This window comes from Podarcis muralis, chromosome 2, assembly GCF_964188315.1.
Source record: "Podarcis muralis chromosome 2, rPodMur119.hap1.1, whole genome shotgun sequence".
NCBI lineage: Eukaryota > Metazoa > Chordata > Lepidosauria > Squamata > Lacertidae > Podarcis > Podarcis muralis.
This window is the reverse complement of record NC_135656.1, coordinates 10,594,337-10,666,133: the sequence shown is the minus strand read 5'-3', so window position 1 is coordinate 10,666,133 and position 71,797 is coordinate 10,594,337. Positions and strand designations below refer to the sequence as shown.

At 46.5% G+C, this 71,797-nt stretch overlaps 1 protein-coding gene across 2 annotated transcripts; it reads left to right on the top strand.

Annotated features, from left to right (window-relative positions):
* Positions 1-37,851: 37,851 nt before the first annotated feature.
* On the top strand, positions 37,852-62,120 carry SMUG1 (single-strand-selective monofunctional uracil-DNA glycosylase 1). Of its 2 annotated transcripts, none has more exons than XM_028721610.2 (4): positions 37,852-37,941; positions 47,794-47,911; positions 49,971-50,233; positions 58,345-62,120. In XM_028721610.2, the coding sequence occupies exons 3-4, from the start codon at positions 49,982-49,984 to the stop codon at positions 58,870-58,872; spliced, it is 780 nt and encodes a 259-aa protein (XP_028577443.2). In that variant the 5' UTR covers positions 37,852-37,941; positions 47,794-47,911; positions 49,971-49,981; the 3' UTR covers positions 58,873-62,120. The 2 variants fall into 2 exon arrangements, with proteins under 2 accessions (XP_028577443.2, XP_028577444.2); XM_028721611.2 differs by having other exon boundaries at positions 37,855-37,937.
* The last annotated feature ends 9,677 nt before the right edge of the window (positions 62,121-71,797 follow it).

The following is a 71,797-nucleotide window of genomic DNA, read 5'->3' as shown; positions in this document are numbered from 1 at the left end:
GTTGACAAAGGATCTGTCTTCACTTCCCCTCCTAAATTGTGTACAACTGCTGTTAAGCAGGTGTCAAATTCCACCCGAGAGGCTGCATCGCTGCAGGAGTGATGCGCTTAACTGGTCTGTAATGATTTAAGGACTCTTTAGCTTGATCCACAAGCCGGTTGAACTGAAATGCTTGGATTTTAAACCAAAGCACACCTATATACAGCAGTCATATATATTAAACTGTGATATCTGCGCATAGCTGCGAGCATGGGTGTACACACAGTGACGTGTGCTGCTCAGGTATTGTATCAGGGCTTGGGCATGAGCTGACTCAGCTCTGAAACCTGTTTTCAGTAATGGGGCTTAGCCCTGGAACATACGAAGTTATAATTTTAAAAGAAGAAGAAGAGTTTGGATTTGATATCCCGCTTTATCACTACCCGAAGGAGTCTCAAAGCGGTTAACATTCTCCTTTCCCTTCCTCCCCCACAACAAACATTCTGTGAGGTGAGTGGGGCTGAGAGACTTCAAAGAAGTGTGACTGGCCCAAGGTCACCCAGCAGCTGCATGTGGAGGAGCAGAGACGCGAACCCGGTTCACCAGATTACGAGTCCACCGCTCTTAACCACTACACCACACTGGCTCTCAAATCGGCTAAGATTCTCCTTTCCCTTCCTCCTCCACAACAAACACTCTGTGAGGTGAGTGGGGCGGAGAGACTTCAGAGAAGTGTGACTGGCCCAAGGTCACCTAGCAGCTGCATGTGGAGGAGCAGGGAAGCAAACCCGGTTCCCCAGATTACGAGTCCACCCGTCTTAACCACTACACCATTCTGGCTCTCTAAAAACAGAGCTTCTCCAAGCAAGTGCAGTGTTCTCTCTTCTTGATGTGAAGTGAGCATATCATATGCCTCTAGGCCATATAGGAAGTCAGTTGTGCAGAGCATAGAAATGACCAAGTGGAATTCAGGGATGGGGTGGAGGGGAGAGCTTTATCTCACATGTTATATTTCTGAAAGAGAAATGTGGGTACATGTCACATGAACTCCCCCGTCCCAAACATTTTCTTTTTAAACATGTCCTCCTGATTTTCATGGAGTTAGCTTTCAAGGAACCATGTGGTATTGCTTGACTGCCCAGTTTAGAATTCATTTATGTTTTCCAGGTGCTGGTGAATGTTATCCCCCCACCCTTGTCTGGGATGTGCACACTCATCATTTCCTAGTACAGTGGTACCTCGGGTTGCAGATGCTTCAGGTTACAGACTCCACTAACCCAGAAATAGTACCTCGGCTTAAGAACTTTGCTTCAGGAGAAGAACAGAAATTGCGTGGGTGTGGCGGCAGTGGGAGGCCCCATTAGCTAAAGTGGTACCTCAGGTTAAGAACAGTTTCAGGTTAACAATGAACCTCCGGAATGAATTAAGTTCTTAACCCGAGGTACCACTGTACCATTCAACATGCATTTAGTAGCACCTAGAACATGCAGGGACGCGGATGGTGCTGTGGGTTAAACCACAGAGCCTAGGACTTGCCGATCAGAAGGTTGGCGGTTTGAATCCCTGCGGCGGGGTGAGCTCCCGTTGCTCGGTCCCTGCTCCTGCCAACCTAGCAGTTTGAAAGCCCGTCAAAGTGCAAGTAGATAAATAGGTACCACTCTGGCGGGAAGGTAAACAGCGTTTCCGTCCACTGCTCTGGTTCGCCAGAAGTGGCTTAGTCATGCTGGCCACATGACCCGGAAGCTCCCTTGGCCAATAAAGCGAGATGAGCACCGCAACCCCAGAGTCGGCCACTACTGGTCCTAATGTTCAGGGGTCCCTTTACCTTTACTAGAACATTCTCAGAGACACACTTAAGGCACAGATTCTGTGGTACCCTTGACAGGTTCTTGGGGCCAAAATTCCTTTCATCTCTTTAAGTATTTCTGTTGAATCTTTTCCAAACCTTCTTGAGGCAGCTAACTCAAATGCGTAATAATAAAATAAATAAATAATAATTTCAAATACATTAAGAGGTCTCTGCATTTTGTTAAATAAAATAGATAAATAAATATTTCAAATTACAATAGATCAGTCATGTCCAACAGGTGGTTTGCAATCTACTGGTCACGGGGTGCCCCTGGTCGATCGTGGTAGATCTTGGTACCCCCAGCTACTTAAAAAAACCTCTGGTCAATCATCCAATGTCAATGGGTAGATCACTGTCATTATTATTTTTTAATTATCTTTTTCAAGATAATCTTTATTGGTTTTTCAGTTACATCCTACACATGAACATATTGTGTTACATTTTACATTTATACTTGCTCCTAGGAGCTGACTTCCCTCCTTCCTTCTTCTGGCTTTTTTTATATCACCTCTAAATTTTTCGCATTGCCTTTTTCCATTTTGTATATTGTTGTTCTTCCACATTTGTCCATAAAGTGTCTGTAAACAAATAAATCCTTCTATATATACAATTCTTGTTGTCTGTCTATATTCATTTACAACTACTATTAGTTACATTGATCACATTGTATATTTTACTTCTTATTGTTATGATTGTCCAGTAAAATTCTTTGTATTTCACATTATGAGGTTTAGTCCAGTCATTATTTTTATACAGTGGTACCTCGGGTTAAGTACTTAATTCGTTCCGAAGGTCCGTTCTTAACCTGAAACTGTTGTTAACCTGAAGCACCACTTTAGCTAATGGGGCCTCCTGCTACCACCGCACCGCTGGAGCACGATTTCTGTTCTCATCCTGAAGCAAAGTTCTTAACCGGAGGTACTATTTCTGGGTTAGTGGAGTCTGTAACCTGAAGCATATGTAACCTGAAGCATCTGTAACCTGAAGCGCCTGTAACCCGAGGTACCACTGTACTGCGAGTAGATCGCAGTCGCTTGAGAATTGGATGTGCCTCCAGTAGACTCCAACTCCCAACAACCCCAGCCAGTGTAGCCAATTGCCAGGGATGATGAAGGTTGTAGTCCAGCAACAAGGAGTTGTGGGAGCCTGAAATGTCTCCTCCCTCTAAAAGGGAGAAGGAGGAGCTGAGAGCCAAAGATAGGCAGTAGGGAAGGCTCACTACAGACTCCTTCCCACGAAAGGATGGAGAGGAAGCCACAGCTCCAAAGTTCTTTATTGCTGTTATATCGCCAACATATGAAAGTGAGGGGAGCTCTGCTGATTTGTGTAGGCATTTGGCAATTTGCCAGTTATAGGTTGAGCAGGCATTGCAGAAGCTAACATGCAGACTGCACCACCGTTATTTGTCTCTTTATTTATTTATTGGTTTGTTAGATCCACTTACATACTGCTCTCGACTGGAAAATCACAGAGCCATTCACAAGTAAGAATATAAAAAGCATGATGAAACAACAAAAGCAAGCCTTTAAAAAAAAAATCATATTGAAGCTTAAAGCAGTGCATAGGCTGGTCTGCAAATCAAAGTTGTCCTGAAGCCAATGAAACAGCAACCTCGGGAAGACCCAGAGAGGCCTGGGTGAAGAACTACATACAGTATTCAATACCTGGCACAACTGACATGCACATTCAGAAGTGTCATGTGGTACAGCCCTTCCTGGATCTCTTTTTAAAAAGTCTTTATGCATAAAAAGCTAGTCACCTTGCCAGCAAAGGTCCATATAGTTAAAGCTATGGTTTTCCCAGTAGTGATGTATGGAAGTGAGAGCTGGACCATAAAGAAGGCTGATTGCCGAAGAATTGATGCTTTTGAATTATGGTGCTGGAGGAGACTCTTGAGAGTCCCATGGACTGCAAGAAGATCAAACCTCTCCATTCTGAAGGAAATCAGCCCTAAGTGCTCACTGGAAGGACAGATCCTGAAGCTGAGGCTCCAATACTTTGGCCACCTCATGAGAAGAGAAGACTCCCTGGAAAAGACCCTGATGTTGGGAAAGATGGAGGGCACCAGGAGAAGGGGACGACAGAGGACGAGATGGCTGGACAGTGTTCTCGAAGCTACCAGCATGAGTTTGACCAAACTGCGGGAGGCAGTGGAAGACAGGAGTGCCTGGCGTGCTCTGGTCCATGGGGTCACGAAGAGCTGGACACGACTAAACGACTAAACAACAATAACAAAATGCACACACTGGAATGCCAGATAGACGAGCGAAGAGAGCTAGCCCAATTGATCAGGGGTTATTGCCTTTATCCTATCACTCACCTGACGGTGCAGTGAGGTGGTTTTCCCCATCTACACACTGGTTTTAATGACCTTATGGCCTCCTCACTTCCTCATTTGATGGCAATGTACATTGCTTCACTTACTTCCAAGCATGATAAGCCACCCCTGTTGTAATCTGGGGTCCTCTTGCTAATTCGGCTGAGTGGGGGACCTGAACATCTGCTCCAGCCCTGATCGCATCATTGAGCTCATTGCTCCAGCAGCTTTCCCTTCAGTTTCACCCTGCAGTGGGACGCCTGCCACATCTCCTGTCTCAAAGTGTGGACCTTTTATCATTACTTTCTGAGCTTCCTTCTTCCCATGGGATAATGGTGGCTGCAGCAATATTTCTGTCCCAATGCAGCAAGCAGCTCCCCTCCCCCTTGCTCCATTCTTTAATATGCAGAATGGAAATTGCACTATAATCTTCAGGAATGCTTCGCTAAGTTAAAACTTGCATGTGGGACTTGTGAAAACACCCTAGTTCTTGAGTTTTACCCCTAAGGCGGAAAATCCCCGACGTCACCACATGATGGCGCAGTCAAAGGAAACAGTTGCCGCTTGAAATTGTCACAGGAAAGCCCACGTCAAGCCTCCAGCAGTCCCTTGGTGTGGCAAATTCTTTTCTTGAAACTCTGCTGCCTCGGATCACACAGAAAGCCACAGTGTCAAAAGAGTGTGAGAGAAACGAACTTTGACGTCGAGGTGGGAAAGGATATGCTTTGAAAACGAGTGTCCTTCCCTTGTGAAAACTGGGAAGAGAGGACTGTGACCTATCGATTTTGAATGGGCCTCCACACACTCTGCTGTTTTATTAAAAAAGTAGCTGTGCTCTCTTGCATAAACTCACGCTCTCTTTCTCTCCGGTTCCAATCCTGCACGCACATGCATACGTAATTGCACCCTGCCCTCTTCTGATAGAATGGGTGAATTTTCTTCCTTCCCTCTGCCAGGGCTCCCAAATGCAACATGAAAAACACAGGAAATCCCCTTTTACTGATTCTCCCAACATCCTCCCTCAGTAAGAGATGTTTCCCTTCCTCTTCTCCAAGTCAACTGGTTAGGAAAGCAGTTCAGCACCATCACTTCTGCTGAAGTGAACTCTGGAATTGGCTTCCATGGGGAATCCATTTGAGCCACACACTATCCATAGCATTCAGAACAGGGCTGGGGATCCTGTGGTCCTCTGGATGTTCCTGGACCACAGCTCCCTTTACCCCTAACCATTGACCATGCTGGCTGGGGCTAATGGGAACTGGAATCCAACAAATCCCGGAGGACGCCAGGCGCCTCCACTTCTGCTTCAGGGCCAATTCCTTGCAACGGTGCACTGTGATTTTCTCTCATCACCAAGGCACCGCGGCCACACATAGAATCATAGAACTGTAGAGCTGGAAGGGACCACAAGGGTCATCTGGAATTAGAGAGAGTGTTGGATTGGACTGGGGAGTTACAGGGTTGAACCCCCACTTGGCAATACAGTTTCACTGGGTGGCCTTGGGCCAGGCAGTATCCCTCAGCCTAACCTACCTCACGGGATTATTGCAAGAATGGGGTTACTCTGAAGGAGCAAGTACATACCTTGGGGGTACTTCTGCATCCATCATTGTTGCTTCAGGCTCAAGTGGTCTTGGTGGTGGAGAGTGACTTCCATCAGCTTTGGCTGGACAGGGCTAACCTAACTTCTCTTGTCTATGCTATGGGAACCAATAGGTTAGGTCAGGGGTCAGCAAGGTTTATTTTGCCTGGGCTGGATTGGTCCCACGGAGATCCCCTCCCGGATCATGTGCATGCCCATGAGTTTTGGTGTCTGTGTGTGCGCACCCACGATTTTTGGTGTCTGCATCTGCGCAGACGCAATTTTCAGCGTCGTGTAAGTGTGTCGCTGCACTGTGCTGTGCTGATTTAGTGCAGCACGCAAGTGGGCAGCTTGGTTCAGGGGTGGCTCGTGGGCCAGTCAAACAACCTCCGTGGGCTGCTTCTGGCCCATGGGCCGTTGGTTGCTGACCCCTGGGTTAGATTGATGCAATGTGTTATACATGGGGCTGTCGTGGGAGAAGCCCTTGTCTGAAATCCCAGAGATCAGCTGCCAGTGATTGCAAGCAATACAGTGGTACCTCGGGTTAAGTACTTAATTCGTTCCGGAGGTCCGTTCTTAACCTGAAACTATTCTTAACCTGAAGCACCACTTTAGCTAATGGGGCCTCCTGCTGCCGCCGTGCCGCTGGAGCACGATTTCTGTTCTCATCCTGAAGCAAAGTTCTTAACCTGAAGCACTATTTCTGGGTTAGTGGAGTCTGTAACCTGAAGCGTATGTAACCTGAGGTACCACTGTCCTGAACTAGATGGACCAACAAGCAGTCTGGCTCCGTATGAGGCAACTTACTGTGTTCTCAACTTTGGGGAAAGGGCTGTAGACAGTGGAAGGGAATGTGCCTTACATGCAGAACGTTCCCTGTTGAATCCCAGATCGATCTAAGAGTGTTCCCTGCCTGAAATCCTTGAGAGCCACTGCTGGGAGTACTGAACTAAATGGACCAGTGGTTCGACTCAGTATAAGGCAGCTTCCTATGTTCCTGTGTGAGCTGCCAATGAGCCCGGGAGAAGGAAAGTTCCACTTGTTCCAGGATCCTATGCCCCCTGGATCCTATGTTCCCATCCCTCACAAGGGGACCTCTCCTATAGTTTGAGAACTGCTGCTCCAAACTGAACATGGACTCCCATACCTTTGGGTAGAAACATATCCGAATTACAGCATTGGACTAGTGAGGAATTTGCATGGAGATGGATGGGAACAGTACCATCATTATCGTTATGCATTTTTATGTTGTCATGTAGACTAAAAGCAATCTCAGTTCTCCAGTGCCAACCCCTGTGTAGCAAAGCTGTACTACCCTGGCACGAGAGAGTGGCATCAGCATGCTCGGGGGATTCCCAGGGTTTGCAGAAGTACAAGTTTTAGGGGGAAACTACTTTTCTCCCCAAAGGGACGCGGGTGGCGCTGTGGGTAAAACCTCAGTGCCTAGGACTTGCCGATCGTATGGTCGGCGTTTCGAATCCCCACGGCGGGGTGAGCTCCCGTCGTTCGGTCCCAGCTCCTGCCCACCTAGCAGTTCGAAAGCACCCCTAAGTGCAAGTAGATAAATAGGTACCGCTTTATAGCGGGAAGGTAAACGGCGTTTCCGTGCGCTGCGCTGGTGCTGGCTCGCCAGAGCAGCTTTGTCACGCTGGCCACGTCACCCGGAAGTGTCTTTGGACAGCGCTGGCTCCCGGCCTCTTAAGCGAGATGAGCACGCAACCCCAGAGTCAGTCACGACTGGCCCGTACGGGCAGGGGTACCTTTACCTTTACTATTCTCCCAAAGAGCATGAAGACTGAGCATGCTCAGTTGCCACAGAACCCAAATTAAGCCCTGGGAAACAGATGTGGCTTGAGACTCCTCAATTCAGTTAGAAGTTGCTGTCTTGGTGTATCAGAAATCAGCATGACCATCCTTTCCCCAACCTCCTATGCTAGGTTTTCTTTTTTATGTTTATTCCATTTCCATGCCAGAGGCTGTTCTGGTGCTGTTGTGGGATGAATCCTCTGGTGCTAGAACACAACCTGTTTTGGAGAGGAATGTTGTAGCGCAAGACCATGCTGCTTCTGGGTGCCTCTCTAGTGCTGACGCTGCATCTGATATCCACAGGTGTAGGGCTTGTTTGTGCTCAAGAGTAAGCATGGACCAATGGTACCAAATAGTATGGGAAACAGCCTTACTAGAAAAATTAACCAATAAACTGAAACTGACACGGGGACAAACAGAAGAAGAAGACGCCTTTACCCCGGTATGGCTCCCCTTTATCACATACACAGCCCAACAGGACAATGACAATAATCCACCAACAGCATACAAATCAATATGGCTAACCTGATCCAAAACACCCACTCACACATGAAAACAAAGACCACCACAGCCAACCACAAATGAACAACCACACCCTAGGCCAACCCCAACCTCTCTCACCACCAAAGGAACATAAGTGAACAGAACCTTCACAAGCAACGCTGACACCAAACATCACCACCCGACCCCCCCATCTCCCCCCCCACCTCTTCCCCCCTTTTCTTCCTAATGTCTCAACAAATGAAACTGATTTGTAAAAATGTTACATGGGGAAAAAAATATGAGAGAGAGAGACATTGCACACACTTTTGTAAATCAAGAAAATCTTTAATAATAATATATAAAAGAGTGTGTTGGGTTACACAAGATGCATAACAAATCTACACAGGTCTAAAGGTGTATTCGTCCTTCCCTTTATACACCGATGCTTTCTTTTCCATTAGCCAAGCGTCTGTTGTGAATAGGTAAGGAAGGGGCCTTTGTCTGTGGCGTGCAGTTCTAGGTACTCTTGAAGGAAACAAATGTTCTAGATCCATTTCAATCAGAATTCAAGTCTGTTTTTGGTACAGAAACTCCCTTCGTTGCCCTGTACAATGTCCTGCAGAGGCATTGTGCCCTTGGAAATGAGCTCTGTTGGCTCACCCCTCTCCAAAAAAGCCACCTTTGTGCCATGGTGCGAGAAGGATGGGAAGCTTCTCCCAGCGCATTTAATCTTGCCACAACAGTGTTGACGCTTCGCCACACATATGTGTCATAAACTCCATGTTAGAAACTGAGATATGAAAGCTAGGAGCTAAATGGCACCTTAAACCTAGGTTATGGGTGCAAAAACAGAATGTCTAGGCACACTTTTTTATAACGAGAATGCAAAGCTGAAAATGAATGAACTGCAGCTAAAATATTATATAAAAGATTAAAGGTAAAGGGGCTCCTGACCATTAGGTCCAGTTGCGGACGACTCTGAGGTTGCGGCACTCATTTCGCTTTATTGGCCGAGGGAGCCGGCGTACAGCTTCCGGGTCATGTGGCCAGCATGACTAAGCTGCTTCTGGCAAAATCAGAGCAGCGCTGGTTACCTTCCTGCCAGAGTGGTACCTATTTATCTACTTCCACTTTGACGTGCTTTTGAACTGCTAGGTTGGCAGGAGCAGGGACCGAGCAACGGGAGCCCACCCCATCGCAGGGATTCGAACTGCCTATCTTCTGATCAGCAAGCCCTAGGTTCTGTGGTTTAACCCACAGCGCCACCCGCGTCCATATAAAAGATTATATACAATATTTTTCACATGGTCTAGTCTAGGGCAGGGCAATATCAGCTTTTCAACATCCCGGTGTATCACCAGCCAAACATTGTGGTTTGGTGATAAACTGTGATGTTGAAAAAACAAGATGCATTGGCCTCTGCCAGCGAAACACCAGGTGAAACTGCTCTCACCTCGGGAACTGAGGCGGTTTCACCCAGGCTTGCGGACTGGGGCAATGCAGCTTGTTTGTACCGCTCAGCTGGAGGGAGGGAAGGGAAGGTTCCCCCCCCCAGCTGTGACAGCCCCAGTGCTCTTGTCGCTCTTCTGAGAGTGGGCAGAGCATCGGGGCTCCTTTAACTGCTCGCAGCGGGGAGCAGTGACAGCGCTCCCCTCAGCCGAGTAGTTTCACAGAGCCCCCACTCTTGCCACCGACTTGCGGGAGCCGGCACCGGGTTGGGGGCTCCTTTAACTGCTTGACGAGACAAGGGCAGCTGCCCACTCCTCAGCTGAGCAGTTTAAAGATGGAGGAGGAACAAGCTGTATTGGCATCTTCCCAATACAGCTTGTTTCCTTCTCTCCATTTGTATGAGGGCAGAATGGGATGGCGGTTTCACTCAGCAATATATCACTGGTGAAACCACCACCAGTGACCACTGGAGGAAGGAACTCTTGACTCCCTCCAATGGATGCTGCTAGCAGAGGGACTCAGGAGCAGATGGTTTCACCAGTGATATACTGCTGAGTGAAACCGTTATCGCAGTCTGCTCCTCATACCGGTCCTATTGATATATCGCCCAGGCCTAGTCTAGTCCTTCCCCTGCTCACTCCCCCCATATTCTTAAGAGGGTCTCTTCCCCAGTCTTCAGAGAGTGGCTGGAAGTGGGGAGGCAGAAAAGGGTCCACCTTTCCTTCCAGTCTGCAGTTTTAAATCTGAATTCTTAGGTGCAGTACTGTGCCCAGAGCTCAGAAACCGCTCATGCTAATGAAATTCCCTGTTGCAAAATGCGCCTAGAACAATGGGAGTTTCGATCACTCCATACACTCCATAGATGGTTAGGTTATCTTTGTGCACCCCTGGGCTTGTGCCCTGGCAGGAGCTGGTTTCACCAACCCCTAGATACACCTCTGATGTCCTGTGTCCGGAGAAAGACAGGGAGTGTAATCTCTGAGTGGCTTCTGTTACCATCAGCCAAAGTATCCTTCTGAGGCGACTGTCTGAGCTGGGTATGAGGGTTACCACATTGCAGTGGTTTCACTCTTGCTTGGCTGAACAACTCCAGAAGGGGAGCATTACTTACTTGGTGGATTCTCCAGTATGGAGTCCCTCAGGGGCTGATTCTGTCTCCCCTGTTGCTTAACATGTCCACAAAATTGCTGAGTGGGACCGTACAGAGTTTTGGAGTGCATTGTCATCAATATACTCCTTTTCATCTTCTGCAGGTGAGGCAGTGGATGTGCTGAATCAGTGCTTGGTTGCGATAATGAACTGGAACAGGGCCAGAAAAGTGAAGCTTAATTCAGACAAGACTGAAATGCTCTTGGTGGGTGGTTCCTCTGACCAACTGAGTGATGTGTAGCTTGTTCTAGATAAGGCCCTGTAGTTGGTTCACATGGATCCATTGCTGACACTTGAGACACAGCTGGCCTCAGTGGTGTGGAGGGTCTTCCTATCTGGATGGGGGCAACTTGACATCAGTAATCTATGCTCTGGGAACCTCAATGCTGGACTATTGCATTGTGCTTTACATGGAACTGCCTTTGAAAACAGTCCAGAAGCTTCAGTTTGTGCAGAATGTCACTGCCTGATGACAGATCATATGACACCAATTCTGCTCCAACTGCACTGCCTGCCTGTATGCTTCTGAGCTAGTTTTGCCCTATAAAGTTCTTTATGGCTCAGGACTCAAATGTCTTGTGAAATGCTTCTCCAGGTATAGATCTTCTTGTGAGGCCCTTCTCCAGGTCCCTGCTCTGAGGGTGGTAACCAAGGAGAGGGCCTTTTCAGTTGTGGCTCCCTGTCTGTGGAATGCTTTCCCCAATGAGGTTCACCTGGCCCCTTCATTAACATCTTTTTGGTACCAGTTAAAGACTTTTCTTTTACCCCAGACATTTGATAGACTGAGATTATGCTGTTTGCTATTAGTATGCTGCCAACCTATTATCCTTTGCTTATTATCAGGGTTGTTTTGTTCTGCTTTTATGTGTTTATGTTTCTAATACAGTGGTACCTCGGGTTACAGATGCTTCAGGTTACAGACGCTTCAGGTTACAGACTCCGCTAACCCAGAAATAGTACCTCGGGTTAAGAACTTTGCTTCAGGATAAGAACAGAAATCATGCTCCGGTGGCACGGCGGCAGTGGGAGGCCCCATTAGCTAAAGTGGTGCTTCAGGAACAATTTCAGGTTAAGAACGGACCTCCAGAACGAATTAAGTTCTTAACCCAAGGTACCACTGTATATAACCTGTAAGTTGCTTGGAGATCTTTGGGTCACAAGCAACTAAGAAGTTTTCATCATCATCATCATCATCATCTCCCTCCCTCTCTCTCTTTGCCATTTTCCCCATAGTCTGTTTTAGCTTGGAAGCTCATTGGAAGTAGAAGCATGGCTATGTAGCTCCATTGTACATTGATGGCGCAGTATGAATAAATTAGAAACATATCAATGATCCAGTTGTGTCTCCTTCACACTTATGAACCTCAATCCAAAGGAGAAACCACATAGAATCTTGTGGCACCTCAAAAAATTATAAATTGATTACACCGTAAACTGTTCTTTGACTAGAGTGCACTTCATCAGATGCACAGAATATTACAGTATACCAGTCTGTATTTCTTACAGTACATTAATCTGACCTCACTGCTAACATTTTGCCACACATATCCCTTCTCAGAGTGAGTGTGGGGTTGTGGATAGAGTCTTAGAGCTAGGCCTGGATTTGAATCCCAGCTCAGCCACCAAGTTTATTGGCTCATCTTGGACCCGTCACTCTTGGTCTAATCTAGTTCACTGGGCTGTTGTCACTCATGTATGTCACTCTGAGCTCCTTGATGGAAGGGTGGAGTATAAATATTATACATTGGCTAATACAAGCAAGCTGTGTGTATGCACTGGTATGTGTACACAAACACTTATTTAGATGAAAGGTTCATGACTGCAATCAATGGATTCTGCACCTGGATTGATTTATTCAAGATTTAACTTTCCCATTGTTCTCCTTAGGTTCAGGGACAGAAAATCTGGCAACCCAAGAGGGGTCTGCCTTTCTGTACATTGCTAATCTTAGCACACAGCAAGTGTTCTCACTCAGCCTTTAGGAATTTCACTTGCCTTATAGGATTTGATAAAAATTAAAGATCAACAGAGCAGAGATCTCCTCAGCCAGCTCTTTTTGAACTCTTGGGTACAATTTATCCCAGCCTGCTGATTTTAAAATGTTTATTCCTGGTAGATGCTGTTTAACATCCTCCCTAGGTGCAGTTTGCAACGGAAGATGGTTCATCATCATTATGGGATATGGATGTATCACTCTGCTTCTTCCCAAATACAGAACAGAAATATTTATTGAACACTTCTGCCTTCTCTGTGCCATTAATAACAATTTTCCCCCCATCACCGTCTAGTAATGCCTCTGCATCATTGTTAGGGTTTCATTTGTTCTTGATAAAACTTTTTAAAGATCCCTTCCTATTGTCCTTAGCCCTGTCAACTCTGAGTCTTTCTCCAATACTTGTCGCTTCTCTTATTAACTTTGTACATTTCCTAATTGATAATTTATATTGATTCCTTGCCCATTCATTTCCTCATTTGCTATGCCATTTTACTTCTTTCTGAGGTTTTAACCAGAGGAAACAGTTCTGCTTTTGCTTTGAAGAAACATTTTGATCACAAAAGGGCTGATAACAGCCCCTTTACTATGTGGGTGTTTTTTTTTTTTTATTGGCTACCATGTTTTCCAAGAGTATTCTAACACAATATTGGCATCAAGTAATGGCTGCATATCACCATTCATATCCATACCCATATCGTGCTATCCGTCTGTATACCCACTGCGCTCATCCGATCCTTCCTTTATTACATCTACCACTAGACAGCAGTAGTAGTACTTAAACTCATCCCGCATTTATTTAATATGGGCAGCATACAGAAACGTATCATACTTCTAGTGGAAGAATCTCCAATTCACCCATAACTATATATCGAAAGGGCACATGGTTAGAAAACGTGCTCTTTTACCACCAGGGATTGTGCATATGCCAAATTAAAGAGTAACACATCTGAGTTGGTGATCTTGAACATGTTGCTATGTGCTGGCCTTCTAATATGTATTTAGTTTAACCTGATCCTACATAGCACCTATTTTTGCCAAATCTCTCCACCCACCCATAGAGACCACTATATCCTCCTAGGAGTGGCTGTGCAGTTTCTGCCTCCACCAGTTAGTGAAAGCCACATGGGCGGAAGTTGTGCTCCCTTTTTTCCTTCTCCACTATGTACAATTTGGATTAAATCTTAATCAGCCATGAAAGAAAACCAACAAAAGATGTAGCAGCATGTTGGTGATTAAACAGCACTTTGAATGAGGAAAAATACAGCTAGGTTGAATGAAATATGAAAATACTGTTACGAAATATTTCATATAGACTCTAGCACATTGGGGTAAATAGAAAAGGGGTAAATAAGCAAGTTTGCAAAACTGAGATTCTTCTTCAGTACCCTTTAAACCTGGCACAATTTTCAAGGTTGACAATTTAAACTTTTTGGCATTCGTCTGAGAGTGTGATGCGGTAATAACACTTTATAAAGTTCCTTCATTTTACTTGTTCCTTTATAGCCACCATCTGTGGTTCTCCAGATGTTGCCAGGCCACAGGTCTCATCATCCCTGCCCATTGGCCATGCTGGCTGGGGGCTGATGGAATTGAATTCCACATCTGGAGGACACTAGAAGTTCCCATTCCTGCTTTAGGTACCCAGAGTCTTCCGTCTTGGGTACTTTCTTGAGTTTGACCTCAAGTCTCAAGGATACCAGCGATGAAAAGCTACCCAAGCTCAGTTTAAGCCCCATTGTTTTCAATAGGATTTTCAATAGGATCTAATTTGGATTGGATGGGGGGCTTTTTTTTTTAGTCCCCTCCATTCCTCCCCCCCCCCCACTTCTACCCCAAAGCCAGGTTAGAAACTGAAGTAAAGAAGCAAAGTGAAACAAAGCAAAGTCCTGTATACAGGATGATGATCATCACCCAGGCAGGCATTTTGCTTGCAAACATCCACAGCCACAAGTGGAAGGTGAAGGATGCCGTGCGCGCGCAAAGCATCCTTTCCCCGTCCCTCGCTCTCCATCCATCTCCTTGCCTACTCCACCCTTCCCATCCTCCCTCCAGCCCCGGCTCCTCTCCTGCCAAGGCTGGCCAATGCGGCCTCCCTCTCCAAAGGCCGGCCACTGTCTGCCCGCAGCAGCAGCAGCAGCATCCCTCTCCCCATCACCGTGATGGAGAGACCCTTCTGCTTTCTAACCTCGCCCCTGTCTCCCTTCCAGAAACACCCCATTCTCCTCCGCGCACCCTTTCGCTGTCTGCCTGTCCCCCTCCCTCCCTCGTCTCCTTTTGTCTCTCCAGGACAGACACCGCGCTGTCTGCGAGAAACATCCTTCTCCTCCCCCCCTCTCCCCCCCCCCCCGCCGGCTTGGCTCTCCTCCCTCCTGATGTATGAGCTGCGGAGGAAAATGTCAGGGAAGATTCTAAATTGGACACGAGCGACTGCGCGGTAGGGAGGGTGGGGCCCAGCGCGCCTAACGAGTCTTCTCCCCCCCCCCTGCTTAGAAAAGAGGGGGGAGAGGAAATGCCCCAATTCTGCATGGTGCTGGCTCATAGCTCCCTCACCCCTGAAAGCGCAAAGGGGGGGGGGAGAGCAGGGATCGGGCCAAAGAGGGGAGCGTGGGCGTGGATCGCCGGATAATCAAGCAAGCGGCTGCGAAGCCAAATGAGATTTTTGCAAGGTGGCGGCGAAGCGTGTTGGGGGGGGCGGTGGAGGGGGGGGAGGGGGGGGACAGCAGCAGCAGCAGCAGCCCCGGGCCGCCAGCGACCGAGGCGAGCATGCGAAGAGGAGCGAGCGAGCGAGCAAGCGCCCGCCGCTGATGGATGGCGCTTTCATAACTTCCTCTGTATTAAAGTGCGGGTTCACCGCGAGGGCAGGCCCATCCATCACGCCGCTGAATGGGCCTTTGATTTGCTGAGAGCACCAGGCGCTGCGCTGGCTGTCTGCTCTGCCGGCGCGGTTAATATCTATCGCTGCAGCCGTGGGGGAGATGATGACGCGAGGAGGGAGAGGGAGGGAAGGGAAGGAAGGGGGGAGGCAGGATGGGTAGGGGGGCTGGCCACGGCGGCGGCGGCGCGGAAGGTGGTAGGAAAGATGCAAAGGCAAGGAGAGGAAGAAGGGGCTTGGCGGTGCGCGCGCGCGCGCAAGCGGCCCCCTTTTGGAGGGCGTGGCGCGCGGAGTTGCACACACGCAGCGCCGCCATCCCCACTTTGGAAAGCACGTGCGCATCTAGGGCAGCTTCAGGCAAACAGAGGAGAGGCGTTTGCAGCGCCAACGCCAGAAAAGCATCGCCCTACTCGGCTCTCTCTCTCTCTCTCTCTCTCTCTCTGTGTGTGTGTATGTATGTGTGTGAACGATGGAAGTGCAGACGGGTGTCTGCAAACGTACTAAAACACGCGTGCCTGGGAGCCGCGGCCGTTTTGTGCAGACAAAGCGTCTCCCGTGCTTAATTTGCAGGCGCGGCGGAGGGAAATGTAGGACCTCAAGTGTGGCTCCCCGCAACAGCCCTTGACATCTAGCTGCATCCTCTTTCCCCTAAAACGCCAGATTTCAGATGCATGGGTTTCAGTGGAACTCTCTGTAATTGTTCGGCGGTGAATGACATGCACTCTGTACCTGCTCAAAGACATTTTCTTCCGTCCCTCTTCTAGTCTCTTCAGGAGAGTGGGAATCAAGTGTATGAGAATAGATGAAAACACACCCCCCCCCCATCTAATTAGACAGGATAATTTGTACTGTCATTTTGAAAGCAGGAGGGGAAAAATATTTAGGGGGCAAAATGTCCAGAGACATCCACAGGATGGGTTTTGTGGAGATTTCAAGGAACACATACAAAAGGTGAAAACTTCTTGACTTGAGTCTTTTTTTCTTTACAAAAAAGGACCAACACAAATTTTAGCCATGGGTTTGCCTCTTGGCAAACTACACAGATCATGTATTTTAGGAAAACGTTTCCACTTGCATGCATCTGTGGAAATTCATTCAAAAGCGACCTTGTTGGTGTAAATTATATTACATCAGTTCTGGCTCATACATTTACATATGGTCCGTGCCTGACTGATTTATGTAATGAACAAGTTTTCAGCTTCTAGTGGATTGAATGCGGTAGTGATGAGGACCCTGCAAAAATGTCCTGCCCTCAGTAGGAAAGTGTGTCATCTGCATCATATCGCTGTGTATGGTTTAGGCATTAGCCAGAAGATTATTCTAGAGTATGGCCATGGTCAGATTAGTGGTGTCCAGCTGTCCAGCTGTTCCAGGACATAGATGTGCAAAATGCTTTCTGGATGTTAAGTAAAATAGTCCTCAAGCTTCATAGTCAGAAAAAGATGTGGCGCAGAGGGGGTGGAGGAGAATGGTGCAAGGATTGTTGGACATAAACACAACTCTGCGTTTCCTCTTGGATGTACATTCCTACACACAAATTTAGAGATAAGCCCTCTCTTCAGAAGGGCAGAAAAGCACAAGCCTTTCCTAACACAATGCACACCTGTCCTGCTGCGTGTAGCAGAACCTTCCACCTGCACAGCTTGGGTGGAATGCTGTGGATTTTGGCACCATTCTTTTGTACTCCGGAATTTTCCACCAGCTACTTTGCTTGTTTTGCAGAGGTGGCGGTGGGAGTGAATCAGTGTTCATTTCAGAACTTTGATTTTGTTCCTCCTTCAGCACAGACAATTTGAGCTCTGTAATTACAGCAAATTACATTCTTAAATTGACATGGAGCTTTTGAGCAAGGGTCTAGCTAGCCTGAAAGCTGGTTGACAGGATAAACAGCCCAGTTATCAAGAAGGCAATGTGGCAGGGTGCCATTGGTGATCTCAGGATACCATTTCAGATTTCAGAGTGGGGTGGGTTTTTTGGGGGGTGTGTGTTATGGCATGGAAAAGAAGATTCAGTAGGGTTCAAAGTCTGGCTACTCACTACCACTCCAAATGGCTATTGATTTCAACCACATACTTCTGGGATTTTGTAGGAAAAAAGTATTTAGCCATCACTGTACTTGTTTTATCATTGCACTCACCCCATCCCCATTATTTTGGTTAAAGCAAAGGGATGTATGCTTGTGGCACAACAGCCTTTAAATATTCTGTGAATAAAGATAAAGGTAAAGGTACCCCTGCCCGTCTGGGCCAGTCGTGACCGACTCTAGGGTTGCGTGCTCATCTCGCTCAAGAGGCCGGGAGCCGGCGCTGTCCGAAGACACTTCCGGGTCACGTGGCCAGCGTGACGAAGCTGCATCTGGCGAGCCAGCACCAGAGCCGCACACGGAAACGCCGTTTACCTTCCCGCCAGAGCGGTACCTATTTATCTACTTGCACTTAGGGGCGCTTTCGAACTGCTAGGTTGGCAGGAGTGAATAAAGATAAGTGGCTTCAAACACCAGGGAAGGGTGCATCTTTCCTGAATGTTGCCTCAATGGTGTCATGAGGTTGAGGGATTGGCAGGTTTTGAAACCTACAGAACATATGGTGGGACTTGGGAGGACTGTTACAAAGAACACCTTCCACACCACAGTTTACTGTGGATTTGGTGCTGTTGAGGCACTCAAGCTTTGTGAAATGTCCACATGGCACTGTCCCTCATCAAAATGCTATTCCATATCCCCACCCCGAATTTAATCCCAATGTATCCAGCATTGGTCCTTATTAAATTTTTTTTGTTGGATTAGCATTTTTATGTATTGTGGACAGCTAGTGTTTTAAATTTTCTTTGGTTTTAAATTCTTTTCATGTGCTTTTTTTTGTCTAGTCACTTTGAGACTTTTTACTGTAAAAAGCAACTAATAAATCAGAAAAATAGTAAGAGTAAAACTTCAATGTTGTACAAAGGTAATCGCTCCAGCCGGGCAAGTATTTTGTCTTGCCAGACGGAACAATTCCCCTTCTCCCCCCCCCCCCATGTGCTGTTTCAGGGTTCTCCTGACCCCCCCCCCCCACCAGAAGGAAAGAAGAGGAAAGCCAAGTTGCACAAGAGGAAGTCCTTGCACAGGTTTCTGCTGACAGGACTGTTTAGCTGAATCTGCCCCCCCCCATAACAATTTACCATTTCGCTTTATTATTTTAAAATGAAGCACTTCCAGATGACCTGTTTATTGAGCATTCATCCTGATTTGTTTGAGGGCGAGGCTAGATGACACTGCGTTGAACACGGACGGATTTATAATGGTGCAAACGTTGCAATTGCAAAAGGGCCTGTGCCTGCAAGGGATTCCAGACATAGAGATTTCAATGAAAAAGAAGAAACAACCCTTTAGCCCTAGTAGAAGGAAAGTTACAAAGCAAAGTGTATAGTTTGCATTCATTCTGATTGGACAGTGGGCAGATCCACACCATATATATATATTTACAAATTTCCAAAAATCATATAACATACTTTCTTATCTTATACAATGTTTTGGACTTCCATCAACCGCATCTGAAGATTTTTCAGTCTTTATCACTTAATCTACATTTCTTAATTTCTCTATTACTTTTAATTATCCTTAACTAATAACTCTCTTCATAATCTTCTCTGCAATACGTCACATAATCCTCCTTACAGAACTTCTTGGAGTCCCACTAGCGTAATCTGTTTATTACAATTGCTTTTCAAATAGTTCAAATATTTCCTCCAGTCCTCTGAGAATCTCTGATCCCGCAGGATTTGGATCCTGCCTGTCATCTTATCTAATTCTGCATAGTCCATTAATTTTGTCTGCCATTTTTCTTTCGTCGGTGGGTCTTGTTTCCATTTCTGTGCCAGATCCACACCATATATTTAATGCACATTTAACGCCCCAGAGGATCCTGTGAATTGTAGTTTGTTAATGTAACTGAGAATTGTAGCTCTATGCAGGGACAACTACACTCCCCAGGATTCTGTGGGGGGGGATTTGTGTGCTTTAAATGTGCATTCGTTACCCTTTAAATGCATGGTGTGGATTTGCCCTTATTTGTGGGGAGGTTAGACACGGGGCTCATCCAGACTTCCTTTTGTGCTGTGTTTCTGGGCTTTAAAGCTCCATGTCTGAGCTTTCCTCAGGAAAACCAGAGTAAAAGGAAGTCTGGATGAGCCCAGTGCTGTGTTATCCCCACACTTCCCAGTGCATTTTCCTCTCAGTTTTCTGATTTGGGGATGCATGTTTGTCGTGCAGGATCTCCCAATCCACTGTAACTGTGAGATTTGAATTTGCCAGTATGCGACTGAATCCCACCCCAAAATAATGGCAGTCTGGGAGTGCCGTTAGCGAATTTTCTGCAGAAACAGTAAATCCAGATTCAGCTGGAAAAGCACATGGGGCGTTTTGATGAAGACGGTGCTGTGCAAGGGCTGTGCAAGACTTGTGTGCGTGAATAGCACCGAGACCGCAATGAACTGTACGTGAGCAAAGGCTAGGAAGAAGAGAACTGAGAAGGCGAGGAAGGACGGAGCAGAGGACAGGCTCAGCCAAAGAGGTGTGGGTCACGGAAGAAGGAGGGTGACAACTTATTCTCCATTCTGAGCTGATGGGAAGACAATGAGCCATAGCGGGTCCATGTAGCCAATCCTGGGCTCACATGGCAAGTGGTGTGCTCTGTAACAATGCGTAACAACATCGCAATGCCTCTGTGCCTCAGGAAATAGAGAGCACATGGATGAATATGGCCAATAAGACATTGCACAGCACATGGAGTGACACTGCATAATGACACATGATGTCAAGGTAGTACTGAGAGTCGAGGGCTTCCGAAGGATTCAAACAATCCACAATTCAAGGGTGGGCGGGTAGGGAGCTTTTATTTTGGGGGGGAGGGGAGAGGGAAAGGGACATGGATTCATGCTAGTGAGTCAGTGGCAGAGTACATTCCCCAGTATAGAGCAGGAAGCTCGTTGGTATATTCGTTTGAATCTCTTTACTTAAGCAGTCCAATCTGGCTTGTCCAGGTTGGGTTTGTTCCTGGTAAATCCCCTTTGTTCCCTCTTAGAAAAGAATAAAGACACAACAGTCTTCTATTAAAAGTAATGATAAGTTTACTTACATTCAGTTCACAGTAGGTTCCCTGAAGGCAGGCTTTAACTTGTAGTTACAGTGGTACCTCGGGTTACATACGCTTCAGGTTACAGACTCCATTAACCCGGAAGTAGTACCTTGGGTTAAGAACTTTGCTTCAGGATGAGAACAGAAATCGCAAGGTGGGAGCACAGCAGCAGCGGGAGGCCTTTTAGCTAAAGTGGTACCTCAGGTTAAGAACAATTTCAGGTTAAGAACGGACCTCCAGAACAAATTAAGTTCTTAACCCGAGGTACCACTGTACAGAAGAGAGAGTGGGTTCATCCCATGATACATCAAGATGGAATAAAACGAAGAAGGAGGGAAGATGGCTGTGTGACCAGCTCTTTTATGGGGTCTTCCAGGGTCACGCCCATCTACCTGGTCACATGCAGGGGGAGGATGCTCCAGACAGGTGTGAGTCCAGCATTAAAAATCTGCACAATTAATCCTGGCATCGAGTTAAGACCGATTCATTCTGCAGACTTTGTGGATTTAACATCACACCAACTTTCTCCTCCTTACCTTCCCAATTTTATTTAACTTCTCATCTGATATCCTACAGGTCTGGCAGGGTTTTGAAGGGCTTACACATGCCTGGAAAGCCTGTTTATTAGAAACAACATTAGACGGCTCGGTTCAAGCAGCAGGCGGTGATACTTCCTTCATAGCAGATTCAGCCAGGGGCAAAACTAGGCTTTATTTCACCCGGCTCAAAGACTGAGTTTGGCACCCCTGCCACGCACATTCACGTACACACATACACAGACTGAGAAACTCAGAGGCCTCTGGAGGCTTCACCTGGGGCCAGAAACCTGGCTAGATCACAGCTACAGCTCTGCCTTCAACCCAGGGGCATAGGATTTATTTTAGGGGGGGGGTCAGGTTTTATGTTGTGGGGTCAGAACCAAGTTATGTGCAACACAATTGGTCAGTTAGTTAAGGATTTTTATTTATTTACTTGATTTGGGGGGGGGCAGCTGCCCCCTCCTGGCTACACACATGCCTTCAGCTCAGAAGTATGCTTGAAGGTGTAAGTGGATTACAAACTTTGCTCCCTGGCCTGGATTGCAAACAGGAGAAAAAACATTATATTCCCCCTCTGCATCTTTAATAGCCCTGATTGTGAGGACAAAAGGAGTTAACGCATGCTACCTGGGACTTTGTTTGCATGGCAATCCTGAGTAACAGCTGTCTGCCTTGTGTCCTTCACAGGGATGTATAGATAGGTAACTGCGCTTGTGCACCCTGAGGCAAAAACAGGCATTCAGAGAGGCAGACATAGACATCCTATCAGTCATGGAAATATTTGATAGGAATCCTTTTGGGAATCAAAGTGAGACTCAGGGTTTGTGCATGCTGTGGGAGTGCAGGAGCGTGTGCAAGCAAGCGTATGTGCGCGCGCATACACACACAAACCACGACAGCAAGAGTGTGTGAGCAAGCATTAGTATGCGCCCTTTAGCTGCCAAGGGGAAATTGTGCAGCTTAAGAATTGCAGCTCTGTCCTTCACTGGGATACAGGCACAGACTGCATGCCCAGGTGGCAAAGAACCACGTTTTCTCTGGATTTTTAAAAACAGAGGTGGATAGGATCCATTGAGCCTAGGCAAGACACTGCAAGAAGTCAATTGTGTGTTTGTAGACCACATCTTAGGGATGCGGGTGGTGCTGTGGGTTAAACCACAGAGCCTAGGACTTGCCGATCAGAAGGTCAGCAGTTTGAATCCCCACGACGGGGTGAGCTCCCATTGCTCGGTCCCAGCTCCTGCCAACCTAGCAGTTTGAAAGCACGTCAAAGTGTAAGTAGATAAATAGGTACCGCTCCAGCGGGAAGGTAAAAGGCATTTCCGTGCGCTGCTCTGGTTTGCCAGAAGCGTGATGAGTTCTCCCAGCTGCTTGGGCTCCTTGGCTCCATAATATGGAAGCAACTGCAGAAAGAGGCTTCAGGGCATCATTTTATTGCAGGTCGGGCTTCTTAACGCTAAGAAGAGTCCTGCTGGATTAGGCCAGTAGCCCATCTAGCCCAGCACCCCGCCCTCAAAACGGCTAACCGGATGTGTTTGGGAAGCCTGCAAGCCGGACATGAACGCAACAGCACTCTCCCCCTCTGGCCATTTCCAGCAACTGGTGACCATAGCTGTCAACTTTCATATTTTAAAATAAGGGATCAGCAGCCCCGAAAATGAGGGATCGGCAGCCTCACCTGTCCCGGGGACAGTCTATGGGATACGTATCTAACAATGTGGGATAGCAGTGGGAAGCAGCAGGAAACAGTGCTGGAATAAGGGAATTTCCTGCAAAAAAAGGGAAGGTTGACAGCTATGCTGGGGACAGTGGAGGCAAGACGCATCCATCAGAGCGAATAATCACGAATAGCATTGCAGACCCTGCAAGTGTCCCTTGCAGAAGCCGTCCCGGTTTCTGATTTGATCCCGGAATGTCCCACTTTTCTTAGGATGCCCCTATTTTCATCAGATAAATGTTGGAGGGTATGGAGTTATCCAACCCTGGAGCCAAGGAGATATGTACCTACAAAACCTTTCAAAGACTTCTGAAGGCAGCTCTGTATAGGGAAGTTTTTAAAAAATGTTTCATGTTTTATCATGTTTTTATATACAGTGGTACCTCGGGTTAAGTACTTAATTTGTTCCGGAGGTTCGTACTTAACCTGAAACTGTTCTTAACCTGAAGCACCACTTTAGCTAATGGGGCCTCCTGCTGCCACCGCTGCGCCACCGCTGCACAATTTCTGTTCTCATCCTGAACCAAAGTTATTAACCTGAAGCACTATTTCTGGGTTAGTGGAGTCTATAACCTGACGTATATGTTACCTGAGGTACCACTGTATGTTGGAAGCCACCTAGAGTCCTATTCATTACAGTGGTACCTCTGGTTACGTACTTAATTCATTCTGGAGGTCCGTTCTTAACCTGAGGTACCACTTTAGCTAATAGGGCCTTCTGCTGCCGCCATGCCACTGGCGCACAATTCCTGTTCTCATCCTGAGGTAAAGTTCTTAACCCGAGGTACTACTTCCGGGTTAGCAGAGTCTGTAATCTGAAGTGTTTGTAACCTGAAGTGTTTGTAACCCAAGGTACCACTGTATTATTAATTAATAGGACGTCCCTAATTTCATCAGAGAAATGTTGGAGGGCATGGCCTTATCCTCCATGCATTTGCACAATCCTCTTTTGAAGGCATCCAAGCTGAGGGCCGTCACTGCCTCCTCTGTGAGTGAGTTCCATAGTTATTCATGGTGTGAATAAGTTCTTCCTTTAGTCCTCCTGAATCTTCCAAGAGTGGGTATTCCCTGAGTGTTATTATGACAGAGGGAGAAAACCATTTCTCTAACTGCTTTCCCCATGCCATGCATGATTTTATACACTGCTGTCATGCTCCCCCTCTTACCTGCCTTTGCTCTGAACTTAAAAAAAACCACACCAACCCAAATAGTGTAACCTTTCCTCATCAGGGAGTTGTTCCATCCCCTTGAGGCAGTGCAATCAGAGAGAGAAGTTGAAAGGAGTAAGAAAGGTAAAGCTGCCCTTTGATCATCTCTGGGTTTTTAAAACCCTGTCATGAATATCTCTTGCAAAACTATACAGTAGGGGTGGGAAACCTGTAGCATACGGAAGTTTCTCCTAATATTCTGTTGAAATCCGCCCTTCTGTGTGGAGATAGGGCATCTGTTCTCATGCAGAAGGTCCTAGTCATAATTTACATGCTTCTAGTTGTGCTTTTAGGGACGCGGGTGGCGCTGTGTGTTAAACCACAGAGCCTAGGACTTGCCGATCAGAAGGTTGGCAGTTGGAATCCCGGTGACGGGGTGAGCTTCCGTTGCTTGGTCCCTGCTCCTGCCAACCTAGCAGTTCGAAAGCACATCAAAGTGCAAGTAGATCAATAGGTACCGCTCTGGCGGGAAGGTAAACGTCGTTTCCGTGCGCTGCTCTGGTTCACCAGAAGCGGCTAAGTCATGCTGGCCATGTGACCCGGAAGCTGTATGCCGGCTCCCTTGGCCAATAAAGCGAGATGAGCACCGCATGACCCAGAGTCGGTCATGACTGGACCTAATGGTCAGGGGTCCCTTTACCTTTACCTTTAGTTGTGCTTTTGCGACCCACCTTTGATGAGGCCAATATCCAGCTGTGGGTCCTGACAGTGGCGTAGCCTGGCTTGCTGGCACCCAGGGCATGCATAAATGGAGTGTAAATGGAGCCCATGGTGCCAGCCCAGCCCTCACCAGTGACGGTGCTGGAGCGAACCCTCACCAGAGAAAAAATGGGGCTGCGCTGCCGGACCGCACGGGGGGAGCCCGGCCGGATGATGCAAGCCTTGGCAGGCAAATCCCCCTGAAGCCTGCGGAGACGAGCGCTGGGCCGGGCCACTCTGGGATCGCCCCTTGCCCGCCTCCCTCCCTCTACGTCCACTCACTGACTGGGGACTGCGTCAAGCAAGGAGCAGGTGAGTGCTGGCCTGGCAGCCATTCAGCAAGGGGGCCAGGGTCGCAGAAGCGAGGCCAGGCTGGTCTCTGGGGCCCAGAGACCCCCAGCGCCAGACGAAGAAGGATGGGGAGCCAGGGACAGTGCCTGCCAGAATGTGCGTGGCTGGGACAGGGTTCCCTGCAGAAGCCGGTGCCTGTGTGGGGGCACCTGGTTCATGCCCCCTCAAAATTGTGCACCTGGGGCTATGGCCCCCCTGGCCCTGGGACCAGTTGAAGACTAGTGATGTACAAAATACTGAGCTGGACCAAAGGCCTTGACTTGGCATAACACAGTTTCCTAAGATCTGATCCTTCCCTCTGGATCTCTTCAGGGAGATGGCAGGTTATTTACAGCCAGTGTAACAAGGACTTCAGCAAAATCTATAGTATAGCTTGAAAATGGCACAAAAAAGACAAGAGGGATGCCATTGTGGTTAAGCGTCACACAGTCCCTTGTTTATTTATTACTTGCCCTCCTCCCGCAAGGTCCCAGGTGGGTCACAACATTTAAGCGCACAATTAAAAACAGTTTAAAACAAGTTGCAATCATAACAATAAGGTGGGTCCTGAAAAGATATGTACACCTCAAGTGTCAAAAGCCAGGTCAAGGATAGAGGTCAAGTAGACATCCTCCCCCCGCCAAAACCATCTTCCAAATGACATCAAATGAAGAGATGTAGAATTATCTGCCCTTAGAAGAGGCTCATGAGAGGGACACAAGGGCAGAACAGTAAATTACAGTGCACAGGACTGAAAGGGGAAACCCTCCTCTGCAGATTTGGCCTCAGGGCTGCCTTTCATGATTTAAGGCATTTCTCACAGCTACCCTGCTGTCTTTTGAACCAGCCCCTTTACCTGTCCTGTCCCTTTAAAAGTTGCTGATCTGCAGCGATTAGCAGGCGGGTCCTGCTTTATCTCTCAAGCTATGGAAAGTTTCACCTATTGCTTTCTGCAAATCAAACCTCTATTAAAGGTACAGGAGCAAGTCAGGACGTTCCTTTCTTGTGTCCCAACTTTCCTGGCCAGCTGGCATTCCTGACTGACCGTTGCAGGACGGAAAACTGAAGGGAATGGCATGTCCTGGAAGAGGGCGTGTCTGTCTGTCTGAAACCCTGAATAGAAACGCTCTACACGGCAACATTTTTGGGGGTGGGAAGAGGCAGGAACGGGAAAACCCATGCAAAATGGTCACCGCCTGTACGCTAAAACACTGCAAAAGCCTGGGCGCAAGGCGCACACCAGCATTTACTTGGCACCAATGTGGTGAGAGCTTCAGCAACACCCACTTGCAAAGGGAGGGTAAAACCACAAAGGGGAACCACCCCCCCTCCACAGAGAAGAAGGCTGCTGGGATTCTTGCAGCGAAGGCTGAATTAATGCGTCCGGAAAAACCACTTCTTCTGTTCCTAAGCGAGTGTGCATGCTCAGGGTCACTTATCACCCATTCTGCTTTTGCATTTAAAAGATCACAAGCATGCACCCTGACTTTGTAAATTGAAAGCACATCTGTGGGCCACAGGAAAACCCATATATATGCTTTGTTTTAAAGGAGAAGACCACTCCAAGGCAGTCCACCCCCAGGGCTAATGTTCAGGCATGCATGCACTAAATTAAAATGCTGTTGGCTTTTACTCAGAAGAAGAAGAAAGAAGAAAATCTGGCTTTACTGAAAAACAATCAGGCAATACCATGATTCTACCTCGCAACATTTATGGCACCAGGCTTAGGGGTCAAAAATAGTGTGTCTGGTTGGCATTTGTCAACTCACTTAGAATTGTGGAATTGTAGAGTTGAAAGGTAGGGACGTGGGTGGCACGGTGGGTTAAACCACAGAGCCTAGGACTTGACGATCAGAAGGTTGGCGGTTCGAATCCCCACAACGGGGTGAGTTCCCGTTGCTCGGTCCCTGCTCCTGCCAACCTAGCAGTTCGAAAGCACGTCAAAGTGCAAGTAGATAAATAGGTACCACTCCGGCGGGAAGGTAAACGGCATTTCTGTGCACTGCTCTGGTTCGCCAGAAGCGGTTTAGTCATGCTGGCCACATGACCTGGAAGCTGTACGCCGGCTCCCTCGGCCAATAAAGTGAGATGAGTGTCGCAACCCCAGAGTCAGCCACGACTGGACCTAATGGTAAGGGGTCCCTTTACCTTTAGCGTTGAAAGGTACCCCCATGGTCATCTAGTCCAACCCTCTGCAATGCAGGTATCTCAACTAAAGCATCCATGAGAGATGGCCATCAAACCTCTGCATAAAAACCTCAAGGGAAGGAGAGTCCAACGCCTGCCAAAGGAGTCTGTTCCACTGTCGAACAGCTTACTGTCAGTAAGTTCTTCATGATGTTTACATGGAAACTCCTTTCCTGTAACTTGAATCCGTTGGTTTTAGTCCTGCCCTCCAGAGTAAGAGAAAACAAGCATGCTCCTTCTTCCATGTGACAGTTCTTTAGATCTTTGAAGATGGCTCTCATGTCTCCTCTCAGTACTCCTCTTTTCCAGGCTAAACATGCCCAACCCCCTCAACCATTCCTCATAAGGCTTGGTTTCCAGACACTTGATCATCTTGGTCGCCCTCCTCTGCACATGTTCCAGCTTTTCAATTGTTGTTGTTTAGTCATTTAGTCGTGTCTGACTCTTTGTGACCCCATGGACCAGAGCACGCCAGGCACTCCTGTCTTCCACTGCCTCCCACAGTTTGGTCAAACTCATGCTGGTAGCTTCGAGAACACTGTCCAACCATCTCGTCCTCTGTCATCTCCTTCTCCTTGTGCCAACATCTTTCCCAAAATCAGGGTCTTTTCCAGGGAGTCTTCTCTTCTCACGAGGTGGCCAAAGTATTGAAGCCTCCGCTTCAGGATCTGTCCTTCCAGTGAGCACTCAGGGCTGATTTCCTTCAGAATGGATAGGTTTGATCTTCTTGCAGTCCATGGGACTCTCAAGAGTCTCCTCCAGCACCATAATTCAAAAGCATCAATTCTTTGGCGATCAGCCTTCTTTATGGTCCAGCTCTCACTTCCACACATCACTACTGGGAAAACCATAGCTTTAACTGTATGGACCTTTGTCGGCAAGGTGATGTCTCTGCTTTTTAAGATGCTGTCTAGGTTTGTCATTGCTTTTCTCCTAAGAAGCAGGCTTCTTTTAATTTCGTGGCTGCTGTCACCATCTGCAGTGACAGCAGCCATGAAATTTAATATCCTCCTTAAATTGAGGTGCCCAGAACTGGACACAATATTGCAGGTCTGACCAAGGCAGAATAGAGTAGTACTATTGCTTCTCTTTTTCTGGACACTATACTTCTGTTGATGCATCTTAGAATAGCATTTGTTTTTTTTGTTGCTGCGTCACACTGTTGACTCATTTTAAGCTTGTGGTCCACCAAGACCCCTGGAGCCTTTTCACACGTACTACTAGCAAGCCTCCATCTTATATTTGTGCAGCTGCTTTTTCCTGCCTAAGTGTAGAACCTTACATTTGTCACTATTGAAATTCAGTTTGTTAGTCTGAGCAGTTCTCCACCCTGTTAAGGTCATCTTGAATCCCAATTCTGTCTTCTGTGGCATTAGCTATCCCTCTCAGTTTGGTGTCACCTGCAAGTTTGATTAACACCCACAGATTTGGACTATAAAGAAGAAGAGTAAAGACATCAAATCCACACAGAAACATTTTATTTGGACTTAAACTCACTTGCAGAATGAATGCAGAGGCTGTTGAAAATAATGAAGGATTAACATCAGAATGTCTTAAGGGAGTTATTGTAATATTTTGAAATGCGGTAGAACTATGAGAACTTAGGATTCCCTCCGATCTCGAAGCATGGGAAGTCAGCTAAAAAATAAATAAATTTATAATTGGGCATAACATTGGGATTTGTTTGATTTATTGGATAATTTGTATAATTTGGAATATATAATTTGGTTTGATTGGAAAATTTCAATCCAGATTATTATTATTTTAAAATGTTTGATTAACATCCCCTCAATTCCTTCATCAAACTCATTTATAAAGATGTTGAACAGCAACAGGCTCAGGACTTGTCACTCAGGACAAGGAACCATTAGTGAGCACTCTTTGAGTTTGGTCAGTCAACTAGCCACAAATCCACCTTACAGCAACCTCCTCCAGCACACATTTTACCAACGTATCCACAAGAATAACGGGGGACTTTGTCAAACACCTTCCTGAAATCAAGATACATTGTGTCCACAGCATTTCCCCAACCCAACAAAAAAAGAAATGAGATTCGTCTGGCATAACTTGCTTTTGAGAAAGCCATGCTGTGTCTTGATAATCCCAGCATCATTTTCTAAGTGCTCACAGATTGAGTGTTTAATTATCTGGTCTAGGACCTTTCCTGGTATCGATGTCAAGCTCATGGTCAGTAGTTACCTGTGTCTTCCTTTCCCCCTTTTTTGAAGATGGGGACATTTGCCCATGGGGAAACTCGCCTGTTCTCCAAGAATTCTCAAAGATAATAGACAGAGGCTCTGAGATTAAAGGCTAAAGGCGGAGAGAATTTAAAGAAAAAGTCCCAATGAAGATTGAGAATTCACACAAGTATGGAATGTTCAGTGCCAGTTGGAATGGAGTAGCCTAGAGTTGGGCATGGATTGCAGGCTGGGATCTTGAACGGAAGCACTTCTGATAGAAAGTAAGGATATACTGCAACGTTTTGTTGTAGGTTCTAGCTGTGTTCTGATGTTCTTGGGAAGTTTCCTGTGCTATCTAATGCAGCTGCCCATTCTCAACTGCGGCCTCTTTTGCCTGAAACGCCACCCCCTTTGTGAAGCCAACCCCCCCTTCTTTCCCATGCTTCCTGTCATAGTTGTCAACTTTCAGATTTGAAAATAAGGGATCAGCAGCCTCGAAAATAAGGGATCTGCAGCCTCACCTGTCCTGGGGACAGTCTACGGGATATCTAACAATCTGGGATAGCAGCGGGAAACAGCGCTGGAATAAGGGAATTTCCTGCAAAAAAAGGGGAAGGTTGACACCTATGCTTCCTGTAAAACTCACCTTTTCAGAAAAGCCTGAACTTAAATGAAGCCCATGCACTTATTGCTGCATCTGTGCACATTCACCCCTCATAAAGCTAGCTTGATTGTTCAATTCCATCCTTCTCTATGCCCCCTCTTGTTAGCTCTGCCCACTGTCAACATTTACGGTAGATTGACAGTGTGCTCTGTCTTTTTGCTTGTAATAGTCTTGTGAAGTGCTATATACACAACACTAATAACTATTCCCCAAATACCACTGGGTCATCCCTCAACTATATTGGGCAAGCCTAAACACCTGGTATCTTTACATCCCTCACTTCATTCATTCATTATGAGTTGTTAATCACCTTATATGGAATGTTATATATACGGTAACTTCAGTCGTATTCCACTGGATGGCTCAGTTGGTTAGAGCGTAGTGCTGATAACACCAAGGTTGCAGGTTTGATCCCCATAACGAATAGTTACATATTCCTGCATTGCAGGGGGAAGGACTGGATGATCACTGGGGGTCCCTTCCAACTCTACAGTTCCATGATTTTATGAACCCAGTATCAAGGTGATGCACCATCTTAAGAATAAAAGGTAAAGGGACCCCTGACCATTAGGTCCTGTCGTGACCGACTCTGGGGTTGCGGTACTCATCTCGCTTTATTGGCTGAGGGAGCCGGCGTCCAGGTCATGTGGCCAGCATGACTAAGCCACTTCTGGCGAACCAGAGCAGCGCACGGAAACACTGTTTATCTTCCCGCTGGAGCGGTACCTATTTATCTACTTGCACTTTGACGTGCTTTCGAACTGCTAGGTTGGCAGGAGCAGGGACCGAGCAACAGGAGCTCACCCCGTCGCGGGGATTTGAACCGCCGACCTTCTGATCAGCAAGTCCTAGGCTCTGTGGTTTAACCCACAGCGCCACCCGAGTCCCTATCTTAAGAATAGTATCCACTAATCACAAAATGCAGCAGTTAAAATACAATGAAGAAATTTACTACATCATATCAATAACTTATCACACAACAAATAATTTCCAGAATATTAAGAGAGAGAAATTGTCCATGCATATTAAAATCTCCTTGCAGAAAATGTAAAAACAGCAGGAGGGGCAAAATATCACTCCCCTAACTAGCACAGTTCCATTGTTGCTGTTTCGTGCATATCATATACACATGTGTGTACGCATGCATACACCCGTGTAATGTGCATAAATGCCGGCTGGCAACACTTGCCAGGAAGAGTCAGTCCTCTGGAATATGCCGCTGAGTTGCATCAGGCCCAGCAGATGCCGGGTGTTCCTCAGGCCAATAGATGGCGCCCTCTGCACAAGGCAGCTCTTAGCAGCCAGGGAAGGTGGGGGAAGTGACTTCCACGCAGCAGCTGGAAGAAAACCTTAACCCTTCCTGTTTCTCAGCCATGCTGGGAGCAATGCAATTTTTCAGGGCTTGGGGAGCATAGGAAAGTTAGTGGTACTAGATGCCAACCATCCCACAGGAAGGGGAATTAGGTAGATGGGACTCTTTCCTACCTGTGCATAGCTGCACGCATCTCTTGCCAAAGTTATCTGTCCTGCGAATCTCTTGAATTTAATAAATAAAAATAAAGCCATGGGAGTCTGCTCTTCTTTTGCAGCTGGGCACCCCGTCAGCAGTTGCCTTGATGTAGTTGTGCCTCTGGAGCTTAGATCTGGGAATCACTGGCCAGCCCTGGAATAGCAGGCCATGCGAGAGCAATATCTGTGCCACCGGAAGCCCCTTGGAGGAAGGTTACAGCACACAGAACCATTTCCCCTTATTTCAAATGTTCAGGTGTGAGTGCCATTGTTTATACAGCCGAAACAGCTCGACCCATGCAGAAAGGGGAGATGTCAGCAGACATGGAGAAATCCTGAGATTTGCAGTAGAACAAGTATATATATTTTGGAGGAAGACAAAGCTAAATCATAAGGGTGGGATAAAACCCCAATGCGGTCCAACTCAGCATGCTTAGTTGCTACAGAATGATGACTCGTGGGGATGGAATGGAGTATCTTGGAGAGGGCATAGCTTACTGACTTGAACATGCCACGCTGCAACATTTTGTTGCAGCAGGACACCTTTGTACATGCAGTTTCAGAAGCGGTATACGAACTTCTCAACTCTTTAGTGGCACTGCAAACAGCCAAGTCATGCTGAAAAGAGAAAGTTGTGAGAAAATGAGGTGCTTTCAGGGTACTCAAGCAACGACCCATTACATCCTGTGCTATTTAGGCAAATACACTTTGCTTAGAGGGGCACTTTAATTTCCCCCCACACATTCTACAATGGAATACTTGTACTAAAAATAGATCTCAAGGGCAAAGCTCTGGCTCAGCCCGAAGCCTGAATTTTAACAGGAACGAGAAGGGCTGTCTCCAATTCTTGCATGTCGTGACTGATAATGGCTAGCGTGTTCTCTTATTCTGTTATCTTACTGCAGGGGCTGGAGGCAGTGTGCTTTTGCAGACCAGTTGCTGGAAACTGCAGGAGGGGAGAGGGCTGTGTGTAAGCTCCTCTTTGTGGGCCTCCCATGGGCATCTAGTTGGCCACTGTGAGAACAGGATGCTAGACTAGGTGGGCCACCGATCCAATCCACTGGGGTTATTTGAATGTTCTTATCTTGAGAACTTCACAGCATACAGAACAGTTACAGCCATATCCAAATGCGGTGAGGAACCAGGGACCCTCCAGATGTTAAAGGTAAAGGTAAAGACTGACCATTAGGTCCAGTCGCGACCGACTCTGGGGTTGCGGCGCTCATCTCGCTTTATTGGCTGAGGGAGCCGGCGTACAGCTTCCGGGTCATGTGGCCAGCATGACTAAGCCGCTTCTGGCGAAACCAGAGCAGCGCACGGAAACGCCGTTTACCTTCCTGCCGGAGCGGTACCTATTTATCTACTTGCACTTTGATGTGCTTTCAAACTGCCAGGTTGGCAGGAGCAGGGACCGAGCAACGGGAGCTCACCCTGTCGTGGAGATTCGAACCGCCGACCTTCTGATCAGCAAGTCCTAGGCTCTGTAAATTCTATCAACCTCAGCCAGCATGGCTGATAGTCAAGGATGTTGGGAGTTGCAGTCCAACAACATCTGGAGGGGGGCAGGTTCCCCACTTCTGATATACCACCGGCAGATCATTGCAAAAAAACATAAGGAAGAACACAACCTTCTCCATTCTATTCACACACCATGCATTTCTACTAAAGTCTATTTTATCATCACCTCTTTATTCCACTTTTCCTCCAAGGAGCTCAAGGTAGCATATATATGTCCCTTCATTTTGTCCTCACAACCACCCTGGAAGGTAGGTTGGACTGAGAGATGAAAATGACTGGTCCAAGCACACTGAGTGAGTTTTGTGGCTCTGTGAGAAAATTGACTCTCCCTTGTGTTATTTTTAACTACTCTAACAACTACACCCCAGACTTGTAACCCAGATATTGTACCACCTTTACCTTTAATAATAATAATAAAATAATAATAATAATAATAATAATAATAATAATAATAATAATAATAATAATAATTTATTATTTGTACCCCGCCCATCTGGCTGGGTTTCCCCAGCCACTCTGGGCGGCTTCCATAAAAACCAAAGATACAGTAAAATATCACAGATTAAAAACTTCCCTGAACAGGGCTGCCTTAAGATGTCTTCTGAATGTCAAGTAGTTATTTATCACTTTGACATCTGATGGGAGGGCGTTCCACAGGGCGGGCGCCACTACCGAGAAGGCCCTCTGCCTGGTTCCCTGTAGCTTTGCTTCTCGCAATGAGGGAACCGCCAGAAGGCCCTCGGCATAGCCAGTGGAAGATGGGGCTCCCTGCCCAGTTCCTTCCATCACCCATCCTTCTCGCTGCAAAACTGGAGTTCTGCTTGGTTTAATAGACAAACTTGTTTCAGCCATCCTTTTACAAACACAGTGATATAAACATGTGGATTTCACAGGTCACTAGAATGCCCAAAGCACTTTTCATTCATTAGCTCACCTGTCCTTAGCACAGCCCTGTAAGGTAGGTCAGTATTATGTCGTCCCCCATTTTGCAGATGTGGGGTGGTGGTGGCAGCTAGTGCAAATCCGTCAGGCAGGACCAAGAACTGGACCATACATCAGTCAGCGTTCCAGTCCTTTCCTACAGCTGCGCAGAGCTGGACTGGCGTCAGCTGCTCTCAGGATGGCGTATTGATTTTTGGAAACAGTTCATTTATAACCATTGGGTAGTTGAACTTTCACCCTGTCATTTCCTCCTGATGTTTCTGGGAATTGCTGGAGAGAGGGCTTTGGGGCTTATTTAACAGGAGGTTACAGGAGCCGAGGGACAGCAGGCAAGGCATGTTGGTGGTTTAACACACACTTGCCTTCCTGGCGAGGGTTTGGCGAGGGCAGCTAGCCCAGGCAGAAGGTGGCACCGGCTACAGGCTTGGCTGGAGGAAAACTGACAAAGTGGGAGTTTAGCCACAGGCCAGCATTATTATTCTTTCCCAGTTTGCTTTAGTTTTTAGCCACAGGTGGGCTTAGCCCATGTCCGAGATTTCCATTGTTCTATACAGCTCAGCAAGTGGGTGCCAAACTGAAAAATCTGCGTGCCAAATGGCAAAAGCTCTTTGCAGGCTGAGTTGTGAGATCTTAATGGGTGCTAGATTTCACTTGAAGGTGCTTTGACATTTATAGATGAATTTGTATATCTATATTTAGCTGTATAAGCAGTGGTGGCTGGAGCACATTGAGGCTGGTAGGGTGGAAAGCGGGGAGCTCAACAGCAGGTGAAATCAAAGACAATGACAAGCAGTGCCACTCCCTGGACCTGCTGTAAGTAAGAAGACAGGCAGGTGGTGGCTGGCTGAGGACAGACTGAGGTTGGTGGAGCAGTGCCCCATTTGCCCCTAATAAACAAACTTGCCCTGCCTATAATGCAATTCTCTTTAGCCCAGGGATGAGCAACCTGGGGCTCTTCAAGATGTCAGGTAAAGGTACCCCTGACCATTAGGTAGGTCCAGTCGTGACCGACTCTGGGGTTGCGGCGCTCATCTCGCTTTATTGGCCGAGGGAGCCGGTGTACAGCTTCCGAGTCATGTGGCCAGCATGACTAAGCTGCTTCTGGCGAACCAGAGCAGCACATGGAAACACCGTTTACCTTCCTGCCAGAGCAGTACCTATTTATCTACTTGCACTTTGACTTGCTTTCGAACTGCTAGCTTGGCAGGAGCAGGGACCAAACAACGGGAGCTCACCCCGTCGCAGGGATTCGAACCGTGACCTTCTGATTGGCAAGCCCTAGGCTCTGTGGTTTAACCCACAGCACCACCCACTGGATTGCAACTCCCATCAGCCTCAGTCAGCACTGTCAATGAAGAGGGGTGATGGGAGTTGTAGTCCAACAACATCTGGAAGGCCGTAGGATCCCCATTCGTGCTCTGACACTGTGCTGAACAGAGTCCTTAAAAACACCCCAATAAGGTTATGGAGGTCTTCCAAAGCAGACCAGACAAGCACCTGCCTTAGGATGTTAGCACAGGGATCCTTACACTCTAGAATACAGAATCAGAGGCATGGGATACATATAACCTGTTTGCTCTGTTCAGCCACTGTGATCCCAAGGTTTGACACAAGCTGCTGCCTTAAATGGATGCTTGGTTCCATTTAGACCAGCTCTGCCTGTTCTGATGGGCGGCAGCTCTCCAAGATTGCAAGCAAAGGTCTTTCCTCGTGCTGTTACTGCTGAGATGCTTTAAATTAGGTGCTAGGGATCGAGCCTGTCAGACAAAGCACCTGCCCAGTGCTGGGCCAGTCTCCTTCAGCCAGATGTCCTTTCGCTCATCAGGAGGCCTGTCAGTACCTTGGGATGGCACAAGCCAGGAGGAACCGCTCTCGAGAGGCCAGCAGGGTATCTGCACCTTCAAAATATTTGTGTCTCAGAGTGACTCACAGCTCTGATCCTTTAAACACCTACTTGATGCTAGCAGCCCTGCACACAAGAGGCCATTGCTGGGGAGAGGGGAGTCTGTTACGACAGAACTGATAAGGCCTGAGTGTTGACAGAAGCAATAACGAGGCCTGTCCACTTCTGCTCATTATCAGGTGGCGGCAGGGATTATTCTGGAATGCAAAGGGAGCGAAGGCAGCATGTGCAGATCAACACGCTCTCATTCCCTGGATTCTCTCCGTTATGAGGACCTTTGGAGAATGAGAACTGCTGCACAGTCCTGACTTGGGAGAGGGGAATCCCATCATTTAACAATGCTGGCTGCATTCTTCACACATGGGCAGTTTGGGTGCGCTAAACATGCTTTCCTCTGTAAGATGTTCAATGCATTTTTGTGTTGCTGGCTGATCAGCTGTACCCAGTATTCTGCTGCGCAACTCCTCCTATCCTCCAAATGGCTTGGCGTTAGGTGCAGGTCACAAAGGATTTGCAGTCCAACAGCCTAATCCTATGGTCAGCCGTGCCCATCAAAGCCTAGGCAGAATCAGGTCCTATTATTACCATGAATTTCTTAATCACCTTCTGAGCCACCGTCCGAAGGTGATTTACACATAAATCATAGTACAGTGGTACCTTGGGTTACATACGCTTCAGGTTACAGACTCCGCTAATCCAGAAATATTACCTCGGGTTAAGAGTTTTGCTTCAAGATGAGAACAGAAATCGTGCTCCGGCGGCGCAGTGGCAGCAGGAGGCCCCATTAGCTAAAGTGGTGCTTCAGGTTAAGAACATTTTCAGGTTAAAAACAGACCTCCGGAACAAATTAAGTACTTAACCCGAGGTACCACTGTATTACACCTGCAGGCAAAGTCCATGGAAGGAATTCTGTGTCAGTTTGCATGAATGGGGTGGCCGGTCTGTGTGTAGGTATGTCAGGACCAATTGCAAATTTCTGGTAGCTGAAAGATAACCAAGAAAGGAAACCTTTTAGAGCTTTCCCCAACCAGGTGCCCTCCAGATGTTTTAGACTACAATTCCCACCAGCTCCTGCTGGCACATTTTGACTGCCACCAAAGGAGGCATACTCCAAAACGTATGGAGGGCACCAGGTTGCCGAAGGCTGGTGCGTGTATGAGATTTCAGCGTAAGTAGAAACATGCTGGTCCTCTTTTTCACACCCATTCCCTCTTCCTAATGCAGTTAGGTAGATCAGTATCTGGGTTTATTTCTAAGAACAATTATGTCTACCTGTATTTATACTCAGGTAGGTAGCCGTGTTGGTCTGACGCAGTCGAAATATATATAAAAATTAAAAAAATGTCCAGTAGCACCTTAGAGTCCAACTAACTTTGTTCTTGGTATAAGCTTTCGTGTACGTTTTGGAGTATGCCTCCTTTGGTGGCAGTCAAAATGTGTCAAATTATTTTTATATCTATCTATCTATCTATCTATCTATCTATCTATCTATCTATCTATCTATCATCTATATCTCGACTGTATTTATACTGTGGGACCCAAGGAATGAAGGCTACGTGGATGGAAGACACACGGCCTCCAGTCTAGCCTAAACAGCGCTCATTCATTTATTGTGATAGCTGATCCACAAAGCAGTGAACTAGCTCTCTGCACATGCTCAGATGCACCCCTGCCGTTTGCAAATTCCGGGCTCGTTCCTAGCTCCATTCATGCCACGCTCACCTCCATTCATTCCAACCCCCCTCCTGCCTTTCGCTTCCGTAGGTGTTACAGTTCCCCGGAGATCTCGCAAGCTCCTGTTTTCTTCAGGAGGATGCTGGGAGTTGCAGTGTCGAGGAGGATGACCCTTCCTAACTGCTGGGGGTATTGCGGGAGGGGAAAGACTACAGCTCCCAGCAGCCACCGCACAGGAAATGGGAGAGGCACGTGGCCCGAACCGAGCATTGTAGGTAAAGTAGACCGGGAGTCTGCGGAGGGGGCGGGAGGGGGGTTCATTCACTCAGCTTTCATTGGCATAATTTAGTTTAGACAATATAGTGATGGAGGTGGGGAGGTGGTGCAGATGGGATGAGAAAAAGACGACATTTGTTTTTTAAGTGTTTAAATCAAAACATTTTTGCGTTTGCACATGGCTTGCAAAGCTAATTTTCCACCTGTCGGGGTGCAAAGCGCCCCGCGGATAACGAGAAAGTAATGGCTAAATCACACCAAACATCCATGATAATCTAATCCGGCAGCTTTGCGACCCAGCGGCAGCGAGTCCGTTGTCCTCGGGACGTTCACAAGCAAGGCATGTTTTAGGCAGCTGTCTCCCCTGTTCTTTGTCTCCAGGGTCTGCTAATCTCAGGTATACTTCCTTTGAACATGGAGGTTCCTTTGATAGCAGTACAGCTTTATAGCCCTAGACTGCTGTATCCTCTGGTGTCTCTTTATTTTTGGCCACTGCGTCCTCAAATCACCCTGCAGTATCTCGCCTGAGTCTTGGATGGTTGGCTGCTGCCAACTATTTCCTTTCGTCTTTCCCTTTTATCTGTCACCATTGTGGCTTTCATTTTATTTATTTTTGGATTTATACCCCGGCTTTCCTCCAAGGAACACCCATAGTTCTCCCCCTCTCCACTGTATCCTCACAACACCCCTTTGAGGTAGTCGAAACAAAATAATAATAAAAATAAATTCCTTCCAGTAGCACCTTAGAGACCAACTAAGTTTGTTATTGGTATGAGCTATTATGTGCATGCACACTAGTTGGTCTCTAAGGTGCTACTGGAAGGATTTTATTATTATTATTATTATTATTATTATTATTATTATTGTTTCGACTATGGCAGACCAACACGGCTGTTGTTGTTTAGAAGTTTAGTCGTCTCCGACTCTTCGTGACCCCATGGACCAGAGCACGCCAGGCACTCCTGTCTTCCACTGCCTCCCGCAGTTTGGTCAAACTCATGCTGGTAGCTTCAAGAACACTGTCCAACCATCTCGTCCTCTGTCGTCCCCTTCTCCTTGTGCCCTCCATCTTTCCCAACATCAGGGTCTTTTCCAGGGAGTCTTCTCTTCTCATGAGGTGGCCAAAGTATTGGAGCCTCAGCTTCACAACCTGTCCTTCCAGTGAGCACTCAGGGCTGATTTCCTTCAGAATGGAGAGGTTGGATCTTCTTGCAGTCCATGGGACTCTCAAGAGTCTCCTCCAGCACCATAATTCATGTCCATGGAGTTTTCTTGGCAGGGATACTGGAGTGGCTTGCCGGTTCCTGCTCCAGGTGGATCATGTTTGGCCAAAACTCTCCACTATGACCTGTCCATCTTGGGTGGCCCTGCACAGCATAGCTCATAGCTTCTCTGAGTTATTCAAGCCCCTTCACCACTGCAAGGCAGTGATCCATGAAGGGGACCAACACGGCTACCTACCTGTAACTAAACCGTTGAGGTAGGTTAGGCTACGAGGCAGTGATGGGCCCAAGCTTCCTGGTTGGCTTGGGATTCGAATTCTGTTGTCCAAGGTCTAACAGTTACACCATGCTGACTTTAATTTTTTAGAATGGCATCAGTTCAAGCTCTTGTACCTAAGGCTAAGGAATGGGAAGCAGGGAGCAAGTACAGGCCAGGGAAACTGGAGGGGGCTTGCGTAGCCTTGACCCAGATGTTATGAATTTGAAAGTAGCCTTGGTTGATCAGTGGCACTTCTGTATCTTTAAGGTTGCAATCTTCAGCAGGATTAAAAATGCAATTCTACCCCGCCATGTTGATGGCTGATGGGGTTGGGTGGTGTGCATTTGCCTCTCCAGTTGGCAGAGAGGGCCACTGTTGGAGTGTGTGTGTTTGTGTGTGTGTGTGTCTGCCTGCTGTACCAGCAAGTCTGCCTCTATCCAAGTGGGCAGTAACTACCAGCAGTGTAAAGCTCTGAAGCATTGTGGGGATGGAGTGGTGGCAGGCTTTGGTCCCAAGTCCCATGGATGTTCTGAAGCTGGCATGGTGAAAATTAGGGGACCGGAATGCCTTCCATTCTGTCCTGGCAAGCACAAACCGTGAAGGGCTTCAAATGTGAAGGATCTGCTTGCTCCATACAGTCATACCTCGGGTTGAAGTAGCTTCGGGTTGAGCATTTTCGGGTTGCACTCCGTGGTGACCCGGAAGTAACAGAGCGCGTTACTTCCAGGTTTCTCCGCTTGCATATGTGCAGACTCTCAAAATGACATCACGCACATGCGCGGAAGTGGTGAATTGCGACCCGCGGATGCGGGTTGTGTTCGCTTCAGGATGCGAATGGGGCTCCGGAACGGATCCCGTTCTCATCCAGAGGTACCACTGTATATCCGTGGCCTTTCATTAACTTGTTATGTTAACTGTACTCTGACCTGTTCATCCTAAAGTCGGCTGACCTTTTCAGGTTCATGCGTAAGTTGGCCAACTTCTAAGTAGGAAAATGAGAACTTTAAAAATCAAAATTCTGTGTCAAGCTAACCAAACCCTGCAAGAGGAGAAGCTACGTGTTTTCAACTAATTTTCAGGTTTTGTTTTATTTAAAAAAGCATAATGTTCTGCATAATTAACAGTGCAGTTAATTTTGCAGTTGCAATTTTCATGGGGAGGGGCATTGAATTTCTGCTTGTTCCCTCCTGCAAATCTTGATCAGCTGCTCCTCTGGCTTTTGAGATTTTTTTAACCAAATGTTCATAGAATCCCATAATCATAGGGTTGGAAGGGAACCCAAGGGTCATCTAGTCCAACCCCCCTGCAATGCATGTTGAACCATGAGTGCTAGAAACATGCCTTTAAAAAAAATGAAGGTTGATTCGATCAGATATTGGCCATATACCCATGAGAGCTAGAAGCATTAAAAAAGAAGAAGATAAAGAATTATATTCTCATGGAGCAGAGTGCTGTGCTCAATATTGTTTTCGGTCTTTTCCTCACTGACAGTAGCAGTTCAGCCTGAGAGTTCTGATAAAAAAAGTAAATGCCTGAAAATGCTCTATATACCCCTCTCTGGTGAAAATAGACAAGGTTGGAGAAAGCTTGTCAATTTCACCCAATGCTGATTTCTTTCAACTTTCCTTTTCCTTCCTTCTGGCAGAACTGCAGCTGGGAGGTTAGTGACTTATAATGTCAGTGGTGATGCACCGTCTTTTAAAAACTTAAAATAGCGTCTTATGCACCAGAGATGGCTTTGTGTGTGTGTAGTTTTTTTTAGGGGTGGGGGTGGGGCAGGGAAAACAACAACCCCACCAGTGAAATTGTCAAAAGATTTTCCCCAAAGTTATCAGTTTCACCAGAGACCAGACTGGGGGACTGGATGGTTGAAATACCACTTAAAATCCACATTCCTTCATGTCCATCAATCAGTTTTAAAAATCTGATTACAAGCACACGCACACATGCATTCCAACAGGGGGCTGGGGGTGTCGATTGTGCTTTGTGGCATGTGTGAAATTGGTCATGGATATCACAAATCTATACATTTTTTATTATAGTATACAAATATTAAGTCCCTGCTGCTATCATTTCCAGTTTTAAAAACTTAACCAATGAATGGAAAATCTCAGGGGATACTGGTGCACTTGTGAGCTCTTTCTCCTTAAGGTACTGTACAGAGTTGGTGTTCCTTCAGCGGCATTGAACAAATACAGTTCTGGTGCTAGGTGCAAAACAGCTGCCACTTTTTTTTTTATTGGACAGAGGCCCTGTGCTTTTAAGAGCAACACAGCTGGCACAAATACAACAGGTAAAGCTTCACCTGCCTCTATCCATCAAAAGAGTGGCAACTGTAGATTCAGTGCCATGCTAAGTTAGTTGCCATGCCTGTTGTGGGTTAGTGGCCAGAGGGCTAGGATAATACCTGGGAGGTAAAGGTAAAGGGACCCCTGACCATTAGGTCCAGTCATGGCTGACTCTGGGGTTGCGGCACTCATCTCGCTTTATTGGCTGAGGGAGCCGGCATACACTTTCCGGGTCATGTGGCCAGCATGACTAAGCCGCTTCTGGCAAACCAGAGCAGCGCACAGAAACACTGTTTGCCTTCCCGCCAGAGTGGTACCTATTTATCTACTTGCACTTTGACGTGCTTTCGACTGCTAGGTTGGCAGGAGCAGGGACCGAGCAACAGGAGCTCACCCCGTCGCGGGGATTCGAACCGCTGACCTTCTGATCAGCAAGTCCTAGGCTCTGTGGTTTAACCCACAGCGCCACCCTCGTCCCAAACCATGGAGACCAGGGTTCAAATCCCTGCTCAGCTGTAAAACTCACAGGGTAACCTTGTGCCCGTCGGTCAGTCAGCCGAACCTACCTCACAGGGTGGTTGTGAGGTTGTGGGATACAAATGGAATAAACCAACAAACCCATTAGCACTAGGAGGGCATGTTGTGGATGATGACTTCAAGTCTCATCATAAAAAGATGACCAAAGTGTTCTTTCTCTCCACTTCTCCAATTTTAAAGGGTACCATATTTTTGCTCTATAAGACTCACTTTTTCTCTCCTAAAAAGTAAGGGGAGATGTGTGTGCGTCTTATGGAGCGAATGCAGGCTGCGCAGCTATTCCAGAAGCCAGAACAGCAAGAGGGATTGCTGCTTTCACTGCGCAGCGATCCCTCTTGTTGTTTTGGCTACTGAGATTCAGAATATTTTTTTCTTGTTTTCCTCCTCCAAAAACTAGGTGCGTCTTACGGTCTGGTGTGTCTTATAGAGCGAAAAATACGGTACTTTTCATCTGGAACACTGAGATTTTAAGGACGATTTTAAGAGGTCCTTCCCTTCTCATCTGGAACACTGAGAATGTGAACGTGCTCCTGTGATGGGTATAGAAGGATCGCCGGGAAGTTTTACTGTAGAAACTTGAGACCAGGACAATCCCATTCACCTGCTGAGGAAATGCAACCCCTTGAATGACCCTTTGTAGGGGAGATGCCCTCCTGCTCCCCACCCCCTTCTCCCAAGCCCCTTGTTAAATGCTCAGGCATGCTGGGACGCCACTGCCTGCGAATGGGATGCTGTTAATTTGTGCTCTGGGAGCACGGAGTTCTCAGGCTGTTAACATCCGGAGCTTCGTAGATTTACACCCCGTGCAGTTGGCAAGGCAATTAAATCTCTCAGCAGCCACGGCTTTTATGAGATGACGTTCCTTCTGAGGATTTGAAATAAGGCTAAGGAGAGGGAGGGCCCTATTTTCACACACTGCCCCTCTGAGGAAAGGGGGGGGGCAAGTGGGTATCCCTTTCCTCCCAGATAATTTTTGGATTTGCTCCTTTCCCCTTTGCAGCGTTCCCCCCCACCCAAAACGTAGCTGACTGTGATCAAGGGGGAAGCATGGACTCTTTAGGAGAGCACTGTGAGACTCTTGAATGTTCAGTTTATTGAAAGACCAAGCGCCCGGTCCTCATGGTTGCTTTGGAAAACAATGTCTATGCAGAGAGGAGCTGTGCCTGCATGACCAGAAATGTACCGACCTGCATGGCAGATAGGCATGATGGGAGTGTGGGTATTTGTAGCAGCATGACAGAAGGTTTCATTAGTGCAGGGCTGCCTAGGCAGACCATGGATAGCTGACAGTGCAAAAAGCATCTTGCCCATGAGCAGGGCGGGGCGGCGGTTAGGACTTCCATTCATCAATGCAGTGCCCTGCTGTGGTCCCAATAGATCGATCAAGCCTCAGTCTCAGCACTGTATACCTTACCCTCTAACATTTCTCCAATGAAAATTGGGACACCCTATTCCATCATCATCATCATCATCATCATCATCATTATTATTACTACCCCACCCATCTGAGTGGGTTTCCCCAGCCACTCTGGGCAGCTTCCATCTTATCTATTTATCATCTATCTATCTATCTATCTATCTATCTATCATCTATCTATCTATCATCTATATGTCTATCTCCTTCAGATGACTTCTAAAGGTTGTATAGTTACTTATCTCCTTTGCTCAGGGGTTGCATAACTACATACCCTTCAATGAAAATAGGGACATCCTACGGAAAAGTGAAGGGATGTGGGTGGCGGTGTGGGTTAAACCACAGAGCCTAGGACTTGCCGATCAGAAGGTTGCCAGTTCGAATCCCCACGACGGGGTGAGCTCCCGTTGCTCGGTCCCTGCTCCTGCCAACCTAGCAGTTCGAAAGCACGTCAAAGTGCAAGTAGATAAGTAGGTACCGCTCCGGCGGGAAGGTAGACGGCGTTTCCGTGTGCTGCTCTGGTTCACCAGAAGTGGCTTAGTCATGCTGGCCACATGACCCGGAAGCTGTATGCCGGCTCCCTTGGCCAATAAAGCGAGATGAGCGCTGCAACCCCAGATTCGGCCACGACTGGACCTAATGGTCAGGGGTCCCTTTACCTTGAAGGAAAAGTGGAGACATTCTGGGATCAAGTCAGAAACCAGGGCAGCTTCTGTAAATCTGGGACTTTCCCTGGAAAATACGGACACTTGGAGGGTCTGGTATGGTTGATCCATGGGCGGGGTAATAATAATAATAATAATAATAATAATAATAATAATAATAATAATAAATCTTCTCGGCCAGTGTTCTTCAGACAGGGGGGTGGATGTTCCTGCCTGCAGGTGGTGATGTGAAACAAGCAAAATTGGGTGCAGTTTTGCAACTCTAATTGGCAAGAGCCCTATTACCAGTGGTGGGCAGTGCCCATTGAGAGTGGCAGAGCAGAAGTCGGGGAGACGAACAAGAGGTGCAGCCAGAACCAATGGCAGACGTAACCACAGCCAACAATAGGCAGAGTCAACCAACCCTAGTATTTCCCCATTCTCTTCCCTGCTGAATTCTAAGGTCATATTCATGCCATACATCTAAAGAGCGATGAGGCCACATTAAACAACCCTGGCTTCCCCCAGGCTATTGTGTGAGTTGTGGTTTGTTAAGGGTGCTGAGATTTGTTAGGAGGCCCCTATTCTGTTCCCAGAAGAACTCTGGGAATTGTAGCTCTTGGAAGGAACAACTTTCAGCATCCTAAACTAACTACAGATCCTAGAATTCTTTGGGGAAAACCATGAAGAGGCATGAGTAAGAGTGGCAGGGAAGTGTGTATAGTGAGTACATTCAAAAGTGAATTATTCCCCAGAGATGATGGGAAAAGCAGTGCCAACAACAGTAGAAGGGCATTAGGCAGATTTCTTAGTAATGACCTGAGCAGTGTGCCGTCAACTTGTTTGCTCCTATATATTTACTAAGTAGAGACATCACCTTGCCAACAAAGGTCCGTATAGTTAAAGCTATGGTTTTCCCAGTAGTGATGTATGGAAGTGAGAGCTGGACCATAAAGAAGGCTGATTGCCGAAGAATTGATGCTTTTGAATTATGGTGCTGGAGGAGACTCTTGAGAGTCCCGCGGACTGCAAGAAGATCAAACCTCTCCATTCTGAAGGAAATCAGCCCTGAGTGCTCACTGGAAGGACAGATCCTGAAGCTGAGGCTACAATACTTTGGCCACCTCATGAGACGAGGAGACTCCCTGGAAAAGACCCTGATGTTGGGAAAGATTGAGGGCACAAGGAGAAGGGGATGACAGAGGATGAGATGGTTGGACAGTGTTCTCGAAGCTACCAGCATGAGTTTGACCAAACTGCGGGAGGCAGTGGAAGACAGGTGTGCTCTGGTCCATGGGGTCACGAAGAGTCGGACACGACTAAATGACTAAACAACAACAATTTACTAAGTAAAGAGGGTAGATAATGTTTTCTTTTAATTGGGAAACTAAAAACTTGGGGAGGATGGTTCAAATGTTGCAGAGAGAGGCCCCTGCATAGTGCACCCCTGAGTGTCTCTCAGATTGTTTCCTTTTCTGCCGCCCCAACTGAGTGCTTGGACTGTTTGATTGGTCAGTGCTACCCTACTGCTGCTGTATGATTCCTTGCTAAAAACAATCTAGACTAGGAACGGGGCAGCTGTGTGTCACCAGATGTGGTCGAACTCCAGCTCCTATCAGCTCCAGCCAGCATGGCCAACGGTCAGAGATGATGGGAAATGTAGTCCAGCAACATCTGTTGGGCCATGGCTGCCCCATCCCTGTTCTAGATCCTGCAAAAGCTCCAAATCTGATCCTAGATTCGGTGCAGAGTGCGGCACTATGTAAAATCAACTTGTCAACTCTCGGTGTCATTTAGCTTACATACCTTTGAGTTTGGGGGATGCAAATGTGGAATTATTTTGGAGGGGAAGGGGCACACAGAGCAGGAGCAAAGAGCCTGGCTTATGGCCCAGTGAACGTTCAGACTCCTAGTATTCACCTGCCAGCGAGCCCTTTGTGAGCTAATTTCCTCTCTCCTGAATTGTGGCTCTTGAGTTTTATTTTCTCTCTCTCTCTCTCCAAGATTGCAAGTGAGCACACGTGTGGAGGTGGTTGTCTTTCTTTAATCACAGCACAGAGCATTTATAGGTTATTTACAGTAATGTTTTGTATCTTGAGTGAATGCTTTACTAATTATGGTAATAAAAAAGGCAATAAAATGAACATTCCCCATGGAGGAATATATTTGGAGGCCTCGCCTGGTTCACTTGTAAGCAGAGCTATGATAGAAATCGCTCATTCACTCGGTGGGGTAAGAAATAAGGCTGTTAAGGAATAGGCTGCAATGGATTGAGGCGTGACATACAGAGTTTTAGCATTTACGAGGCAGGCCCTGGTACTTATAAGAGACTGGGTGGTTGGAGAAGATAAGGGAAAACAGGCAGGTGGAGTTTGGTCTGAATTCTGCTTCAAGGGGTAGTTGGATAGGATGGTCAACCAGTTTCAGCTTGCTACTCCATGACCCCCTCCAAGTGCTTTAAACACCTGTATGGTGGGCAGAAATTCAACTGGTGATACTATTTCCTACCATGGAGCTGCAGCAATTGGGGAAAGTGGTATCTGTTGCATTTCTCCCTATTGTATGCAGATGTTAAACCATTCTTCCAGAAAAATTTAGCAAACCTTTACCTACTTAAAGGTAAAGGGACCCCTGACCATTCGGTCCAGTCGTGACCAACTCTGGGGTTGCGGCGCTCATCTCACTTTACTAGCCAAGGGAGTCGGCGTTTGTCTGCAGACAGCTTTCGGGTCGTGTGGCCAGCATGACTAAGCCACTTCTGGCGAACTGGAGCAGCGCACGGAAATGCCGTTTACCTTCACGCCAGAGTGGTACCTATTTATCTACTTGCACTTTGACGTGCTTTCAAACTGCTAGGTTGGCAAGAGCAGGGACCGAGCAAGGGAGCTCACTCCGTTGCGGGGATTCGAACTGCTGATCTTCTGATCAGCAAGTCCTAGGCTCTGCGGTTTAACCCACAGCACCACCCGCGTCCCCTTTTTACCTACTTAAGGTGGTTTAAATGACAAACTTTATCACTTTCCACTGTATGAACAAACTGAAATTCATTCACATCATAGCAAAACCTCAGTGAAGATGCTGTTATGAAATTTCTGAAACAAAGGATATGATTTATCTTAAGGTGAAACAAAGAAACAAAGAACTATCAGCCATTGTCACAAGGCAAGACCATATTTAATAGTTTCTGTGTTTTCACATTGGGAAATAGTTTTATTTAGTAAACTTGTGCACTGCTTTTTTTTATTTTAAAAAAGCACATTACCCCAAAGTGGTTTGTTTATAAGCCACAGGTCAGGCGTAATAAAATACAATTTAACACCTTACAACATGAAAAGCCTTCAAAGCGTTATTTTAAAACACTACTAAAAGTCAAGTTCTCCAGCACTAATTGAATATAATGTAAAAATATCCCGTTAAAGTAAAATGCTGGAGCCAAAATAGCTTTCGAAAAATCAAACCATCATGTTTCCCTGTTGATTTCAACAGAGCACTTCAGTGGGTGATAAGAAACAGTTTCATGACATGCCGCCACGTTGCGGAAGCCAAGTGTTGGGAGTGTGCTTCTAGGGGTGTCTCCTGGCTTCTCAAGAAAAGACTCAGCCAGGTAAGTGGAGCAAGAACAGAATTTATTTTATTTCACGTGTGTGCCTTCCCTATTTACCTGGATACTCCCTGCATTCTAATACCTGTCAGGAACATAGAAAGCTGCCTTCTACAAGGTCAGACTATTTGCCCATTTCAGTGGTACCTCGGGTTGAGTACTTAATTCGTTATGGAGGTCCGTACTTAACCTGAAACTGTTCTTAACCTGAAGCACCACTTTAGCTAATGGGGCCTCTTGCTGCTGCCGTGCCGCCGGAGCACAATATCTGTTCTCACCCTGAAGCAAAGTTCTTAACCTGAAGCACTATTTCTGGGTTAGCGGAGTCTGTAACCTGAAGCGTATGTAACCTGAAGCGTATGTAACCCGAGGTACCACTGTTTTCTATTATACTCTGGCTCTAGCAACAGTTCTTCAGCAGAGAGGCTTTTACATAGTGTGCTACCCGAGAGCCTTTTTAAATACGGAGATCCCATCATTGAACATGAGAAGCTTTGCCTGCAAAGCAAGTACTCTTCCTCTGAACGATGGTCTCTTGCCTGTTCCAGGGAACCAGGCAGAGGGCCTTCTCAATAGTGGCACCCTCCCTGTGGAACACCCTCCCATCAGATGTCAAGGAAATAAACAGCTATCCGACTTTTAGAAGATATCTGAAGGCAGACCTGTTTAGGGGAGTTTTTAGTGTTTGATTTTTATCTTGTTTTTAATATTCTGTTGGGAGCTGCCCAGAGTGGCTGGGGAAACCCAGCCAGATGGGCAGGGTGTAAACAACAACAACAACAACAACAATTATTATTCCTACCCAAACTTGCTTTGTTTTCTTGTGCAGGAATGCCATCTTAATTTATAGTTACTAGTGTTGTCGTTCTTCAGTGTACAGATTCCTGCCCTCTTATCCAGGGAGTTTCATATGTGAGTGGGCAATGAATGCATTCACTGGTTAGTGCCCATAGCCAAAAACGCACAGGCATGAGTTGTTAAGGTAAAACTCAGGGTAAAAGGTAAAGGGATCCCTGACCATTAGGTCCATTTGTGGATGACTCTGGGGTTGCAGCGCTCATCTCGCTTTATTGGCCAAGGGAGCCGGCGTACAGCTTCCGGGTCATGTGGCCAGCATGACTAAGCCGCTTCTGGCAAACCAGAGCAGCACACGGAAACGCTGTTTACCTTCCCGTCAGAGCGGTACCTATTTATCTACTTGCACTTTGATGTGCTTTCGAACTGCTAGGTTGGCAGAAGCAGGGACCGAGCAATGGGAGCTCACCCCGTCGCGGGGATTCGAACTGCCAATCTTCTGATCGGGAAGCCCTAGGCTCTGTGGTTTAACCCACAGTGCCACCCACGTCCCTTACCACTCAGGGTACATTTCACTTGTTAAAGCTGCCAAGGTCTTTATGAAGACCTTTGTGCTGATGTGCTTGTGATCCAGTGAGAAATTAGGCTGGCTTGATCTGCCTCCAAAGAACGCACATCCCCACCAGCAGAATGTGGAACCTAATGTGGGTATCTGTATCATAGCTGTATAGCCCATATCCCACGACTCAGCCATCCATTCTCCTGCCCAGGAATCATAGAATTGTAGAGTTGAAAGAAACCCTAAGGGTCATCTAGTCCAACCCCCCTGCAATAAAGGAAGGAGCGTCTCCACCCCCATTGTTCAGTCCGGACACTGAGATCCAGCGCCGAGGGCCTTCTGGCGGTTCCCTCATTGCGAGAAGTGAGGTTACAGGGAACCAGACAGGGGGCCTTCTCAGTAGTGGCACCCACCTTGTGGAACACCCTCCCTTCAGATGTGAAGGAAATAAGTAGCTATCCTATCTTTAAAAGACATCTGACAGCAGCCCTGTTCAGGGAAGTTTTTAATATTTAACGCTGTATTGTTTTTAATACTTGATTGGGAGCTGCCCAGAGTGGCTGGGGAAACTCAGCCAGATGGGCGGGGTATAAATAATAAATTATTATTATTATTATTATTATTATTATTATTATTATTATTATTATTATCTCAACTAAAGCATCCATGGCAGATGGCCATCCAACCTCTGCTTTTCTCATTTACCAGGCAGAGCTCCGATGAACTCCTCAGAGGCTCCCGTGAGCTTTTTCGAGGGCGATGGTTTGGCCGATCAGTTTCTACGCATAGAGCGAGAGCAGACCCTCCGCCTGAAGGAGCTCAGCTTCCTTGAGCCCGTGGAGTACGTTTACAACCCCTTGGAATACGCCTGGGAGCCCCACGAAGATTACGTGCGTCGATACTGTCAGTTCCGCAAGGAGGTGCTGTTTCTTGGTATGAACCCAGGGCCTTTTGGAATGGCCCAGACTGGGGTAAGAAGGCAAGCCGAGGTGGGGGAGAGTAATTTGAGCTTGACAGGATTTGCAACTTAATCTGCATCAGGGCTTCACCTCGTAAGCTCTTATTTAAGGCTGCGGGGCTCAGCCCTGGGCCACTTGTAGTAATAATAGGGAAGCGAGGGCCTTTGAACATGTTCAGAGTGCTGTTTTTATTACTTGGAGCAGTTGCAACAAGACTCCAGGCATCAGGGATTAGTGGGAAGGATATTCGGATGAGACTTCAAGGCCTAGTATGTGGATCAACTTTAACAAATAGCTCAGGCTCCCCATCAAGTCAAGAGACTAGCCAAGTTTTCTGAGGCAGAAGATCCTCATTTTGCCCTCCCTGGCACTAAAAGTACAGTGGTACCTCAGGTTAAGAACTTAATTTGTTCTGGAGGTCCGTTCTTAACCTGAAACTGTTCTTAACCTGAGGTACCACTTAGCTAATGGGGCCTCCTGCTGCCGCTGCACCGCTGAAGCACAATTTCTGTTCTCATCCTGAAGCAAAGTTCTTAACCTGAGGTGCTATTTCTGGGTTAACAGAATCTGTAACCTGAAGCGCCTGTAACCTGAAGCATCTGTAACCTGAGATACCACTGTACAGTGATCATAACTTACAACTTGCATGATGCCTAAAATCTGTTGCCTGTGGGGAACGCCTAACTTTGCCTAAGGGTAGGGCCGGCCCCAAGTCCTCTGCCATATACACAAGGACCATACATATTACAAATGGAATAACTGCCACCCCTGACAGTTATATCAAGGTTTTTCTGCAGCTGACTTGGGGCTGAGCTGCAGGGCAATCCTATCCTTACCGAGAAGTAAGCCCCATTGAGTTCAGAGGAGTCTCAGGTAAGAGTGTATGAAATTGGAGCCTTATACACTGTCTGTGCAGACGTGCCCATATGAGCAATCCCAGACATCCTTGCAATGTGGTCAGTAGTGAAGGCACAAACCATTGTAGCAGCTCCTTCCTTTGTTCCTGGCCTTTGCTGCCTCATTTGCAGAACACAGTTCTCTGTGCAATGGGCTGGGACTGCTCATATATCCACAAGCAAAACGATCCATTTACCACATTTTTGGGCAACTCTTTCAGAATAAGCACATTTTGCAAGATGCCAGCCATTTCCAAACGGTACGGCAGGGATCCGCTGGTGTGGCTTGCAAGACCTGCTAGTGTGCCAGAAGAAGGAAGATAATGTAATTTAAAAACCCCAAAAAACTCCTAGGAACCACTTCCAGCCATTCCTCCTCCCAATTGGCTTTCTCTGAGAGCAGGTGATTTTGCTAACCAATCGGGAGAGATTGAATTAAAAAAAGGTAAAGGACCCACAGAGCCTAGGGCTTGCTGATCAGAAGGTCGGCGGTTCGAATCCCTGCGATGGGGTGAGCTCCCGTTGCTCTGTCCCAGCTCCTGCCAACCTAGCAGTTTGAAAGCACGTTAAAGTGCAAGTAGATAAATAGGTACCACTCCGGCAGGAAGGTAAATGGTGTTTCCATGCGCTGCTCTGGTTCGCCAGAAGCGGCTTAGTCATGCTGGCCACATGACCCGGAAGCTGTACGCCAGCTCCCTCGGCCAATAAAGCGAAATGAGCGCCGCAACCCCAGAGTGGTCTGCGACTGGACCTAACAGTCAGGGGTCCCTTTACCTTTACCTTTAAAGGACCCATGACAGTTATGTCCAGTTGCTAACAACTCTGGGGGTTGTGACGCTCATCTCGCTTTATTGGCTGAGGGAGCCAACGTTTGTCTGCAGACAGTTTTTCTGGGTCATGTGGCTGGCATGACTAAGCCACTTCTGGCAAAACCAGAACAGTGCACGGAAAGGCCGTTTACCTTCCCGCCGAAGCGGTACCTATTTATCTACTTGCACTTTTACATGCTTTCGAACTGCTAGGTTGGCAGGAGCTGGGACCGAGCAATGGGAGCTCACCCCATTGTGGGGATTCGAACCACCAACCTTTTGATCGGCAAGCTCTAGGCTCAGTGGTTTAGACCACAGTGCCACCCGCGTTCCATGAGATTGAATTACCCGCCCCTATTTGAGATCACCCCCTGCAGATTTACAAAAGTTACGGCTTCTGGTGTGTCTTCCCAGAGCAGCTGCCCAGTGGCAAAATCACAGCACTGTGGAAGCTCCATAAGGAAAGCATTCTAAAAGGGGTGTGTGTGTTTTTAAGAATGAAATGTGGTTCCAGATTTAACAAACAAGAAACAGGTTAATGTATATGACAGCAGTGTCCCACACCGAATGTAACTGAGCTGCAGAAAGGACTCTATGAATTGAAAACAGAGATGTTGTATGTATTCTTGCTATCTATGAAAATCCTTTAATAAAAACATTTTTTAAAAAAACAGGTTGCATCCAGTGCTAGTCCTACTCAGAACAGACCCATTAAAATTAATAGACATGACTCACTGAGGTTCATTAATTTTAATGGGTCTACTCGGAGTAGGACTAGCATTGGAGTGAAACCCAGTGCATTTTACGTGCTGCAGATTTGGGAAATGTATGGCTTCGAGTCCAGCAATGGCAGTGTAAGCACCTGGTGTGCTAAAGGTGGTTGCTGTTGCAAACCACAGCAGCTAGATATAGGTATAACATAAAATCACAGCGGCTCTCTAACTTGTTTGGATGGTGGGGCCTCCAGCGCTCATCAGGTTGCCTGTCTGTGAAAAGGAACTCAGTGGTAGCGCCCACGATGGTGGGCGTTAATAAAATGACCCCAGGTGAGAGCAAGGCTTCCTGGCCAGCTCTTGTGGGCGAACGAACTGCACGATTCCAGCGGAGATACTTCTCTGCTGAAGAACGCTTCCTTGTTATCTCTCTAGTTCCCTGCACGTGGCTTGGGCCTCGTGGGTGGAACTGGGGTGTCCTGACTTGTCCCATCGTAGCGGAGTCAGCACCCAGACATATAGCTTCGCGTCTGCTTTGATGCTGAGCCAGGAAAGGACAGGAGTAGGGAAGTTGATAGGGTGGCAAAGTGCTTGCTGCGATATTGCGAAGACCTAGCTTAAACATGTATAGGTGGGTAGGTGTAAACTGACTGATTCTCTCCCCCCCCCCACGCACGATGCTAGAAGCAGTTAGCTCTACGATGTGGATGTAGACACAACTCTGCTAAAGGGCAGCGGGTTGTGTGTGTAGGGGGGAAAGCTGTTTCTTTAACTTAAGCTATGATAACACAGGAATTAGTCTGGAGATCACAGAAAAACAACTGCTTCTGTTTTCTGTGGTCTGCCCACACTGCAGACAAGCTGGTTTAATAGTCATTCCTCCTCCGTCTGAGGAATCCTAGGAATTATAACTGGGGGGGGGGGTTGGGGTTGGGGGGGGACTCTAGCAAAATCTTCAGCACCCTGAGACAAAGGTGCTGAAGATCAGACCATTGTTCCATCTTGCTCAGAAGTTCCCAAACTTATTTGGCCTATCGCCCCCTTTTCAGGGGAGGGGGAAAGCACTCAGTGCCCCCCTGGAAATCTACCTTCTTTAAGCGAACAAACAAAAAGATGCAGTGACAAATTTGCGTTCTTTTATGTATCTGTATTTCTACATACAAGGGACGCGGGTGGCGCTGTGGGTTAAACCACAGAGCCTAGGACTTGCCGATCAGAAGGTCGGCGGTTCAAATCCCCGCCACGGGGTGAGCTCCCATTGCTCGGTCCCAGCTCCTGCCAACCTAGCAGTTCGAAAGAACGTCAGAGTGCAAGTAGATAAATAGGTACCGCTCCGGCGGGAAGGTAAACGGCGTTTCTGTGCACTGCTCTGGTTCGCCAGAAGCGGCTTAGTCATGCTGGCCACATGACCCGGAAGCTGTACGCCAGCTCCCTTGGCCAGTAAAGCGAGATGAGCGCTGCAACCCCAGAGTTGCAGGTTTGATCCCCATACGGTATAGCTGCATATTCCTGCCTTGCAGCGACTAGATGGTCCTTAGGGTGAGGTTACAGGGAACCAGGCAGAGGGCCTTCTTGGTGGTGGCGCCCTCCCATTAGATGTCAAGGAAATAAACAACTATCTGATTTTTAGAAGGCATCTGAAGGCAGCCCTGATTAGGAAAGGTTTTAATGTTTGATATTTTATTGCTTTTTTATTCTGTTGGGAGCAGCCCAGAGCGGCTGGGGAAACCCAGCCAGATGGGTGGGGTATTATTATTATTATTATTGTTGTTGTTGTTGTTGTTACTGAATTTATTATTATTATTATTATTATTATTATTATTATTATTATTATTATTATTTACAAATGGTTTTTCAACATTTTATTTCTTCTTTCTTTATGCTTCCACCACCCCATGATTTTTAATCAACTCCTCCCAATTGCACCCAAGGCTACAACTTCCCCCCGGATCATTCCAGCCCCCCCCCCAGGGGGCAATATCAGCCACTTTGGAAACACTGATCTAGCTACATATTATCTACGCCGACTGGCAGAGGCTCTCCAGGATGTTCGGGGAGGAGTTTTTCCTAGTTCTACCTAGAGAGGCTGGGAAATTCTGCATGCTCTTTGAAAACTGAATTAAATCCCAAAGTCTTAGCATTCCAGTGGAGAGACCACGCATGGCATTAGAAGCCCCATTCCATGCTGCACACATGGTCACTTCCATTCTTATTTCCCTTTGGCCTGCCTTTTGAAAACCCAATCCATTTTGTGGCCTGTGTGAGCATTTAAATTTTATGGAGATCAGCGTCTGATAACGATAGATGGATTAGCCTCTCATCACGAAGGCTTATCCCACTCCCCTCCCCAAAGAAAAGATACCAGTAGATGCTTTTCAGAGCAGCAGCTGGGCTGAGCTGGAAACCAGGAGGAGAGGTCTGTATTTGGCTGGCCTGCACCGGAAGCTCCAAGAAAAACTTTAATAAAAACAATTTAAAAGAGAAGAAGCCCCTGTCTCTGTTGTCCACAATTAAGGCTTGTGAAGCAAAAGACTTCGCTGCACAGCCAGGTCCTCTGTAAGCTCATCTCACAGTCCTATATATGTTTACTACACAGAAGTAAGACTCATGGGGTCAATTAAGTTTCACTCAGAGGAGTCTTGTTGAAACTAATGAACAGGACTAAGTTAGGTCCATTGATTTCAGTGTGTCTGCTCTCAGCAAAATCGAGTTGAATACCACCCATGGTATAAGATCAGTTTTTCCCAACCTTGGGTCTCCAGCTGTTTTTGGACTACAATTCCTATCATCCTTGACCCACTGGTCTTGCTAGCTAGGGATGATGGGAGTTGTAGTCCAAAAACAGCTGGAGACCCAAGGTTAGGAAAAACTGCTTAGATGAATAATGATTCCCAAAACCCCATGAAACATCCATTTTTATACATCTACCCTTGACTTTCCTACTTATTATTGTTGTTTATATCAGGCATAGGCAAACTCGGCCCTCCAGATATTTTGGGACTACAACTCCAATCACCCCTAGCTAATAGGACCAGTGGTCAGGGATGATGGGAATTGTAGTCCCAAAACATCTGGAGGGCCAAGTTTGCCTATGCCTGATTTATACAGTGGTACACTGTTAAGAACAGCCCTGTTTACAAACTATTTGGTTTACGAACTCCACAAAACTGGAAGTAGAGTCCCGGTTTGCAAACTTTACCTCGGTCTAAGAACGGAAGCCGAACGGTGGAAGGGCACTGGTGGTGGGAGGCCTCATTAGGGAAAGCATGCCTCGTTTTAAGAACGGTTTCGGTTTAAGAACGGACTTCCAGAACGGATTAAGTTTGTAAACCGAGGTACCACTGTATATGGCTTTTCTTCCAAAATGAATCTTACAGTGGCACAAGAACATAAAAGAGTCCTGCTGGAGGAGGCCAGGGGCCTATTTAGTCCAGCATCTTCTCACAGCAGCCAATTCCCTATGGGAATCACGCTAGCAGGATCTTGAGCAGCTATGCAAGGAAATAATTGTGGTACCCCCATGGAGTAATCTGGATTCTCTCTGTGGTGAAGATCCCTAGTGGAGGTTTCGCCATGAAGCTGTCTTCTTCTTTGTCTCTGAACAGCTGTCAGGGACTGTGCTGAGGAGGGCTGCACTGAATGGTGGGAGCCTCCCCTTCCCCCTGTTCCTGCTCCTAAATCTTTCCAGGAGCAAGAGGACAGTATAGATTTGGAACAGTGGTTTGCAGAGGGACATAGTTCAGAAGGCAGAAGCTGGGAAATACTGGATGGGGAACAGCTAGGAGAAGAAACACTGGAGGAGACAGGGTTAGCAGTTTCACAGTCTCTGGACAGCATTCCTCCACTCAACCCAAGGTCAAGAAGAGCTCAGAAAGTGTCAGAACAGAAAGCACAGAGGATATAAACTCAGATTACAAGATGTAGGAGTGACGTAGATTAATAGGGATGGAAGGGAGTGTAATCCTTTTTTTTTTTTTTTGATGGTTAAATTTTTATTCAAAATTTATAAGAAACAAACAAATACAAAAATAAACCTATTTACATAGATTTTTCTTCCCGTTCTCCATACTATACGAACAAAAAATAAACGTACACTCATAAAAAAAAATTCATAATGTTGACTTCCCTTCACCCTTTTGGTAAGTATCAGATCACTTCCATGATTACGTATTTAATTTTTAAACTTGTAGTTATTCGCTGGTAGAATTACCCTAACCCCGCCAGTTCGTCTTATAGATCCGTTCCAATATATTTCCAAAATTTACTCCAATTTTTCTGGAATTTCTGATCATCTTGGTCACGTATTTTGCCTGTTAATCTATCAAGTTCGGCATAATTTATCATTTTGACCTGCCAGTCACTTATATTAGGCATAATTTCTGTTTTCCAATTTTGTGCCAACATAACTCTTGCAGCTGTGGTGGCATAAAGAAATACTTTTTTGTCTTCATTTTTTATTTCTTTGCCCATGATTCCCAGCAAAAAGGCCTCAGGTCTTTTGGGAAAGGTATATTTTAATATTTTTTTGAGCTCATTGTAAATTGCTTCCCAGAAAACCTTCACCTTGTTGCATAGCCACCACATATGGTAGAGGTCTCCCTCCACTTTGACACACTTCCAGCATGTCTTATTCTTTAATCTGTACATTTTGGCCAATTTCGCCGGCGTAAGATACCATCTGTACAACATCTTCCAGACATTTTCCGTCAAAGTCGTACAGGCCGTAAACTTGATATTTCTATTCCACAATTCCAACCACTTTTCAAACTCAATGTTATAACCAAAGTCAATTGCCCATTTAGTCATTGCCTCTTTGACTTCCTCATCTTTTGTGTGCCATTCCAGTAGTATGTCATATAGTTTAGACAATGTTTTGTTCTTACCTTCTACTATCTCTATGTTAAATTTTGATTTTTTGTCCTCAAAGCCCAATTTCCTTTTATCTTCTTTTAACAGATCATTCACCTGATGGTATTGTAACCAACCAGTGAATAGGTCCTTTATTTCTTCATAAGGTTTAAGTTTGGGCCCTTGTTCTGTTTTTCTTACCAAATCTTCATAGGTGGCGTTCTTCCCTTCCATGTTGGTTTTTTTTATTGTTAAGACCTCTACTGGTGAGATCCACCAGGGTGTCTTTCTTTCGAGAAGGTTTTTATTTCTCTCCCAGACCTGGTATATTGGTCCCCTAAAAATATGGTTTAAAAATGCCCTATGAACTTTCACTTTCTCATACCAGAGATATGCATGCCACCCGTACCGATTATTGAAACCTTCTAGGTCCAATAAGTCTCTATTCTCCAATTTTATCCAATCTTTTAACCAGAGTAGGCACGCTGCTTCATAGTATAAGCTCAGATCCGGGAGAGCAAAGCCTCCTGGAAGGAAGTGTAATCCTTAATTGGGAGCACCGCCATTACTAGGAGATGTGTTCTTTGTTCTCTTGCTGTGATTATTAAAGTTTCTAATTGGTAAGATTACCCGAAGCCTGACATCCGCCTAGTCTTGGGGCTACTTGCTAAGGACGTTGTGTTTTAACTTGTTTACTTCCCTTCTCTCTGAAATAGATTGATTTGGGGGCGCCTTTTCTGACAAACTGGGAGTCCCACAGAAATCCCAAAGCAAATGCAGATCTGTCAAAGCCTATGGAGTCAGACTCTTTCCCATCAGATCTTGATTCCTATGTGATGGTTCTTGCTCCCTTGCAGGTGCCCTTTGGAGAGGTGCAGCTGGTCCGAGACTGGCTCCAGGTCCGTGGGCAGGTGTCCAAGCCACCAAGGGAGCACCCCAAGAGACCTATCCGGGGCCTGGAATGCCCCCAGACGGAGGTGAGCGGCGCCCGCTTCTGGGGCTTCTTCCGCTCCTTGTGCGCCAGGCCCGAGGTGTTCTTCCGCCACTGTTTCGTTCACAACCACTGCCCGCTTCTCTTTCTTAGTCACAGCGGACGCAACTTGACTCCGGCCGACCTGCCGGCCGCCAAGCGGGAACAGCTCCTGCAGGTCTGTGACGACGCTCTGTGCGAAGCCGTCAAGCTCTTGGGCGTCAACATGGTGATCGGCGTGGGGCGCTTTGCTGAGCAGCGTGCCCGCAAGGCCCTGTCGGCTGCTGGGATCCAAGTGCGAGTCGAGGGGGTGATGCACCCATCGCCTCGCAACCCCCAGGCCAACAAGGGCTGGGATGCCATCATCCGAGCAAAACTGGAGGAACTTGGTGTGCTGGCTCTCCTTGTGGAATGATTGCTTGCGGAACCTCAGTTGCCCTTGGGTGACTTGGCCTCACATGCCAATCACACTGGATGTGCCAATGACTCTGGACTCATTTTTCATAGACCAGCCCAGGCTTGGGCTACGAAAGCTACTGTTCTATCATTGGGTTGACACTACCATTTTTTAACACTACTCTTTTTTTGTGCTCCTGAGATATACTCATAATTCACTTCTTCAGGTTCTTCTGGAGCCCCCTGTTGGGTCTTTCTGGAATTTGGGTTTCAAATTCATCTCCATGTATTGGTGCTAAACTTCATCTGGGGTGATATCTGGCAGATCTTGTAGCAGCAGCTGCCACTCTGCTAGATGCTTCTGGCTCCTGCTGGCTTCTCCATGATCAAACTCATGTTAGACATTGAAGTGGGGAGTTTGGCCCAGGGTGCTCAGTCTGGCTTTTTGCCAAACCTCTGTTCTTTGTGGGGGAGGCATGTTAACATATTAAGGTGTCTTAATAACCATTGGCTTAACTAGCCACTGTGATGCCCTCCAGATGCTTTGGACTACAATTCCCAGCATCCCTGACCATTGGCCATTTTGAGTGCGACTGATGGGAGTCAGACTCCAACAACACCTTACAGGGTACTATGTTGGCTACTCCTGATCTAACCCATTGGTCAAAACCTGATCTAAGGTGGGTCTCAACACCAGCACTACCTCCATACACACACATTTTAAAAATATGTATATAATGAATAGGTCCCCAAACACATGTTTGTGTTAAAGGTGGGTCTCGTGTTGGAAAAGGCTGTGGGCAACTGGTCAAGCCCCCTTTTGCTTACTCTGTGTAGTTCTCTTAAGTTCAAGACCTGCCACCTGAGTGGAGATGTAGGAGAATTGCGTGCAAAATCTTCCGTATGGCGGACGTGCCGTGTCACTGAGCTACAGCCCTCAGAGTTCAGGTAAATCAAGCAGGTGGGAATCAAAGTGGCCGCCTGGTCTAGGCACTTGTGGGGGCTGCCTCCCCATACCTTCTTCTCACGCAGCTTCAACTGGGGTGTGCACCCCCAAAAGAAGTCACGGGGCCTGCTCATGGGCAGAGCGTATGGAAATGCCGCCCACTCTCCTCTCTGCCAGAGCTGCTGGGCTGGAGAGGGTGACCCAGCGATGGAGGTGCGTGGCTGGTAGCCTCTCTCCGCTGTGGCGGAGCTCCAAGTGGCATAGCCAAGGAGAAGCGTGGCAGACGCTCCACTCCACTCCCACGTCCTGCAGTTGGGCACGAGGAAGATGGGAGCCTCTTGTGGGGGTGCCTAGTCAATCCCCCTCCAGAAAATGTGCTCGGGGGCACGGCACACCCAGCCCTCCCCACACTGCACCCCTGGACCTGCTACCATGCCACTGTCGGAATCTCCACTCGGCCAAGCTGATAAAGCTCCATTTTCCGGCCGAGTCTCCGGAATCGCCTCCGAATAATTAACGACCTCGAGCCTTTGATGAGGCTCCAAGGCACATTCTATTCAGCAGAGTTCCCAGCACAGTGAAGAGACGAGAGGTTTGGCTACATGCTATGCTTTATTTCTAAGCTATGCAGAGAGCAGAGAAAAATACATCCTCTCTCTGTGAGAGCAACTGAACAAAGTAAACCGGAAACCACTAACATCACATCCCGTCTCCCTTCTTCCGTGAGACTTCCAATAGCCTGGAATCCCTGGAATGTAAACAGAGTCCTGTGACTCCAAGCAGCTGCTCAGTGGCAAACAGAAACTAACAGCCACTGGGGTACAGCATGTTTGGTCCTTGGGGGTATATAGGCACGTTAGCCAAAATCTTCGCCATGAATTCGCACCAGGGTAAGAAGCGACTGGCCCCTAGGATGCATGTGGCACATGGGGCCTCTTCTCTTTTAGTTTTAAATGAGAACTAGGTCTGTACAAAGCAGCTTCATAAGTCATTTCTGGTCCAGCTGATTTAATCAGGTTTTTTTAAAAATTAAAAATTGGCATTAATTTCAGCTTTTTCCTTTTGGTTCCCTCCCACCTCTGTTAGGTTTCCATAACCAAACACAAAAGTGGGAACTTTTGCTTCCTGTTTATATCCAATGCTAGCAGATATTTTGAACTGGGTTGAAACCGCTGTGGCTTCCCTTTGAGGAGTAAGAATTGCAGGCAACTCACAGCTGCAAGGGAGAGCTCTCCCTTAAAACCAGTTGTCTGGATCTTCTGCTTAATGCTGATTGTTCACTTCTTTTGAATCCACGTTGCTTCTGGTGTGTGATAAGAGAATATTCTACATTCCATAACCTTCTCTGGTGGGAAGAGAAAATATCAAAGTTGGCGTTGCCTTTGAACACTGAGCATTTATGTTTTTGTTGATTAAATTGTAAGTTACCTCACTCCCCAGGAAAGGTATGCTCGTCCTTTAGCAAACCTAAGAATATGTCAGAGGGTTGGCAGTATGCAAAATTTATTAAATGTAACTTGAATTTTGGAGATAAATTCCAGAGTTTAGCTGTGTAATGTGTGAAAATGCACTGTCTTTTGTCTGTCTTGAATCTTCCATCATTAAGCTTCATTGAATGTCCACGAATTCCAGCGTAATGAGAGAAGCAGGAAATGTTTTTTCTGTCAACTTCTTGCACATCATTTGTGTCTTATGCATATAATTCATGTCCCCTCACCCCCACCTCTCCTTTTTTCTGAACTAAAAAGCCCTGAATGTTGTAGGCTTTTCTGAATTGTTCCACCTCTTTGATCATTTTAGTTCTCCATTTCTGAACCTGCAATATCCTTTTTGAGCTGAGGCAACCAGAACTGTTCATAGTATTCCAAGTGTGATTGCACCATAGATTTTCAAAAACAATTACATTTTCTGTCTCTTTCCTAATGATACCTAGTGTGGAATTTGTTGAATTTGCCTTTTTCCTAGCTGCCACTCACTGGGTTGGCATTTTCATCAAGCTATTCACTATGACCCAAATATAGCTCTCCTGGTCAGACCTCGTAAGAGGTATATGTGAAGTTGCCCAAAAAAGCAGAAAAAAATCCCCTTTCCCTTTATTTAAAATGTAATAGTATTATGTTGTAACAATATGCAGCAAAATCTATTATATCTCATGCAAAAGAATAAAAACAAGGAAATGACATATGAAGAGGAGAGAGCGAGACAACAAAACTATAATACCTTGAAGAAATTAAAAGGAAAAATATCACTAACTTTGTTAACTCCCAAACTGTAAAAACAAGGTGCACCTCTCAATAAAAAAATATTTTCTTGATTATTAAGTATTGAATTTCTCTTGTATGTAAGTTTTCTGCTTAAGATAGTTTGCCAGGTTTTGCTTAACCAATCAGTTATGGTAGGGGGATCTTTATTTTTCCATTTTTGTGCAATACCCTGTTTTGCTGTTGTTAGCACTGCAGTAATCGGTTATAAATCGGTATTAATAACTTCAGGAAGGGAAGTTGCAATGTTTTAACCCCAATGTGCATCACTGAATCACACTTGCCGTTTTAATGTTCATTCACAGCATGAAGAAAGTGTTTTGGACCCTCTTGCAATCCCTTTTTGCTCTTTCCATCTGGAACCCTCTGGTGTCATCAGCAAACCTGTTCATGCCTAACTCCAGGGCATTTATGAGCAAATTTCAAAACATGGTTCCAATATCAGTCCTTGGAAGACGCCACTTTGTGAGAACTGTTCATTTATTCCTTCTCTGTTTCCTGTTCTTTAACCTGTTACATATCCAGATGATAACCTCTTTTGTTATTCCGTGACAGCTAAGTTTAGTCCTAGGTGAGGGACTTTATGAAAAGCTTTTTGAAAGTCAAACTATGTAATGCCTATCAGATCAGGCCTATCCATATGCTTATTGACACCAATAATTCAAAAGCATGTGAGAAAACATTCCCTTCATGGGGGGAAAAACAGTACTTTTTGTTGGGGTTGGGGATAAATTCTGTACATGCTCAGAGGCATTCATGCCTGTGTACCTGTATTTCTGCAAACAAAAGCTCACTACCATAGCAAGAAGACTGAAGAGCACTCAGCTGACAGCTTCCAGGACAGCTCTCCCATTTATTCAGCAGGTGGGTTGCCCTAGATGCAGAATCCCTTCTAAATCCATTAAATACGATGCATCAGTTTCCTCTTTAAAGGGAGATGGAGGAATTCCATGTTAATGTAAAAGGCATTAAAAGATTTGCAGCTTGGAAGATTTGTAACCTGCTTCCGCTGTGCTTATGTGCGTTAGGGAGTGTAAGGAGGTGTTGGCAAGCGTCCCTCCTCCCTGGCGGCCCTGTGCCTTTGAAGTCTTTGACACGAGATGTGCATCAGATCTCCTGCACCCTCTTTCAATTTAGGGGGTATAAGCGCCTCTCTGCTGTAATCCTGTATCTTGAGATGTAATGTCGCCGATAGCCCAGTGCTGAGAGCCGCTGTGGCCGGTGTGTTCCTGCAGTTCTAAGCGCTGTCAGAGCTGGTGATGGATGGCTCAGAGCCGAGTGGACAAAAGCAATCTGCGCTCCCTTGTAACTCAATCCACAGCTCCAAGAGCAGCTGTCGCTGCAGCCGCTTATCGGCTTGCTCCACTTCTGGAGGCCTGGGGAGACCAAATCGCAAAGTGCCTTCGTGCTTGTAGGGGAGGTTGAGTTTAGCACAAAAAAGACCCTCCAGGGAGCCTAGCGAAATCCACCTTGCTGCAATTGATCACAGCGGAGCACAGAATACAGCTTTTAACTTGGCGTCTGAAACTCTTTCCTTGGAATCAGGGCTTTTATATAACAACGAGTTTATAGTCCTCGTGGTTTTGGAGGAACAACCTTCTTCTTCTTCTTCTTCTTCTTCTTCTTCTTCTTCTTCTTCGATCACTCGTAGCTAAGTAAGATTGTCTTCCATAAACACGGTTTTAACAATGAGTCCGTAAGTGACTGTGGAGGCCAATTCTGGACCCACACGTCCTTCCACAGTGGGGACATTGTTTTCCGGGCAGGAGTTGATCATGGTGTGGATTTGCCAAGTGTGCCTTCCTCCTAGCACGTTTCTCCCTTGCGTTCTGAGTTCGAGTGTCTTCAACGTCCATGACACCTTTGATGAAGGCTGTTCTCCAACTGGAGCGCTCGCTGGCCATTGTTTCCCAGTTGTCAGTGTTTATACTACATTTTAAAAGATTTGCCTTGAGACAGTCTTTAAACCTCTTTTGTTGACCACCAGCATTATGCTTTCCATTTTTAAGTTCGGAATAGAGTAGTTGACCACCACCTTGATAACTCAGGAGAAAACCCTAATGAGCTGTAGGAAGTTTTTTCCTGGAATAATCATAGGTTGTACTGGAGTGGTTTCCTGGAGAAGAAAGTTAAGCCTAGTGAGAAACGTATGTGCAAAAGCTTGGCACTTTAATTTACAGCTGCTGTGAGAATGGTCTTATCCTATCTATAATGAAGCTCCATGCCTCTTGTTGCTGGTAGAAGAACCCAGTTTTGACTAAAACCTTTATTTTCAATTCAGATGGTTCCAGTACAAATAAACCCCCTTTTCCCCAAAACATTACCTTGATAACGTTCTAGATTGGACCCTGGATCTCATTGGCTGTCACAGCCTTCATTCTATTCATTACGAGGTATGAGAAAAATCTGGTGGAAAGGTATTTAGTTCTATCTAGCTAATTCACTCCCTGGTGTGGTTGGTTTCTGTACATGTGTATTTTTATGTGTTATTATTTTGTGCCAGGAGAAGTTGCAGCATGTCAGATGAACCTCATAGATATCTGAGTATTGGCTATCTGCTTTGGCATTCCGCCAGCTCTTGAAGACACACACCTGTAAACACAGGCATTCCCCTGATCTTGACCCAAGTCTCCTGTTTGGTTTCGATTGCTGTGTTGTCATCATGTGGTTATTTTAGCACATTTTAATGATGGATGTTGGTATTTTAATGTTTTAATGGGACTGTTTTATTGTGTACTTTCATTATGGCTGTTTTCTATTTCAATTTCTGTATAACAGGTTTTTATACTTTGTAAACTGCTTGCGAGCTGATTCTGCCAATAAGTGGCCTATACATATATAAATAAGAACAGTTTATCACCTGTTCTCATTGAGATTCTTCAAAGTGGCTTGCACAGTAAATAACGCATCACAATGCACTTAACAATTATTTTTAGGTTCCATCATTCATAATCTGGAGCTAAAAGTATCTGGTAGGGTCTCTGTCAGGATTTCAACCACCCATCCCTTGATTTAAGTCATGTGTTGTATATCTGAAGTTGTTGTTGTTGTTGTTTAGTTGTTTAGTCGTGTCCGACTCTTCGTGACCCCATGGACCAGAGCACGCCAGGCACTCCTGTCTTCCACTGCCTCCCGCAGTTTGGTCAGGCTCATGTTTGTAGCTTCGAGAACACTATCCAACCATCTCATCCTCTGCCGTCCCCTTCTCCTTGTGCCCTCCATCTTTCCCAACATCAGGGTCTTTTCCAGGGAGTCTTCTCTTCTCATGAGGTGGCCAAAGTATTGGAGCCTCAGCTTCAGGATCTGTCCTTCCAGTGAGCACTCAGGGCTGATTTCCTTCAGAATGGAGAGGTTTGATCTTCTTGCAGTCCATGGGACTCTCAAGAGTCTCCTCCAGCACCATAATTCAAAAGCATCAATTCTTCGGCGATCAGCCTTCTTTATGGTCCAGCTCTCACTTCCATACATCACTACTGGGAAAACCATGGCTTTAACTATACGGACCTTTGTTGGTAAGGTGATGTCTCTACTTTTTAAGATGTTGTCTAGATTTGCCATCGCCTTTCTCCCAATGGATCACTGCCTTGCCGTGGCGAAGGGGCTTGAATAACTCAGAGAAACTATGAGCTATGCCGTGCAGGGCCACCCAAGATGGACAGGTCATAGTGGAGAGTTTTGACCAAACGTGATCCACCTGGAGCAGGAACTGGCAAACCACTCCAGTATCCCTGCCAAGAAAACTCCATGGACAAAGACAACAGGCATATCTGAAGTATGTGCTTTTAAATGTCCTGTCTTGATAGCTACAGGGTTTTTCCAGAGATATTCCTCTGTTCCCCATCCTCAACAGTGGGCGGCCCTCCGTGGAATATTCCTATGCTGTGTTTTCTGGCCCCCTCAGCCGCTACTTCTCTCCCCCACCCCAATCTTTTCCCATTCTGGGCATACGGGCAGGTATTTCTGTATTTGTGTGCCCACCCTCTTAAAAAACAAGAACAACACCACACACAGGAAGTGTGCAAGAGGAGAAGAGTGAACATTATCAGCCTCTTGTTACCATGTTTCACAATGAAGCCTTGTGGGTTGTTGTTTAAGGGGAGGAGTATCCATTTCCATTCTGTTTTCAAAATATATGCAGAGGTTTTGCATTCCGTTTATCTATATTCTGATAAAGAGATCTTGTGCAGAAATTCAGTATGATTAAAAAAAAAAAGGGGGGGGGGAAATGCCCTGATGCATCTGCTGTGATTACAGTCTCCATGGTAACCCTTACATGAGATCTTGAGCGAGCAACTTCTCCGATTGCAGTTGTTGAAACTGAAACTTCACCAATGTTTGAGGAGCAAACTTTGACACATAGGGCAAACCACCTTCCCCTCCCAGAAGAAAAGAGCTAACAAGCTTTCACTACCAGTAGTGGCTGCATAGCAGGTTACTTCTGCATAATAGGCTTTCCACCGTAAGGGAAAATCCAGATTAAGTATATATATAAAAAAAACTAGCTGGCATTTTGGACAACTGTGCCATCATGCAGACAGTGTGAAAAACCTGGGTGCGTAAAAAACACAAATTCCACCGTATACATCCATTATCTAGTCCATGGGTAGGCAAACTAAGGCCCGGGGGCTGGATCCGGCCCAATAGCCTTCTAAATACGGCCCGTGGACAGTCAGCATGTTTTTACATGAGTAGAATGTGTCCTTTTATTTAAAATGCATCTCTGGGTTATTTGTGGGGCATAGGAATACATTCATTTTTTGTTCTTTTCTAAGTATAGTCCGGCCCCCCATAAGGTTTGAGGGACAGTGGACCGGCCCCCTGCTGAAAAAGTTTGCAGATCCCTGATCTAATCCAACCCCTTGTCCCAAGCTGGGATTGAACCTGCAACCTTGGCATTATCAGCACTGCACTCTAACCAACTGAGCTGCTATGGACATCCCCACCTGTCTGAATGGTGGCCGGAGAAAGAAACAAGTGTAATGGAGCCAGGAATGGACACAAGAGCCCAGGTTTGGCAGCTGAGAGGAGGTTGGTGGTTCAAGCCCACCCAGGGATGGCTGTGGGCAGGTTACCTGCATTGCAGGGGGTTGGACTAGATGACCCACAGGGTCCCTTCAAACTCTCTAGTTCTATGATGCTAAGAAGCCTAGGTGGTGGTGGTGGTGGTGGTAGGGTTTCTCAAGGACATACCGTATTTTCCGCTCTATAAGACGCACCCGACCATAAGACGCACCTAGTTTTAGAGGAGGAGAAGAAGAAAAAAAATATTCTCCCTCTCTGCGCAGTGCCTCTCCAGCAAAGCGGGAGGAGAAATGGAAGGAGCTCCGTTTCTCCTCCTGCTTCGCTGAAGGGGCACTGCGCAGCTCTCCCTCTCTGCGCAGCACGTCTCCAGCGAAGCAAAGTCAGAACACCAAGAGGGATCGCTACGCAGTGAAAGCAGCAATCCCTCTTGCTGTCCTGGCTTCTGTTGGTTTTTTTTTTTAAATGATATTTATTAGAAGTTTAATAGTTACAAAAAAAAGGAAGGAAAAAAAGGACAATAAAAAGTTACAATACATCAAAAATAAAAAGAAAAGCAGAAAACAATACAGCAAAACAATAAGAAAAACAAAAACACTTAAAAACACATCCAATATTTCCCTACCTTTACCTTTCATTTACTTGTTTCATCGACCTCCTCACACCTCCCTTTTTTGTATTCTAGTTCAATTAGCTATTTCAGCAAATCCTTTCCATCTTTCTCAATTTTTGTTCTATAATATATCTTAACACAATCTGACCTTAAATTTTACACTTTGGCCCATTAACAATCTATTTTTACTTAGTTCTTTATAACATTTCTGCTAAAACCATGTAACTTCATTCCAGCATCCTTCTAACATTCATTAATTTTACAGTATTTCTGTAAATATACTTTGAATTTTTTCCCAATCTTCTTCCACCAACTCTTCTCCCTGGTCTCGGATTCTGCCAGTCATTTCCGCCAATTCCATGTAGTCCATCATGCTGTCCTGGCTTCTGGGATAGCCATGCCAAGCCTCTTCAGGGCAGGGGTAGCATTCCTCCTGTTGCCCTGAAGAGGCTTTGCGCGCTTATCCCAGAAGTCAGAACAGCAAGAGGGATCGCTTCTTTCGCTATCCCTCTTGCTGTTCTGGCTTCTGTGGTAGCTGTGCAGCCTGCATTTGCTCCATAAGAGGCACACACATTCCCCCTTACTTTTTGGGAGGGCAAAAGTGTGTCTTATAGAGCGAAAAATACGGTACTTGTGGGAGAAGTGGTGCTGTTTTAAAGAAATGGGCTGTTCTGGCTGCCCAGCCATGTGCAGTTTGTATCTTTGTGAATAAACCGATCTTGCCTTGTAATAAATAACAGGAAAAAACACACGTTCATCATGCTCTCTCTTTTCAAGGAAATGGACCCTATACAAGGCTGCCCCCCCCCCTCCGTGGCACAGGCTGGCTACATCCTGCTGCTGTGCTGAGTCCCGAGGGGCTTCTCTCCCTAGAATTTTAGGCCATTACCTCATCACTACCTCATCCCAGCTCCCCTCTCCACCCCACCTGCCCCACACAGCTTTTGATCTCCCGTGACATTAACCTGAAATTTGAGATTTCGCTCTGGAACTAACAGATGGGGGCTGAGGGCTGGAGGGGAAGCCACAGGGCTGGGGGGTGGGCGGCGAAATCAAAAGGACCCGCTACCTCTCGCAGGAGCCTGCATCAAAGATCAGCTGTATCGGATTGTCTGCGTCCCCCGGCATCTGGTGAGAATCACTTTTTGGACCAGGCAAAACCGAGTTCTAAGTGTCAAGGTGATGAAAGCATCCAATTTTCTGACCTCGTCTCTTATAATATCATCCAGTCTCGGATGCAGCAAGCCAGCCGCTCCATTTGGAGGCTTAAACGTCGCAAAAGACAGGTGGGAAGAAGGGCAAAACAAGGTTCTTTCCAATGTGACTCTCAGTAGATGGAAGATGCTTTCAAGTAACAGATCCCAGCCTTTTCAGACACACAGAGCGCTATGCCTTTCAGGGTCCAGGACTCAGTTTCTACCACATCTGTCCATCCATCCTTCTCGTTTTCCTTCTCTCTCCCTCTCAGGCTTTCATGCTCCTTTTTCATTCCCTTACTCTCTTTCTCCATCTCTTACAAAAGGAAGGAAGGAAATAGTAGCTGTGGAGCAACTCACTGGTGGAAGATGTGTGCTTTGAACATGTGGCTGGCTACTCTCAAGCAACACTATATGCTTCCCTGCTGAAAGAAGGCCATTTGAGCCCAATATTCAGAAGCGTTGTAAAACATTCTTTTTTTATGCAGGCTTTCAGAGGGTGTGTAGTTGTAAACGGTAATCGTTACAGATGGTTTTGTTGACTTTACTGGTTTAGAGTTTTATTGATTCGCACTGTATGTTTTTATTTAACTTTTATATTTTCACTGTTGATTTTTTTATTTTATTAGGGCTGTTGTAAGCCACTCAGAGCTACACGGAATTAATAATCCTAACAACAAGGAGTCCTGTGGCACGTTAAAGACTGACACCTTTATGGTTAGTTATTGCTGGTCTTTAAGGTGCCATGGGACTCTTAGTTGTCCCTGCTGTGACAGACTTAACAACACAGCTATCCTTCTGTAACAACCACAGCTCAGCAGAAACAAGGGAAGTTGGTGTTGATGTTTGCCTTTTATCTCTTTTCACTTTTCATCATTCTGCAGACGGGTCTAAAAGTGTCCTGCTCATTCAGAGTGAGGGCAAGAGGCATTACCCCCACTCTGAATTGACTTTGGGGAGGTTTACATTATTATTAATCGTTCTGCCCAGACACTGAGGTCCAGCGCCGAGGGCCTTCTGGCGGTTCCCTCGCTGCGAGAAGCCAAGTTACAGGGAACCAGGCAGAGGGCCTTCTCGGTTGTGGCACCTGCCCTGTGGAACGCCCTCCCACCAGATGTCAAAGAGAAAAATAACTACCAAACTTTTAGAAGACATCTGAAGGCAGCCCTGTTTACGGAAGCTTTTAATGTTTAATAGGTTATTGTATTTTAGTGTTTTGTTGGAAGCCGCCCAGAGTGGCTGGGGAAACCCAGCCAGATGGGTGGGGTATAAATTATTATTATTATTATTATTATTATTATTATTATTATTATTACCCTGCCTATCTGGGTGTGTTGAAACAATCATGGGGTTGAGTAGGTGGTAATATTACCAATTGTTTGAGACATAAGCCAGTAAAAACCATATACCATTCGGGACCAGCGTAACAGGACTCTTTCTTCTGGGACAACTCCTTAAACCAAAGGCCTTTCTTATTCATTAAAAGTGGTCCCACAAAGCTCTGTAATGTGGAAGTCAATGCATGCGAGAGCCTTACTCTGTTATGATTAGTTGTTGATGCTGCTTTATAAATATTAATGATAAAAATATTGCAGTTTTTGTTTAAGAAAGGGGTATTATCAAATTTTGGTGATGGTAGGGAAGTGACGAGGCATCAAGCGATGGACCTACTTGTGTGAATTCATTGACCTTAAGTGGAATGTTCCTGCATGCCTCCCACTTTCCTGTTCCCTCAGTGGATATTCCAGCGAGGTAGGACACGTCTCCAGACTTCTACAGCATCGCCACCAGGTGTCTTGTGGTTTATTTATTCTTTTAATTGCAGGAGGAGATGCTGGTGCTGAGATTTTCTACTCAGCTGCACAGTGAAATTTACATACCCATTCGTTGGAAAACAGCTTGGAGAGCATCATTAGCAGGCAATGGTTCCCATAGGTTCTTCCTGGTGGAAAAGTCTTCTGCACCATTGATGCAGAGATGTTCCTAAAGGTAAACTGGCTAGGCGCATAAACACCTTTGTGTAGCACTGACCCTCTCGAATAATTTGTTTGACCCTGAAGTAATTGTCATTGATCTCCATGTTGCAGTAGACACAGCCTGCAGTTTCCCTCTGGTGGAGTTAGTTGGAGCCAACATTGTGAGATGAGTTTCCAATGGCCTATGGGTGGCCAACTCCCAAGAGACTGCCATCTACGTATCGTATTTTTCGCTCTATAAGATGCACTTCCCCCCTCCAAAAAATAAGGGGAAATGTGTGTGTGTCTTATGGAGCGAATGCAGGCTCCATGGCTTTAGCGATAGCAACGTGAAGCCTCCGAAGCGCAGTGGAAGCTCTCCCGCTGCACTCCGGAGGCTTCGCGTTGCTTTTGCTGAAGCCTGGAGAGTGCGAGGGGTCGGTGCGCACAGATCCCTCTTGATTTCCTGGGTTTGCTTCGCTGGAGAGGCGCTGCACAGCTTTCCCTCTCTGCGCAGCGTCCCTTCAGCGAAGCGGGAGGAGAAATGGAAGGGGCTCCGTTTCTCCTGCCGCTTCGCTGAAGGGGTGCTGCGCAAAGAGGGAGAGATTTTTTTCCTCTTGTTCTCCCCCTCTAAAACAGCGTGCATCCTATGGTCGGGTGCATCCTATAGAGCAAAAAATATGGTACATTGTTAAAAACTGGCAGTGATCTACCCCCTTTTTGGGGATTTGGGTCAAAGTTGTTGAGGTTTTTCAGGGAGGAGGTAAAATGTTGAGCTTTTTTTAGGGGAACCACAGTTGTTCAGCTTCTTTGCGGGAAGCCAATGATCTACCAGTGATCTACCACCGATGTTCAGTGATCTACCTGTTGGACATGCCTGCATAGGTAAATGCAGAGGTGAATAGGTGAAATGTAGGTCTAGTTTCAGGTGGTATACCTGTGTTTGGGCTTATA

Excerpts from the sequence above, each read along its gene's own strand:
- SMUG1 (XM_028721610.2), top strand. The coding sequence starts at position 49,982 with ATGAACTCCTCAGAGGCTCCCGTGAGCTTTTTCGAGGGCGATGGTTTG. Across the intron at positions 50,234-58,344 it reads TTGGAATGGCCCAGACTGGG|GTGCCCTTTGGAGAGGTGCA; the intron begins GTAAGAAGGCAA and ends GCTCCCTTGCAG.